This window comes from Nicotiana tabacum, chromosome 7, assembly GCF_000715075.1.
Source record: "Nicotiana tabacum cultivar K326 chromosome 7, ASM71507v2, whole genome shotgun sequence".
NCBI lineage: Eukaryota > Viridiplantae > Streptophyta > Magnoliopsida > Solanales > Solanaceae > Nicotiana > Nicotiana tabacum.
The window spans coordinates 99,095,100-99,167,188 of NC_134086.1; the positions used below are offsets into that span (position 1 = coordinate 99,095,100).

Genomic DNA, 72,089 nt, shown 5'->3' on the forward strand with positions numbered 1-72,089 from the left:
CCCTCTAAACCTCTGAAAATTACCTTTGGACTCAAATGGGTCATGGGTCTAATTTGACCCAATTTTTCTAAACCAAAGTGAGTCGGACTCTGACCCAAGCCCAACCTCACAAGATCAAGAGCGCAAACAGCCTCAATTGGCATTTGCCCTACTATCGAATTGCAACCCACAAAAGCACATACTGACAATTTGCGAGAAGTTAGCCTAAATGACTTACTTATCTAACCATTTTAGGTTAATTAGCTTACTGCTTATTAAGAAAACGACACCATTTGCTCATGCATGTCTCAAAGAAATTCTGGGACAAAATGAAAAGAAGAGACAAAGAGAACAGAGCATGGGGAAAGAACACTGAAGGAAAGATTAAATCAAAAAACAAAAGGAAAGATACCTATTACAGTTCGAACCAAGAAGAGATAAGTGTGAATCTTCAAATCTTCGAGTTTCCGGTCAAATATGATATTAATCGCATGTTCTCGTAGAGAACTGACGAATAAAATCATATTAAACACGAATCATCTGCAGAATCTCGATTGGGGTTCTAGGGTTCGACTTTGATCTAAAATTCGAAGAGTTCTAGGGTGATTTGAGGGAAAAAGATTAGGGATTGGGGCAAAGGAGGTGAAGGAGGTTCTGTGGTGTAGATTTGGGGTTGAACAGAGGTGGCGCCGCCACCGGAGAGAACAAGGCGGCACTAGGGTTTCTCCTTTGATTTGAAATTCGAGGGGTTTCGAACAGATTTGAAAGAATAGAAGTGAGGATTCGGAAAGGGGAGGTGAAGGGGAGTCTGGGGTGTTGATCTGGTGTTGATTGGGACCAGCGCCGCCGGCCTGAGGCGGTGGGATTTCAGGGTGGCGTTAGGGTTTTGGGTAAGGGGTCTCAGGCGAAGGGTGAGGTGAGGGAGATGAAGTGTGGGGGAGTTCTGAGAAGGGGGGTAGAGTTCCGTTTGGACATATAAATATCGTTACCTCCCCAGTTCCGGACCATTGGATTAAGGAGATCCGACGGTCGTGATAAAAAAGGTATACAACGACGCCGTTTTGGTTATTGGGGGAGGGACCGGTTGGACCCGGGTTTGGGACGGGTTTTGGGCCATTTTGGACGGGTAAGGGGAAAGGTTTTGGGCATGTGTGGATTTTAATTAAAGGCAGCCCAAATTTGTCTATATATTCTTTTTATTTTCCAATTTTCCAATCAAAATTTTTTCAACAATTCTTTTCTTTCTTTTTTTTTTCAAAACTAAATTAAAAATCAAATTAAATCCTAAAACCTAATTACCCCATCAAAACACTACTTAAACCCAAATAATAATTATCATAATTAATTAAGAAAGTAAATTAAAAAGAAAACTACTTGAAATTCAAAATTAAAATTAAAAGTGCAAAATAAACTTTTTTTTGTGATTTTCCCACTTCTATAAAATAAATAATTTTTCAACTAATCCTAAAAATGTAAAATTAAATCCTAAATGCAAATGCAACATATTTTTGTATTTTTCTTAAATTAAAATGCACAGACAAAATGCAAACAATTAACAGAAAATGCCATGAGAATCCACAAAATTGCAAATACTGAAAGAAATTATTTTGTTTTGAATTTATGGGAGTAATTCATATATATATGGCAAAAATCACGTGCTCACAGAAGGTAAGGCTTTAAATACTTATTTTCATATCAGAATCATGGTATAAGTTTTTTGTAATTTCTTTTTCTTTTGATTTGTTTATGCCGCCATTATTTTCATCTTATTTGTCTTTTTTCTTAATCTAACAATCTATATCGATAAATTTTTATACTTTTGTTGGCTTTAAATACATGTGCTTAATAATATTTCCGTCGATTTTACGGTAGGTGTCTCAAGAAGTCATTGTTCATGTGGTGATAATGAATGTTATATTAATGGAGAAATTACTGAAAGATCAGATGAAGAACTTAGACATGAAAATATTGACATGGGTAATAGTGACTTGTACAAGGGCAAAGTGTTTAATAGTGATGATGAAGCTTATAATTGCTATGTAAATTTTGCTAAACAAATTGGTTTCTCAACTAGACGAGATCGCTATTTTGGAAGTGCAGAACATCCTACGGGAATTTATAGGAGAGATTACGTTTGCCATCGAGCTAGAAGCCCTCGTCCTCAGAAGGTTGTTGAAAAAGAGCGACAACGAGACCGGAAATCTCCTAGATGCAATTGTAATGCTAAGATGTGTGTTGCAAAAGAAATAATTAATGGCGTCACTTGTTGGATAGTGGTGTATTTTGATAATGTCCACAATCATGAACTATTGAATCATAAGGAAGTGAAATTTCTTCCTGCTTATCGAAATATTGACATTATTGATCAAAAGAGGATTCTACTTCTTGCAAAAGCTGGATGTTCAATGAGTTTAATCCGAAGAGTGCTTGAACTAGAAAAGGGTGTAGATGTAGGCCAGTTGTTTTTTACGGAAAAAGACATCAGGAATTTTGTTCAATCACAAAGTTCTACCAATATTGAATATGATGCTTTGGAGCTATTAAAAATTTGTAAGAGTTTGAAAGACAAAGATGTTGATTTCCAATATGATTTCACAGTTGATGCATGCCAAAGACTTGAAAATATCATTTGGACATTTGGGGACTCCATTCGTGCTTATGAGATTTTTGGAAATGTGGTTGTTTTTTATACTACTTATCGATTGAATCGTTATGAGATGCCGCTAGGAGTTTGGGTTGGCGCGAGCAATCATGGAAATACCATTTTCTTCGGTTGTGTTCTGTTACGAAATGAGAAGGCATCTTCCTTTTTATGGGCATTAAAGGTGAATATTATTATATTTTTAAAATTATTTTAATATTTTCTTTCTTTATTGCTAATGTCTATTTATTTTTGCAGAGTTTTTTATGGCTTATGAATGGAAAACATCCACAAACCATATTAACTGATCAAGATCTTGGTTTAATAGAAGCGATCAAACTTCCTCTCACAAAACATGCCTTTTGTATATGGCATATTACATCCAAGTTCTCTACTTGGTTTTCTTTTGTCCTTGGTTCAAGGTATCTGCAATTTAAATATGAATTTCGCAGGCTTTATGAAATTGGTAGCATAGAAGAATTTGAGTGTCAGTGGAAAAAATTGATTACTAAATTCGATCTTGAATCAGATAGGCATATCAAATTGCTTTATGTAAACCGTGCATCATGGGCATTGCCATATTTGAAAGGATATTTTTTTGCTGGAATGACAACAACTGGACGCTCTGAATCTATTAATGCATATTTGAAAAGATTTTTACATGCAAGAACTAGTTTGAAAGAATTTGTTGAGCAGGTAGGTACAGCGGTTAGCATAAGAAATCATGCTAGCGAAGAGGCAACGATGCGGCAAAAGTATTACAATTCTCAAATTAAGACATTCATGCCAATGTAGAAACATGCATCAAAAGTCCTCACACCTTTTTCCTTCAAGTTATTACAGGATGAGATGATACTCTCTGTTGAATATGGTCTATTTTCAAATAGTGATGGATCTTATATTGTGCGCCACTATGACAAAACAGATGGTAGACGTTTTGTCTATTGGAATCCATTAGAAGAGGTTGTTCAATGTTCTTGTCAAGAGTTTGAATTTTCAGGAATTTTGTGTAGACATTCTATTTGAGTACTAATGCTCATAACTATTTCATGTTGCCAGAGAAGTATTTGTTGGCTGGATGGAGGCAAGAAAATGTATTGGTACTAAAATTTTCTCATATGATGAATCCCAATAACGACGACAATGAGTTCCAAAGTCTTCAATCTATAGTTAGAGATTTGACTCGTGAATCAATGAAGACAAAAGTCGTCTTGATTGTGCCAAAAGGGAATTAGAAAGAGTGCTGCAAATTATTCAATATCTTCCTGAAAATGAGCATATCATTGATGAGCATGAACATGTTGATATTGGTCGCTAATTTTAAATAAGATTTATTTATATTTTATACAATATTTTAAATAATAATATAATTATTAAAACGTTATAACTGGGTCCCATATTAGCGACCAAAGTTGGTCGCTAATTTCAATATTTCTTTGACCAAGCAAGTTTGACCAGCCCGGTCAACATGTTGACCACTTTACAGACCAAAAAGCGACCAACTTTGGTCGGTAAATTATTTAAAATAATTATTTAATAATTTTCTCCACATTAGCGACCAACTTTGGTCGCTTTTTTTGACCGGCCAACTTTGGTCGCAAATTTTTGATCAATAATTCCCAGATTTCTAGCAGTACGCTTCGCCGTAAAAGTTAGTATGTGTTGATACGTTGAGCATGCTTTATTTATCCTTTTTGACGATGTAAACTTTCCTTAAAGCTTTTAAATGATAATTACGATGAAATGATCAACTGATTATGCTAAAGATTTTGTACTTTACCTCTTTAATGATTTGATATTTCTTCTAGAAAGTATTCAATGTAGGAGTTCAATTTATCTTTCTTCTTTGAATTATATTTGAATGCTAAATAATTTGTTGGTCAAGTTATTTTACTTGTTAGCTAATTTGCATCAATTACTTGATTTTTCGCTTCTTTCTTGACAATTTTGGTTTAAGGTTAGTAGTAGATGGAAATGTCAAGGAATCAATCATTCCATTGCTTTATTTTGTGTCATTTTACTTATATAAACTATCTATCACATCCATCCTTTAGTTTGCTTTCTCCATATTCATGTATCTCATTAGGGGTTTACGGGTTTTCCATGAATCTGCTTGAAACTCATTCTGTTGTCGATCAAATTTTATCCTAGATATTTTAGGTGTAGGTTCTTTTATGTTCAACATTTTTTGTCGGATTGTTAACTATAACAACAACAACAACATACTCAATGTATTTCTTTTGGATTGTTCATTTCTGTTAATAGTTTTTGTTGGTGACCCATTAATTATTTTATTATCTTGTTATTCATTTGCACATCTTGATGGGACTTATTTTATTATGATGATGCATTCAGACACCAGACCACTTTACAAATTTTGTTTATATGTATTGCAAGATGGTTTGGTGCTTGAAGATTTATTACAAGCTTGCATGTTGTAATTGATATTACAAAACAAATGATCAAGAGCTCATTTAGCGAGTGTCATGCTTGCTAAATGTCAGTCACGATCGTCTAGCTTTAAAATTGTAACAAATATTACGAAGAAAATAACTTTAAACGTGAACAAAACAAAACAAAACAAAACAAAACAAAAACAAAAAAAGGATGTGCAAGATAAGTCCTTTAAATATGAAGATGATAATTCATTTCATAGTAACTGGAACTAGGGGGTGTTCATGGTTCGGTTTGGATCAGTTTTTCCCTAAAAAGAAACCAAACCAAGTAAGTCGGTTTTTCAAATATTAGAACCAAACCAAACCAATTAAGTCGGTTTTTGTCGATTCGGTTTATGTCGGGTTTTGTCGGTTGTTCGGTTATTTATTGTTTTTTCTTAAATATAAGACACACACTATTAAACACATATTCCGGCGATCACATTTTCAACGTAACACTAACAAATCAATTGCCCTTTGAGAAATCTATTATTTACCAAGATATATTGATGATAATTGAATCAAATAGTGATGAATAATTTAAGGACTCAATTAAAAATATATTATTTTTATCACGACATAGATTCTTACACTTAATAAAAGAAAACTACTAATCATACTAGAATGTAAAGGTAAAGAACTATACTAAAAGTGCAAACTATTAACATTTATCATTAAATTTTTGAAACTTTGTATAAAATATACATATATATAGGTGTAATAATAAATTTGAAATAGCTACTCCTATAGTCGGTTTGGTTCGGGTGTTTTCGGTTTTTCTGATTAAAACCAAAACCAAACCAAATTCGATCAGTTTTTGAAATTCAAAACCAAAAAAAAAGTATCGATTTTTTTGGTTGGTTTGGTTTGGTTTATGGTTTGGTTCGATTTTTCGGGTTTTTATGAACACCCCTAACTGGAACATAGATTATTTTGGTATATCCTCTAAAAACAACAGCGAACACATAGGCCTTTCTCGCAAATGCAACAATTATTGCATTGTGGCAATCCAGCGCAAACTGAAATTCACGAAACAAACGTATTTTTATATATAAAAGATATTTAAAAAATTCATAATAAAAGGGCTACGAACCTACCAGAAGCAAGCAAAACCTACAGATTTGAATCAAGAATATGCATTTGTAATTATGATTATAAAATAATTATACTCATACGAGAGACTCGAATCAATTAGTGTCAAATTATTATAATTTTAAAAAGACAAAAAACTTATTTTGAAATTCCAACATCAAAATTCAATTAAACATTTTCAAATAGGAATGCGGTTTTAAACTGATTAGTGTCTCTAAAGATGTATCTACTCTTAAGTTGTGCAAATTTTTTGCGTAAAATAACAAATATATTCTCAAATGACTTGAGGAATAAAAAATCCTAAAATAAATATAACTTTTGTAATGACTAGATGTACCTTGAAGGTCCAGACGAGAGCTACGGCTCGCAGCAGAAAATCCTATTGATACTATTGGTAATGTTGCTTCTAGTGCGTATGATAACTCTGATACATATGATGGTTCTAGTGCAGATGATGGCTCTGGGGTGCCTTGAGTTAATGGGGAAAACAAAACAAACATACGTCCCATAACATCGGTTGATTTTGCCATCTTAAACTTGTTATGCATGTAAATACTTTTCCTTTTTTCTCTCTCTATTGGAGTGCTTATAGATATTCAAGAGTTCCTCCCTTTTATAGTAAAGATGGAATATGTTCTTCAATTTACTAGTGCTGATTTTTAAGTAGTTAGATTAATATTAGTGCCCATTCTGATAAGTTCAGCTGCTGCCAACTACCAATTCTAGAAGCCCACCATTGTTGAAGCCACCAACCCATTCTAGAAGCCACCATTGTTGAAGCCTCCATTGTTGAATGAAGAATTCAACCACCAACCACCTTCTTTAAGACTATAAATAGAGCCTTATGTTTTACACAGAAACATCAATCCAGAGAGATTGAAATACAATCCAGGAAGAGATTGTGAGAACAAAAAGAGAGTTTGGTGAGGTTTTTTGTAGAGAGAAATTCTTGGTGTAAATTCTCTATAATTCTATTCTTGTGAAATAGAGTTGTTTTTCCTCCCAAATAATCTTCATATTGATCCGAGAATCACAACAAGTGGTATCAGAGCCTTCGATTCTGTGTTCATCGAGAAATATCGGAACACTGAAAATTTGAACCCGGATTTACGTTTTTTCAAAAACGTGATCTTCGGTGTGTTTTGATCATTTAATTAGATTCCTTGCGTCGATACGAATTCAACGCAATTTTCCGGAGGCCAAACAAAGCTAAAACGAAGAAGTTATGGCAATTTTTTTCTTCTGCCCAAGGAAGAAGATGATGAATAGTAACTGCCCAGTCAGCGCCACATCATCATTCAGTCAGCGCCACATCATCATCCAGTCAGCTCCACGTCCGCATCCAGTCAGCGCCATGTCCACATCCAGTCATCATAAAATTTTTAGAAATTTATGAAATAACCCCTGAAGTTACTGAAATTATAAATCTGCCCCACAAGTTCAGTATATTTTCGATTTAACCCCAAAAGTTTGGTGTAAATTTTGAAAATTTTCTGGAGGCCCTATTTTGACCCAAGAAGAGTCAATCTTACCATTTTTCACCATTCCGGACGTGTTGGTGAGTTCCGTTTGGTGAGATTCTGCTCCAAAATTTTGACCAAGCCATTTTAAAGATATAATGGAAGAGTCATCATCATCTGGAGCTATGATAAAGCTTACTGCCACAAATTACACATTGTGGAGACCTCGGATGGAAGATCTCCTCAGTTGTAAAGATTTGTTTGATCCTATAGAAGCAAAGGGTAGGAACCCCGATTCCACCAAAGAAGCAGAGTGGAAGAAATTAAACAGAAAAACTATCGGTCAAATTCGATAATGGATTGACGATAGCGTTTTTCATCATGTTGCACAAGAGACAGATGCGTATGCCCTCTGGGTGAAGTTAGAAGGGATGTATCAAGCCAAGACCGCTAGGAACAAAGCCTTGTTGATGAGGCGTTTGGTAAATTTGAAGTTAAAGCACGGAACTTCAGTTGCCGAGCATACCAGTGAGTTTCAGAGCTTGATAAATCAATTATCGTCTGTTGACATGCCGCTCGGGGATGAGATGCAAGCCCTACTACTTCTTAGTTCTCTTCCTGATAGTTGGGAGACGCTGGTAGTCTCTCTCAGTAATTCAGCTCCTAGTGGAAATCTGACCATGTCTATGGTTAAAGATGCCTTATTTAATGAAGAAGCCAGAAGAAAGGACATCGATCATGGTGAGTCGCATGCCCTTATTACAGAAAGAGGGAGACAACAAGAAAGAAGTCAAGATAAGAGGAGAGGCAGAAGCAAGAGTAGGGGAAAATCCACGGATGGTAGGAAGTCATCATATGCGTGCTACCACTGTGGAATAAAGGGCCATTTAAAGAAGAATTGCAGAAAATTGCATAAGGAGAAAGAGCAGTTGAAGCAAAAGGATGGAGATGCATTAGTCACTACCTACGGAGAGGTAGCCATTTGTTCCATCCAAGAAGAGACATGCCTTCACGTCTCAAGTCAAGAAGAAAACGAATGGGTGGTAGATACTGCAGCATCATACCATGCCACATCCCGAAAAGATTTCTTCACAACATACAAAGCAGGAGACTTTGGAGTAGTGATGATGGGGAACACTTCTTCCTGTGTGATAGTTGGAATTGGTGATATCAAAATACAAACAAATATCGGGAGTACAATGATATTGAAGGATGTCCGTCATGTGCCAGATCTTCGTCTAAACCTAATATCAGGTATAGCTCTTGACAAACAGGGCTATGAAAGTTATTTCGGAAAAGGCACATGGAAATTGCTGAAAGGGGTTATGATTCTCGCTCGAGGACATATTTGTGGCAACTTATATAAAACTCATGTGAAGGTATGTTCAGACAACCTCAATGTTATGGAAAAAGAGGCGTCTCAAAACCTGTGGCACCAGAGACTCGGTCACATGAGTGAAAAGGGGATATCAATTCTAACGAAAAAGCAGCTTATCAGAATGGACAATAATGCTGCTTTAGACCCTTGTAATCATTGCTTATTCGGAAAGCAACATAGAGTCTCTTTTACATTTTCTTCAACCAGAAAATCAGAGTTACTCAGTCTGGTACACTCTGATATTTGTGGTCCCATGGAGGAGAAGTCACTTGGCGGCAATAGGTATTTTCTGACTTTCATTGATGATGCTTCTCGAAAGGTGTGGGTGTACTTCTTAAAGACAAAGGACCAGGCTTTTGATTATTTCAAGATATTTCATGCCATGGTAGAGCGTGAAACGGGAAAGAAATTAAAATGCCTTCGCTCAGATAATGGAGGCGAGTATACTTCCAAGGAGTTCGATTCCTATTGCAAGAGACAAGGGATTCGACATGAAAAGACGGTCCCACGCACCCCACAACACAATGGAGTAGCCGAGAGAATGAACCGGACAATTATGGAAAAAGTGAGAAGTATGATCAGTATGCAAAGCTGCATAAGCCATTCTGGGGAGAAGTTGTTCGCGCCGCTTGCTACCTAATCAACCGGTCACCATCAGCCCCGTTGAATTTTGAGGTTCCAGAGAAAATATGGTCGGGTAAGAATCCCTCATATTCTCACTTAAGGGTATTCAGTTGTTTAGCACATGCACATGTATCCAAGGAGCTCAAGAAGAAGCTTGATGGTAGAACTATACCATGTATCTTCATAGGCTATGGAGATGAAGAATTTGGGTATAGATTATGGGATCCAATACAGAAGACGGTGATCAGAAGTAGGGATGTTGTATTCCACAAAAACCAGACAATTGAAGACATTGAAAAGCCCACAATGTCTTATGAAAGAGGTTCCAGTGCCCAAAAAAGTTGGTCCAGATCCACTACCATTGCAGTTTGACACAAATAGCATGGGGGAGCATGAAACATTACCAGAAGCAGAACAGGAGGATGTTTGGAAGGGGGAGGCACAAACCCCTCAGGAAACTACAGAACCATCACAGGGGAACGATGATGGTACACATCCTGAAGCTAATAATCAACAACCTCGTCGATCTGAACGAGGTCAGATTCCATCAACTCGATACCCAGAAACCGAGTATATTCTACTTTCTGAAGATGGAGAACCAGAGAGTTTCCATGAAGCTATATCTCATACGGATAAAGAAAAATGGCTGCAAGCAATGACCGAAGAGATGAACTCTTTACAGAAAAACAACACTTATGAGATTGTGAACTTCCACAAGGTAAGAAGGTACTGAAGAATAAATGGGTATTCAAGTTGAAGAAAGATGGCAGCGGAAAGGTGGTGAAGCACAAAGCCCGGTTAGTAGTCAAAGGATTCCTACAGAAAAAGGGAATTGACTTTGATGAAATATTTTCACCAGTTGTAAAATTGACTTCAATCCACATCATCCTTGGATTGGTAGCCAGTTTGAATTTGGAGCTTCAACAAATGGATGTCAAGACAACCATTCTTCATGGTGATCTAAATGAAGAAATCTATATGGAGCAGCCAGAAGGTTTTGAGGTTTCAGGAAAAGAAAACCTCGTCTATAAGCTTACAAAAAGTTTATATGGCCTAAAGCAAACACCGAGGCAGTGGTACAAAAGGTTTGACTCATTTATGGTAAGTCAAGGATATAAAAGGACTGCTGCAGATCAGTGTGTTTACATTCAGAGATTTTCGGATGGCAATTTTGTTGTACTTCTACTTTATGTAGACGACATGTTGATCGTCGGACAAGATGCAACAAAAATTAGACAGCTGAAGAAAGAACTCTCTAAGTCCTTTGAAATGAAAGACTTAGGTCCAGCTCAACATATTTTGGGATTGCAGATAACTCGAGATAGGAGAAACAAGAAGTTATGGCTATCTCAAGAAAATTACATTGAACAGGTGATCAAACAGTTCAATATGAGTAATGCCAAACCGGTAGGTGTCCCTTTGGAAAATCACTTCAAGTTGAGCAAGAGTTTGTGCCCCTCATCCAAGAAAGAGATTGAGGAGATGTCTACAATTCCATATTCTTCAACAGTTGGAAGCCTGATGTATGCCATGGTTTGCACGAGGCCAGATATCGCACATGCGGTAGGTGTGGTAAGTCGTTTTCTTTCTAACCCTGGAAAGAAACATTGGGAGGCAGTTAAGTGGATTTTCAGGTATCTTCAAGGTACTTCAAAATCAAGTCTGTGCTTTAGGGAAGCTGATCCAGTCTTGGAAGGCTATACAGATTCAGATATGGCCGGAGATCCTGATGGAAGAAAATCAACCTCAGGATATGTTTATACTTTTGCAGGGGGAGCTGTGTCATGGCAGTCAAGATTGCAGAAGTGTGTTGCACTATCCACAACTGAAGCAGAGTATATTGCTGTAGCGGAAGCTGGAAAAGAAATGTTGTGGCTAAAGCGATTTCTCCAAGAACTAGGGATAAATCAAACAGAGTATAAGATACATTGTGATAGTCAAAGTGCAATTGATTTAAGCAAAAACTCAATGTATCATTCTCGGACAAAGCACATCGACATTCGTTATCACTGGATACGCGAGGTGATGAATCAACAACTGTTGAAACTAGTGAAGATCCATACGAAGGAGAATCCAGCAGACATGTTAACAAAGGTGGTCACTCAAGAAAAGTTAGAGCTGTGCAGAGACATAGTTGGAATAACTTTCAAATAGTAGCTGCGTTGGAATGCAGCTGAAGGGGGAGAATTGATAAGTTCAGCTGCTACCAACTACCAATTCTAGAAGCCCACCATTGTTGAAGCCACCAACCCATTCTAGAAGCCACCATTGTTGAAGCCTCCATTGTTGAATGAAGAATTCAACCACCAACCACCTTCTTTAAGGCTATAAATAGAGCCTTATGTTTTACACAGAAACATCAATCCAGAGAGATTGAAATACAATCCAGGAAGAGATTGTGAGAACAAAAAGAGAGTTTGGTGAGGTTTTTTGTAGAGAGAAATTCTTGGTGTAAATTCTCTATAATTCTATTCTTGTGAAATAGAGTTGTTTTTCCTCCCAAATAATCTTCATATTGATCCGAGAATCACAACACATTCTAGGATATTCCATCCAGTTATAAAAAATAATATGCAAGTATGTAATCCTCTTAAAATCTAGCAAATTTGAATATGAAATTGTTATATGTATAAAGTAATATTCATTTCCTATATTTATACCAAATGGTTAAATTCATTTTCTTTTGGGGGGATTTGGTTGACATTTTCCAATTGTCACTTTATGTAGTTACTAAAAAGTAATTGGTAATTGAATAATGCTTTTAACTCTACTTGATTTTTGCTTATTCTGATTTTTCCCTTCAGATTGAAATGCAAAGGCAAATGTTAACTTAATTGACCGGCTGACCATTAATACTACTGATTCTAGCCAATATTTGCTTTTTGCAGATGAGTGAATTGAACCAGATACCAAAATTGGATTTTTTGTCACATAAAAAAATTAATTTGGACCAATTACATTAGGACAAAATACTTTTAGTGAACAAAGAAATATGTAAATCTATGAAAAACTTGGCCAAGAAAATAAGAAGAAAAAAAATTAAAAAGTTTAGTATGTTGATAGAAAGGGTTCTTAAAAGAGTCTAGTGCATACATTCACTATTGTTGAATTTGAATTGTTAGCAAGTTCATCACAGGCTCTATCTCACAACTAGCAATGACCTAAGCGATTCTACAACTGTGCAAACTCTTGAAACCGATTCACTGTTCGTGTTTTGGGTCTTAAGCCGAAACTATGAATTAACTAGCAACATTAAACAGTACAACTAACTACTTCTTTCTGGAACACACATTTGCTTTATCCGTAAAGTTACTTTATTTCCTGGTGCTACGAATTCACTCAAATCAAACACACACACACAAAATGTACGATAACACAGTTAATATAATAAGAGAAACAAGAGAAAAGATTGAGAGCATGTGTCATAACTCATAACAAATGTCTCGTGTCTGAATCCTCGGATACAGTGGGCGAAGCTAAGTTTTTCACTAAGGAGTCCCAAAATAGAAAAAATTGATCACATGAAGAAACTAAGAGGATTCAACATATATATATATATATATATATATATATATATAATAATAATAATAATAATAATAATAATAATAATAATAATAATAATAAGGGGTGTCAACCCTTGCTTATAGGTTGCTCCGCCACTGCTTTGATACACGCACTCGACGATATATATGGTTTTATTTACCAAATGTGGAAAGGCGCACTAATACAATGTCACATCAATTATAGGTCGATCTGTAAACACATTTAACTTGTTGAATCATTCACACACGACTCACAAAACTGCAGAATAACATGCCAATACTTCTGCTTCTGTTTGAGCTGCAATTCCATTTGCTATTTGGCGCTGACTCCTTCCAAACTATTCCTGTGCAGGTGCTGTGATCTATCCAAAATGTCAAAATGACTTCAATAGAAGATAGAATAAGAGATATGCAGCAGATAACCTTCATGAGAATATCTCTTCACTGGTTATGCAGCTGAAATTCTTCTCTGCTGGTGGTTCCACTAACCATTACTCTATTATAACGACAATTACAAACGAAACATATCATGTGTTACGGTGAAAAAGAAGTCTACTTTGTAAAGCAATAACAGAATTTGTTCATATATCTGGATCACCAAGTAAGCATGCTTTATAGAGCACAAGTCTTGATGATACTTTGAATTTCAAGGATCCTTTGCATCCAGGTCCAAAGAAGCCAAATTCACCAGAAACAAAAGCCTAAAACTGTTATTGATATAAGCCTGGGAGGGGGACCAGAAACAGGCAGCTAGAGCATAAACCGAAACCAAAAGGGTCAAACTACTAGTGAAGAAACAACCTTGCTATACAATTTATTCGGATAGCTGATGCAGCTACAGCTACATCCCTGCGTTAACCTCTTTCATAAGGTCATACTTATCCAGGGATCACTCTGTCAAGATAAAAATACACTAGAACCAGTACCCGCTTGAGTGACTAGAACCCCATCGCCTTGAATCGGTTGTTAAACCACTGATTCCAGATCGGCCATAGAAACCGTTAATCCGCTAGCATTTTCAGATTCAGAGAACATGATTTCATCTGTCAGTTCTCTCAATTTCGAATAAATTTCACGGCAACGAGGATGTGATAGATCCTCTGCATTGAAAGCATGTACCTCGTTTTGAAGTTCTATCCAACTCCAACCAGGTACCTTACTGACACTCTTTTCCCTCATCAGCCTCTTAATATTAGCTATTTTATCCCACTTCTTGATTTGTCGGTACATGTCTGAGAGCAAAACGTAAGTGCTATGATCTCCCGGCTCCAATTCTAGCAAACGGCTAGCTACCTCACTTGCATATTCAATATCACCACACGACCGACAGACACCGAGTAGAGTTCTCAAAACCATCGCATCAGGATCAAATGGCATTCCTTTAACCAGCTCTTTTGCCTCCTCAAGATGTCCAGCCCGCCCGAGTAGATCAATTGCACAAGCATAATGTTCCATTCTTGGAACAATTCCAAAATCAGCTTCCATAGATTTGAAAAAATGGCAACCTTCTTCAACAAGACCAATGTGACTACATGCAGTCAAGACTGCCACAAAAGTTATATGGTCTAGCTTCACTTCGCTTTGTTTCATTAGGAAGAAGAGGTCAAGGACAAGTTTACCCTGCCCGTGTTGTGCATGAGCAAACATGATCGAGTTCCAAGATATTGAACTCCCTTTAGGAGAAACTTCAAAGGACTTCCAAGCATCTTCAATGATTCCACAATTGGAATACATAAGTATCAAAGCACTGCTAACATACTTATATGACTCGGAGCTCAGTTTTAGTGCCAAGGCATGAATTTGTTGACCGAATTGAAGAGTAGCCAAATCCGAGCAAGACCTAAGGGTAGCAGAAAAGGAATATTCATCCATCTCAAGGTGTTCCACCCTCATTTTCGAAAAAAATTTGAAAGCAATTTCACTCCAACCCGTTTGTGACAATCCGGTCAAAATGGAATTCCAAGAAACAGAATCCTTTACATCCAGGTTTCCAAATACTGTCAGCGCATCATCCATATAGTTTGTGCATGATTTGGCATACATGGAAATCAATGCATTCGAGATTATAGTTACATTTTCCAGTCCTCTCTTAATAATCAAAGCATGCAAACACTTTCCTTGACTGTTATGTTTATCCTCGAAACAACCACTTATTATACTAGTATAAGTATAAGAATCCATTTCCAACCCAAGCCTTTCCATGTCCAAGAATAGTTCAAATGCCTGCTTCTCCTCATCATGTTCTAAATAAGCTGCTAGCATTGAATTCCACGTTACCAAATCTCTGCAACTAATAGTACCAACAAAAACACTTTTCGCACTTTCAATACTCCCACATTGGGAATATGCAGTGATTAGAGCATTGACCACTTTGACTTGACAACATAAACCAAGCTTTTTAACTTTTGCATGAACCTGCATTGTCACCTTGTAAAACCTTTTCTCATTAAGCAACGTTAAAAGCGGAGAGAATGTGCCATCATCAAGTTGCATACCCTCTTGCTCCATACCTCTCAACAACCAAAAGCAATATTCTATCTCACCTTTCCCTGCATACCCTGCTATTATAGCATTCCATGAGACATAATTACGTTCAGGCATGCGTTGAAACACTTTATTTGCGTCGTCAACTTTGCCACACTTAGCGTACATGTCCAGCAAAGCACTGGCGGAATAAACATTCCCCACATAGCCCATTTTAACCACATCACATTGCACCTGTTGGCCTAAGGACAATAGGCCATTAGAAGCAATACCCTTTAGTATGCTTCCGAAAGTATAGTCATTTAAACAAAACCCACGTTCTTTCATCAAATTAAGGAACAGCCAAGCACCATGAAACTTCCCAGAATTGACGTATCCAGAAACCATGATGTTCCAAGAAGCAGTATCTTTGTAGGGAATTTCGTCGAACAGCTTGAGAGCAGTACCAATCTCCCGGCATTTTGTGTACCCGTTCAAGATGTTAGTGGCAGTGTATGTATCGCTAATGCGTCCTAGTTTGGTAGCACGACAATGGGTTGCCGTTACTTTTGACAAGGATGTCGCTGAGCTTTCAGCGAGAGAGTTCAATAGCCTCATTCATGAGTAAAGTAGTAAACTATCCAAATGTTTGGGAGTCAACAAAATAAGCCTTCTATGAGCTCGTTGTGGAGCATCTTTAAAAACCCAAACAAAGCAACAATTAACATAACCTAAATAGAGGTACTAGTGAACCTATTGATAACTTCTAATGAAGGTACTATGCTAGTAGTTGCTTCTCTCTTTTTGCTAAAAATTTATACATATAATACCAATATTTACATCAAACCATATTAACTTATCATAATTAAGTGATTCAATTAGATAAAAATATATGTTACACATGCTAATTGTGGTTGCATTGAGAAGATCTACTATATAGTAAAAGCCAGTTGCGGAGCCACGTGGACGGAAGGATGGTCAGTTGAATACCTTTTGTCAAATATTACATTGTGTATATAAAAGATTATACTATATATACATATCAAAAGTTATATTTTATATATCTTGAATACTCTTAGCGAAATTCTTTTTAATTTGAGCAAAAGCAAACATAGATTATATTTGGTTACATGTATTGATTCGAAATATTCGCATATTGATTTCAAATATTCTTACTAACTTGGAGATTATTTTAGGTAAATAATTTTTTAAATCATATTTAATATTTAATTGGGTGTAAAAATATATTACGTAGATGCTATGATATGAAATAGTGTTTAGGTTACATTTTTTTATGTCTAAGTATCAATTGTAGTTGTATAAAGTAAGAGTAGAAACATTGTAAACTAAGATGTCTTTATTTCATAAGGATCGAGAACAATATTTTTCTTAGAGTAAATTGTCACGATTGAGGACAATTAAACACTGCAATGGTCTCCCAAAGATAACATTTTGCGGAGAAATATTTTCTATCATATAAAAAAGGTAATTTATGCTAATAATCGGAGCTTGATAACTATATATTTTTTTACCACATTAATCAACTATTAATCATGTGCTAATTCTTTTATATTATTGCCTATCAACTTCTATGTGGTATGGCAATTCTTGTATAATAACAATAAACTACAGAATTCCATATAAAATTATGAAAACGCCATTTAAATAATTGCATGGGACGCCCTATTTGGTCGTCGCCTTTTAACTTATACTCGTTTTGTTTTTCCGTTTGCATCCGTACCCATTTTTTATTAAAAGTATTTTAAAAAGACAATTTTGCTCTTCTTTAATAAAAGACTATTGATAAACTGCAGGACAAAAACTTAAGCATGTTTAGACTGAAGTTTTGGCAAACGAACTAAAAAACTTCAGCTTGTTTAGACTGAAGTTTCGAATAAAGCTCAGAATAAAACTGTAGATTGCGTTACAAAACTTCAACATGTTTTGATATAAAGTTTTAGCAAATGAACTAAATAACTTCAGCATGCATTAGCAAAAACTCTTTAGAAAATTACATACTGCAAGACAAAAATTTAAGCATGTTTAGTCTGAAGTTTCAGCAAATGAACTAAAAAACTTCAGCATGTTTTGGTATGAAGTTTTAGCAAATGAACTAAATAACTTCAGCATGCATTAGCAAAAACTCATTAGAAAATTGCATACTGCAAGATAAAAACTTAAGCATGTTTAGTCTGAAGTTTTAGCAAATGAACTAAAAAACTTAAGCATGTTTAGTCTGAAATTTTAGCAAATGAACTAAATAACTTCAGCATGTTTAGATTGAAGTTTCGGATAAAACTCATGAAAAAACTGTACACTACAGGATATATAACTTCAACATGTATTAGCATGAAGTTTTAGCTTCAATATGAAACAATTTCATGCTATATTAGCATGAAATTTTAGCTTCAACATGAAACAACTTCATGCTACATTAGCATGAAATTTTAGCTTCAACGTGAAACAACTTCATGCAAGTGTGATTCTAAAGATGAATCTGGATAAGTTTCTAATTTTTTGATAAAGCTGCCGAGAGGAGAGTAGGAGATCACGTGATTAATGCATGATGCAGGTTTAATATTTTGTCAGGTGTGTAATTATCATACTATTACGGAATTTTTGTTAGCTGACTACTAAATCAATAATTTTTAAAAATAGAGTACAGGTTAAAAGGTGGCACGAATATAGAGTACGACTGCAAATCTCACTGAACTATTATTTATTTAATTAGCATCGCATACATGATTTGAGGTAATTAGATATTTTCATTATCTATAAACTAATTTTTTATTTCAAATATGAAAATTTGATTATTACTACTGCTAATTTATGGTAACTTTTTGTTACAATTATAAAAATAAATAGTCTTGACTATTTGCAGGTAGCACGTGACCTGCAATCCAAACCCAAACAGACCAAAACCCCAGTTCGGGTTCTCTAAGAGGGTTTTAGGGTCACTACGAAATCTATATTCGATTTCTTTGCTTCGCTGTGTTCAATATTTTGATCCACCTTTATCCTATATATGTGCGTTTAGTTCATCAATCTAGGCGTAGTAGAAGCCATTGAAAACCTCAGATTTCAAAGATGCAGCATGTGAGGAGAAGCGGGGTTTCTTTGAAAACTAGGTGGTGGTCGAATGTTGTTAAATCAAACAAGAAGTTTGATTCTTTGTTGGAATATATGCCTTCAAGAAGCTTATCTGATTTGGTTATTAGTCGTTTCTCGTCTATGGCTGCTGAAAGTGCTGCTTTCAATGTTTCTGCCAAAAGGGTATGTCAAATTTTGCTTATTGTTGTAATTAGAACTACCTAATATCAGATATATGTACTGGAATGTATCGCTTGAACCTATGTTGTGCTTGATGGTTTTGATAGATGTTAAGGGTTTCTTTGTCTCAACTGTTACATACTTTATCTCATATGCTGAGTCGTAATGTGCCTTTTATGTGGAAGTAAATTTTAGTAGTTTTAGAAGATAATTGCTTAGAGTTTATGCGTCGAAAAGGTTATATCCTAGTGCACCATAGTTTCAGTTTGACTCCTTAATGAGTGTAAATTTTTGAAAGCTCTCTCTGTGCATTTGCTTTTCTGACATTTGGCTGTTGTCATTATCAGCAGAGGGCGGATGTAGTTTGTTACCAATGGGTTCGATTCAACCCATAACTTTCGACATGGAGTAAAAATTTATATGTAAAAATTATTAAAATTGCAAAAATAGTAGATATGAACCCATAACTTTAAAAATATAATGGGTTCAATACTAAATACCTTAAAAGTTGAACCCATAAAATTTAAATCCTGGATCCGCCTCTATTTATCAACTTAACCTTATGATTGATGTGCGAAGTGGTTGAGTTCTGTATGGTCATTATAGCACGTAGTGCTCCCCAATGTATATCTAAGTCGGAAATTCAGATCAAGCATCAAAGTTTGACTAATTCAAGAATTCAGAAAGAAGATCTGCAGATATACCAAACTAGTTGAAGTCCCTATTTGTTTATAACCGAGAATTCCCTATGAGTTAGCTGGCCGAATTCCTTTGGCACGCAGATCTGGAACTTGAGGGAATATGGGCCCCGTCCATCTACCCTGCTCCCACTTAACTACTAGGCTTCAGTCAGTGGCAGACTTTGAACTAGTGACATGTGTCTAACCATACATCCTACATTCCGTCTTTATCACTGAATATAAGCTCTGGAAGCTACTCTAATCCCCATTTTGATACTTCAGAATTCAAATTCTTTTATTTTGGTTCAAGTTCAACATTTAAATCTAGAAACCTTAGAAATTTTATATTCAATATGCACTTTAGAGGTTTTAGCTAGACGCAGAAAGTTATTTACTCAGTATTGGGTAATTATGCCTACTAAGGCTTAAGCAGATGGGAGAAAATTACCTAGTGCTTTTTGCATCCGTTGATATTAGAACTTGAGACTCATAGTTCTCTTTCCACTTCATTGACCACTAAACTACACCTTGAGTGCCATTTTCCAATATTAATTGACTTTGGGATAGAAACTGGTGTTTCGTCAAGGGTTGTTCTTATGAGCTTGCTTTGACCCTTTGACATAATTTTCAAGCAAAGGGGGACCTTTACAATAATTATATCTTAGTTCAAACTCAGGCAACATTATTGTTAGGGAAAAATAGATTGATTAAAAATAATTAACGGAAAAGATCACCTGGCCTTTTTGTACTCATGTAGATAAGGAGAGAGGGATGTCAATTTGAATGGCAGGCTCGACTTTATTTATGGCAAAAAGAAAATAATTGATGAATTTTACAATCATTCGAAAGTAAAAACATAAGAGTTGTGAATGTGAATTGAAACTCTTATCTTGTTTGAAACTTTTGGCATGCTTCAAGTTTATGATCTGAAACTGCTGATCAAATTTTTGTCCAGTTCTCATTTTTCAAAATGATGTTGGATATATTCTTCTTCTATTCGTTCTCTGATTATGATGTACTTTCAGGAACTGATAAGATCAGGTTGTGCAAGGAGACATGCTTCTTATCTGGCTGCGAAGGTGAGTTGAAATGTCTTGCTACTTTGGTGATCCTAAATCTTTGTTGGCTGCCTATTGACAACTTTTGTCCCCCAAATATTGATTTTGCAGGTTATTGATGAACCTGCTGGTGAGTAGATGCTACATTCGTATTGAAAATCTCAAACTGAAAAAGAACAATTTGGATCTCAACAAGTTTTTGATCTCCCAAGAATCTAAATTTAGGAAACCCTTGGGGGTTGGCCTGGTGACAATTGACTTGAGCCTTGGGGTTTGCTCCCTTTCAAGGTCTCAAGTTCGAAACCCACTGTGTGCAAACAATTTCTGAGGGCCATCGGACTGGGTAAAACCTGAATTAACCGTGGTGCACTTGGGGGAAACTCCTTGCCGAGGGCCTGTGCACCCCCGGGAATAGTCGGGGCTCGAAGAGACTCGGACACCCGGTGCAAATAAAAAAAAAAAAAAAAAAGAATCTAAATTTAGTATTAGTTCATTTCTCTTCATTGAGTGGAGCTTGAGTCTGCTTTAACATCCATCCATTCAGTGGTTTAAGTTCTTCATTTGTGTTCACGTCAAACGGATTCTTCTAGCAATTTGAATGATCATAAATATATGCTATTGCATGTTTCATTCCTCGAAAACTTTAAGATGATGATTTTGAACATTTTGCTATAGAGAAAGGATTTTGTTTTCCATAAGAAAAAGGAGATGCCTTGCTTGACTCTAAATGTTGTGGACTTGCTATCTACTTATGTCGGGGCAAAGGGAGAAAGGGTTTAAATAGAATGTTCTGCATCTATGTTTCTATACTTTTGAAGTACTGATGTTAGTTTTATGTAGGACTTGTGTGTTATCATGGCTGTGCCTGACAGTTGTGGCACTCGTTAGAAGTGATCAGTACTTTGAATTACACCTTTATGCTTTCAGTGGAATCATTTCCTTTTGAGATGTTTAGAAAATTACATATGTACATTCATGCATTTGCTTCTTATTGTAAGCTCTTGTGTCTGACCATGTAATTACTGAAAATTGCTGTATTCAGTCTGTGCCACTATCTTGTGTCGATGCAACAGGGATTTTAATATTTCTCTTGGAGCATATTCTATGGTAAGAAAAGTACTCAGACGTAGATCTTGCAGGACTTCCTGTTCTATACAGAAACCGAAGGAGTACACAATGCTTAATGACCTTTAGATCGTCGTTTCAGCTTGTCAATACCGCTGGCGTAAATCCTCAATCATCTTGCTTTGCTAGATCATTTGCATCAAAGGCTTCTGGGTCGACACAAAAGCAATCAGAGGTTATTTCGGTCTCTAAATCATGCATATATGTCTTCCCTTTTTTGTGTGTTTTAGATTAAAAAGGGGGAATTTAGCAGATGGGCAAACGAGAATAAAATGTGCTAATGACCACAATTAACTAATTCCCTAGCGAACCATGAATTACGTTAACAATACAGTAGGGATTTGAACATCCAAATTTAGGTCCAAGTCCAACATACTTATAAAAAGCGCAATCTTGAGTTAGTAACCTTTTGTTTTACCTCCCAATAGCAATATTTTTCATTAAATGCATCCCAACTTAAGAAACATGTGATTCCAATTATCAACTATTTTAACCTTGCCAATTCTCTCTAACTTGAGAAACAATTATTTCCTTAGTTAAGTAGATTGACATATGATCTAACGAAGCCTACCCTTAGTGAATTAGTTATAAGCTAGTGGTGAACCGGAACTCATTCCCGTTCCACAAAGCAAAGCTATCCACAACAAGATTTCCTTAAAAGAACAAAATGGACTAACAAGAATGTATGCTGTTCTACTAAAGCCTCTAATTTGTTGCAGTTCTCCCAGTTCTACACTCCCTAAAAACCATTACTTCAAAAAAACAAGAAAGAATGTTTTCTTCCAGGCCAAGTCAACTAATGTATATGGGTCCTAATGTTCTCATATTTCTTTACCATAAGCCCCATTTTAGAGCCAAAGGAGCTGCATGTTGTACCGGTTTACCTTCCCTTATCTTCCTGAAATCTTATACCTGGTTGTTAGAAGCTCATTCAATGAGAAAGAGTCACTATAGCTTCCCCCAAAATATCAAAATGTCCCGTGAGAAGATCATTTTTTAATGAGGAGAAAGTTACAATAGCTTCCCCCTAAGTTGCTCGGACACAGGTGTAGGTGTCCGACATGGGTGCGGATCTAGAGATCGGATCCTTTGAGATGTAAATTCTAAGATTTGTGGATACAGATCCTAGTACGGATGCAAGGATCTGGCTAAAAATAATTCAAAAAATAAAAATATAAAAATTATGATAAATTTTGGGGAATACTTATGTATAGCTTGTAAAGTGTGAATTTCTTTTTTATTCTCAAGTTGTAGATAAGAAAAGGATTGATTTCCTAGATTAGGTATGCTATTTTATTCAAATTTATCCTAATTTTGGTTTTGATTTCGGGAATTAAATTGTATATCGTCTCGAATTTTTTCATCTGTCGTGGTCAAAGTATCCAAAATCGTTTGACCAGATCCGGTACGGATCCCATACCCACACCCATACTAGTGTCGTGTCGACACGGGTGCGGCACCTAAACTGCCATGTTGGAGCAACTTAGGCTTCCCCTAAATTTGGATCTTTTCCACAATTTAATGCAAATTGCAGAAGGAGATGCTTATGAGGTCCAGTCATGTGCATCAATCATTAGCCTTTGTTGGTGTGCACCTCCAACAAGTCATTCCTGCTATGTTTTTTTATAAACCAAAGACCACATAAAAGGTTTTACTTTCTAAGGCAGTTTAACTTTCCAAACAAGTGAAGTTAAAGGGAGAGGAGGGAAATTTCCAGCGTTCGCCGGGAAGGAGAAAAACCTTCTTGAGCAGACACCTCATACTTTTGGACCATGTAGTGTTTCTAGAGCTAGTGAACTAGATGATGATGCATAACACAGCTCTATAGTGCAACTGCTATTTCTGTAGGTTCATTACCAAGTCTGTCAAGTTGCTATTGGGTTATTTGTCCTTCATGATCTCCAAACTGTATGATGTTTCCAAAAGGTAACACTGACGAATCATTGATTTTATTGCTTAACAAAACTAATTTTTTTTACATAGCATGGTTGTTGGTCTTTTGTATTTCTCGTAGTAGAAGATTTATGACTTGTTGAATAAAATTTCCTGTCTGAAACCTAGTTAGTGTGGATAGCGCAGGATCTGCCTAATCAGAATTTCTGTTAGTTAATTACCAAGAAAAAAAGGAATTTCTGTTAGTTTTAGCTACTATTTTTTCCAACTGGTATGCATATCTTATATTTTAGGTATATATGAGATCTCTCTCTATGTGGTCGTTTGGTTGGACTGTTGGAAGGATCAGAGAAATAATCCAAGCATAAAATTTATAATGTGTTTGGTTAGAGGGATTAAAAGAATATTTCATGTATGAACGTATGCATTCATTTGGTTGGTCGCATATGAAAAAATAAAGCCTGTATAATTTTTTGCAGCATTTGGTTGATGTGTTAACTAATACCTGCATTAAATTATACAGGACTGTACATATTATTTTATGCGGTAGAATATGAAATAAAATATACTCCATGTATGTATTAGCAATAGGGGCATTAAAGTATTTAAAGGCAAAAATGCCCTTAAAGTAAGTAATCCCTGCATAACAACTTCATTATTAACAATTCCTACATTATTAATCATCGCATAAGAGAAAAAACATGTGGTACCTGTAAATTAGGTTATTGCTTGAGCGCTTACAACACCATAATATGTTGATGTATTGTCTTAATATAATACTGAAACATTTAGAAACCATTTTAAATCATTTGGTTTCAAAGTCTCCTTTTTAACTCAAAACATAATTAGGCATTTGGCCAAAGTACATGAGTGCGGAATGAATTATGAGAAATAAAAATATAAAGCCCATCTACATGACTAGACTTGCGCACAACGTCATTGGGGCCTCTATAGACATATACAAAGTTAATATAATCTCTAGATGCACCCACTGATAAAAGAAGCAGGGTCACCAAAGTATAGTAGAGAATAAAGGAGACGCATAGTCTCGTGCTGTCACCTTCAGATGCTACAATATCTGAAACGTCAAGTAAGTTGTCCCACGAAGGAGGCTGAGTATAATTTCTATGAAATCATACCCTTGAGTATCATTAACTCCTCCCGAAAAGATTCTTGAGCACTGGCTTTGAAACCCCGGGATACAAGATAAAATAGTATATCATGACCTTTTTTTTTGAGAAAGGTAAAAATATAACGTGACATTTTGACAATGCAATTAATAAAGCTTGAAACAATGAAATGCATTTATGTGATAAGATGACATAATTTAAGTCAAAGCATTATTTTAGCAATTTCTTATTTAAGTTAGGGAGTTCTGGATAAGGATATAAAGGGGGGGGGGGGGGTCTATTAGGCAGAAGTAAAACATTCGCTCAACAATTGTTCCTCACAAAAGGAATATAACCAATTGAGATCACCATCATCATCATCATCATCACTGTGCCATGTATAATATCATGACGGACATTATCAAGTCGTTATGAACTCATCATGGTGCTATTATTTATTTCAAGGCAATAGTATAACCAACATTTCAATCTAGATATTTAAGCATACGATAGCCCATTTCATTTCAAACATGGAATGTATAGCTCGCTCGATCATACAAAACTATACAAACATTTTAGACTTCATCATAGACTCACTTTCATGCACTTTTAGCATAACTCCTTAAAGTAAGATATGTCTTAGCTTACCTCTATTTCGCTCCCAATAACGGACTTGATACATTCAACATGTCTAATATGTTCAACAATTATCAATCTACAACACTTACAATTGAACTTCATCAATTAAAGTTCAATCAATTCATCATAACCTATTTCCGGATTCACAATTTGCATCAAGCCATCCAATACTTCTCTTCTCGATTGCTCTCATAATTTAGGTCCAAAATGCCATTACAAAGCATACATCAGCTCAATGAAATTATTAGAGTCATTAATTAACTCAATTATTAACCACAAATACTATTCATCTTCTTCTTTTTTCAACTCTTTAATGTCATGAAAAGTCATTTTTGGATTTACTTTAATAGTAAATTTCAATCACATTCTACCCAAATACACTTAATTAATATCATTTGGACTTTATAATTGAAGAGAGAATGGTGAAATTACCTTGTTGTAGTGAAATTCTAGCCTCGGAAGATTTAAGTGTTCTTGAAAACTTCTTGAGATTGTTACCACTTTTGATTTGAATAATCTCAAGCAAGCTCTAAGCTTCTCCACTTAGAGCTGCTCGTTATTTGCAAAAATGGAGATGGGCATTTCCTCTTCGCTACCTTCGGGTGGAAATCAAGAAATGGGAAAATGCCCCATTTTTTGCTTCTCTCTCCGCAAGTTACTACATAAGATGGTTATATAATCTTTGAGCCTTAGTGTAAAACTTTTAAGTGGGTAGCCAACTTTGATTACTTTATATTTACCATATCAAAGTATCCTCTTCCAAAACATAATTTCAATGAGAATTTTTCATAACTTTTACAACATTGTAAAGGTCCTTATTGTATTGATGTGTTGTCCTTATACAAGTATACACCATTGGAAAGGTGTGACCCCAAAACATGAATTCAAAGAGGAGAAGAAGCATGAGACTGAACCACATATCTATTCTATGCAGTTACACCATTTTGGTATATATTGAGGAAAATTATTGCGGAAATATATAAAACTTGGAGATTACCCTTGAAGTATAGCTCCCAATATGACAACGAATGCATTTCTTTCTTGTCCTACTTGTACAGGCTCGAAAGGATGTATCTACTGTTGAGGATCCCTTTGATGCTCCTACCTACAATATTCCAGAGAAGCCCGTGACATTTACTGAGGGAGCTTCTTATAGCCTTGTCATTCTTGCCGGACTTGCAGTTGCTGCTGGTGCAGCATATGGAGTTTTTAAGGAACTCATTTTTCAGCCAAAAGAGTAAGGGTTGCATTTAGGCTCTCTAAGTAGGTTGACATAAACCTTGAATTCTTCTTTTTCTTCAATCTAGCTTAAAGTAATTTTCTTGTAGGTACAAAATTTTTGATAAAGCTCTCAAGAGGATTCAAAATGATGGTCAAGTATGTTCCTAGCCCCTAAAATCCTTGCCATTAATTTACTACATATAATTTTTGGATTGAGTTGTAGACTGGATGACAGCGGCGAGGCTGCACTTAAAGATCTTATTTCCTAAGTACCAACTGGGGCAGTCTTTACTGGCTTGCTGAGTCATACGAGTAGATAGAGTTCATAATTAGCACTAACTCCGAACAATCAGTTTATTATGTATTTTGATTCTGGTTGTACTTGAACTGATCAGTTGCATGTGTATGCTATTCTTTACGCCAGGTTAGTGTAAGAATTGGATCCCCTGTAACAGGCTATGGATCAGAAAGTAGAAACCGTGCTGCACGCCAACGCATCCCCAATAGGATATGGACTGATGAAGACGGAGTTGAGCATGTTGAGGTGACTATTTTTTCGTATGATCCCTATCCTTTTGATTCTTTCTCTTCCCGAGTTCAAGCTTGCACATATTGAATGTTTGCTTGGTGTTACTTCTACTTTCTCCAATATATATTTACGTTTATGTGATTAAACTGAGTGTAGGTCAATTTTTATATCCGCGGACCACATGGAGCTGGCAAGGTTTATACAGAGATGTTTCAGGACAAGGTGGATAGGCAGTGGAAGTTCACATACTTGATCGTTGAGATCAAATCACCGTCACCAGCTCAGTTGATGCTCGAGTCGTATGTACCTGCCTGAATATCCACATAAGTATGCAGTGCCTGCTCTTTTCATAAACGCCTAGATGCAGTTGATAATGCTCCATATTCTTTTCAACTCGCTTGAGAGCTCTCAAGATGACACATCTGATTTCAAGTTCTTTTGGTTGAACCATGGACTCTGATAATAGTTAGCTTCGCTAAGAAAATTTAGAAAGTTTACTTTTTGTGCATCATAAGGAAGTTGCAAGAAAAGCTGCTAATTTATTTCCCATGGAAGACTTTCGTCTCTCACCCCCCCCCCCCCTTTCATTTCTAGTCTCCCTTTTAAATAGTCAATTACAAGTTTCTATCTTCTGTTTACTTTATATTTCTGCAATTTTCTCAAGAAAAACATTTTCGAGCAATATTTGTTATCCACCGTCAGCCTAATAGAACTTAGGATTAGATAAAGGATCTTTACTTTCGATTTCATAGCCAATTAGCCATCTACCCGGAGGTTCAACCCATGTGGCCTCAAATCGCAAACCCCCAGGAATAACTTGAAAAGGGGCCTTTTATGTGCCTATGCCTGTCATTTGATTTTCCACTTGGCCGAGCCCTTGTGAAAAAGTGTAGCATATTCCTATGTCCTAAAAAAAGAATTACTCATGCTTCATTATATGAAAACTTTATCATGTGTTCAGATGTTTAATTGGAACATGTCTTAGTTCGACTATATAAATGAAAGATACTGGTGAGTTCAAGGGGTTATCCGCCTAAAAAGAAATGCCATATGTGTGTATGTATGCATACCGAGTGAGAGAGGGAGAGAGTTGACATTTTTTTAGAGATAATGCAGATCAGACTTGATTAGTAAATCTAGAGAGAGCTGGTCATTGGTGAGGCACTCAAACAACGCATCTTGTAGTAGAAAAAAAAAAAAAAAAAAAAACCAACTGAGACCTAATGAACCTTGAGTGGCTTAATTGGTTTATACCCATTTTGCTTCCTCAATCTTCCACATAACACCTGCTTGAAAGAGATTTGACTCTTTTTAAGTTTAAAAAGGAAAGAAAAGGCATCAATGAGTTAGCCAGCTGCTACTTTCTTTTACATGTATCAGAAACTAATATGATACAATATGTGTATAGTTGGAAAAACTTATCTGGACCTAATGCCTTAATTTATCACATTTAACTGATAAATTGAAGTAAGAATACGTATAAAACACATATCATGCACTTTTATTTTCAGTACATGCACCTGGTGATAAGTATTTTCCATTACAGTACTATTTCTTAGTCCCATCCAACATGAAAACACTTTAGCTGAAGGGAAAGAGGAAAATGCTGCAGTTACAACTTACAAGCACCAAGAAAAATGTCGCACAACTGAATGAGAGGTGGCAGAAGAGGGTGACTAATTTATCAGCTAAAGCTGCCATTCCAGAAAATGTGTGAAATCACTTGGATTAAGATTGAAAAGTTGTCAGCCTCGAATGCTAAAATCGTTAATGAGTGGGTACCCCTTTTCAGCTATGTGCTCCCCTTGGAATGATTTTAGCAAGAAACTACACAGAGATGGATAATCTTCATACTTCAACATTCTATAGGCTACTGATTCAAGATAGTGCTCAAAATACTTAGTCATCCCGTGCCCTTCGTGTTAACCCAAGTCCGGTTCTTATGCTTGCCCCAACAGCCTTCATGTCTTCCACCTACGTATTTCACAACCAATTAGTGCACACAATTTCAAAACTAAGATAGATGTGATAACTACTGTCTTTAACAAAATAAATCAGGCACATAATGTTTTGCTTTTGATAAGCAAATAGATACATCATGTTCTAACTACAAATCAAACTTTCAGTACTGGAACCTATAGGATGAAATTAATATTGGGCTATTACATGAATACCTTGCCACTAGTCGGAAAGATTATATTGAACAGCCTTGTACTGGATGAAATTAAAAGGTTTAATTTTACAGCTGAACTAGACCTAATCTTCTTCCAGTAGGACTACATCCATATATAAGCATTTTCTCTCCTTCTTCCTACGCTTAAAATCAAGTGATAAGGTCTGCCAATGAGCTTTATGTGGGCAAACACAATTGCAATGTTACTAACACTTCATACTAATAAAAATAAGGGTTCTGATTCTATGATTTTGCTGATTTAGTGGAAAATGGAAAGAAATGATCATTTTTCTATGATTACATGACCAATTAAAAAGCATAGGGAAAAAGAAAAATAAAATAAAATTTGTGATCCACACAATTTCAATTTGCATGCATCAGCATAGTTAAAAGATAAGAGTAAAACAATGTTTTGTGACAACACGTTTCCAATATCATATGAACCCACATAAATAAGCAAGACAACCGTGTAAGAAAAACAAGGTGAAACGAAATAATCTACATGTAACTTGTCAATAGCTGAGTACTTTCCATGATGAACATATCCAATTTGTAACATGCTAAAAGCATCAATTTGTTTCTACTTTCTACGACCACCAACAATAGAAACAACAACAAAACGTCAATCCAGGGCAAATCATTCTATCCAATAACATTACTCAACCATCCTTCTAATAGTTGCTTCAATCCATAGGCAGGCAATAGGCCTCTCGCTATTCCCATCTTGTGGCATACCAGCTACTGTATCACTTAATCCACATTGGCACTTAGTAATGCTCAGGTAGAATGAAAAAGCCGTAGGAAATGAAATTGAGGCAAGTTTCCTAACAAAAATAGATCTGCTTAGTTCGCACCGAATAGGCTGAATCAATCTACCATAAGAGCAAGCAAAACATATGCAGCTAATAGTCATACTATTACCAACTTGAGCATGATATATCAATATGAAATTTGATATTATGCAGACTTTTTTTCTCCAAATACTTCAATAAGCAGAAAGATTTCCCGCACTGGAACAGAATTCAGCACGATTTAATCCCTGCATGCAATACATTTCATTCCGACCTGTAATTGGAGATGTTCTTAATGCCTTATTGATAAGCCTTACATAAAAACCTTATCAAGAATTTCAAATAATTGAAAGTCAGACCCTAATTTCGCAAACAAGCTTGAATTCTTACTACTGGATGTTATATACTTTAAAGTTTTCAACTTCTAGACGAAAACCCCGTAAGTATTGATTCTTCACCTAGACATATGTATAAAGGAAAATCATATAACATCAATCATAAAGAAAACCCAGATAGCTGCTCATAGCTCAGAAGTTAACTGATATACAAGACAATGCACAATAATACCATCGTAAATCTCAATTTTCTTTTTCACTCTTCTTTTTCCGTCACAAAAAGATTATATTAACACTCAGCATCTAGATCCCTACTTAAATCAAGTAAGTCTGAATACCTGATCAATATAAGGTCCCATTAGAATGAACTGGTTATTTCAAATTCAGAAGCTTAATCTGCATGTCTTTGGATACACATGAGAACTTAATTACACTCATGTAACACATTAATTCAACCCTTATGAGTACTCTCTTCATCCCAGTTTATCCCATGTTCTTTCCTTTTCAAAGATGTCGCAAAGTTTTTTACACTATTCCATTTCTATACAACTTTCAAGAATTAAAATTCATTAAACTATTCAGATTCTACAATGTCGGGTCTTTAACTCCATGCTGTCACACAAAATAGAATGGATCTCAAATTCCTCCACACAAGAGATAAACCCTACCAATTAGAAATAATTAGTCTGTGTAGATTAGTCAACTGAAGTCAAATAATATGCTAAGAAATGACAAAATTTCTTTAGTGCATCAACAAGGTAAGAGAAAAGAGAGAGAACTTTACGGAATGGATGCCGGAGGCCTGAAGAGAGGCAACGGAGGCGGAAGCGATGGCGCCGACGAAAAGCGAGGCGACGCCGAAGGCTTTAAGCGGCATCAGTCGACATTCACCGGCGTAACCTTTTCTAAAAGCGTGAATTCCCCATACTAACTGGCCTGTGCTCGCGGCGGCCCACCACCGGTGATGGGCTGTGCCGCCAGCAGCGTTGCTGACTTCCTTTTGGTTCATTTCCGCTTCATCGTGTCCGATCGCCGGCGTCTTTGGAAGGAGCTAATAGTCAATTTTGGGCCTTTTATGGGCTTTTCATTTGGGCTCTTTTGCTGGGAGAAATTTAAAAATAGCCAAATTTACAACTGGTCGTTCAAAAATAGCTCAATTTCAAAAGTAATCGAAATTTAGCCACTTTTCATGTAAAGATAAATCTGAGCGAAAAATACTGTTCAAAACCCGGAAAATACGCTAGTATATTATGCTGGAGTTCCAACATAAGTATTCTTGAACTCCAGCATATTATACCGGAGTTCCAGGATAAGTATGTTGGAACTCTAGCATAATATGATGGAGTTCCAACATAAGTATACTAGAACTCCAGTATAATATACTGAAGTTCCAGCAAGTATATCTGTCCAGCATAATATACTGGAACCAGCAAAGTATACCGATCCAGCATAATATGGTGGAGTTCATACACATGTGCACCGAACTCCAGTATATTATGCTGGACCGATCTCTGTTGCAGCAAAATAGTGGCTATTTTTCATTGACTTGGTAAACGCTGACTATTTTTGAATGACCACTCCCAAAACTGGCTATACCGTGCTATTTTTACCTTTTGCTGGTGTGATTATTACGGGCGAAATTAAAAATGGATTTTTTACATTCCTATACACTATATGAAATTATATTACCCTTCATACTCAAGTTTTACTATAATTACATTTTAGATACCCAATTACCATTTATGTACATTTTAAGGGAATTAATGATAATAATTACAACAACAACAACAACGGCCCAGTGTAATCACACTAGTGGGGTCTGGGGAGGGTAGTATATACGCAGATCTTACCTCTACCCTTAGGGGTAGAGAGGCTGTTTCCAGGAGACCCTCTAACATATCTTTCACTCCCTCACATTTCTCTCTCCACATCCCCCCACGTATCTTGCACAAGAGAGCATCAATTCTACCATTGACAACTATTAAAAAGCTTTGAAGCTTTGAATTCGAATTTGGGTTTTCAAAAAACATTGTTTGTTTGGATTGGATGTTGTTGCAAAGAATTGATAATTCTCTCTACGTCTCTCTCTATCTCTCAATCCCAAATTTCAGTAATGTAAAGCAAAGGAAAAGAGAGCAGCAATTCCACCATTGACATCCATTAAAAAGCTTTGAAGCTTTGAATTCGAATTTGGGTTTTCAAAAATCATTATTTGTTTGGATTGAGTATTGTTGCAATTAATTGGAAATATGGTTTGGAGTTTATATCTCAATTTTGAGGGGTTTTGGTGAAGATTAGACTTGGCTTTGGCTGAATTTCAGATTGAAACTCGAAGAAGAAGAAGAAGAAGACATGACATACATTATATTGCAAAAATTGTAGTAAAATTATAGAAAAATTGTATTATGTTGTTTATTTATTTTTCTTTTATTTATTTAACTATTGTATGAAAGTTGAACAACATTGTATAAAAATTATATTTAAGCTGTATGATATTGTAGTTGTATATAACTGAGTAGAAATAATGTATGAAAATTGTAGATAAGTTGTATAATATATAATTAGTTGTATGATTTTTTTTACTATGTATAAATCAGATACAAAAGACATATTGTATAAAATTTGTATTTAAGTTGTATGTTATTGTAGTTGTATTTAACTGGGTAGAAATAATGTGTAAAAATTGTAAATAAGTTGTAGATAAATTATATAATATATAATTAGTTGTATGAAATTTATGTTTACTATGTATAAATTAGATACAAAATATACAAAAGACATACCGTTGCATTTGTCTTCCTTTTTACCTGCATTTAACTATTTTAATCAAACTTAATTATACTAGTGTCTGTAATTAGAAAAAAGAATGCCACTTGAGTAGAAATTGAAAAAATCCATTGTCAGAGATGAGTAAAATAACTTTAGTTTCCAGATATCATGAATAATCTATATATATATATATTAAAGCAAAGAAGTTTGCCTTCTCATTTAACCAAGTGGCAAATTATTAGAATGCCAAGTGGTAAAATCTTAAAAATACACATTGCAAATTAATTTATTAAAAATTCAAGTTGTAATATACGAGACAACACCGTCTTCCTTGAATTAATTATTCAAGACGAAAAGGTGTATTCTTTTTTAGTTGCATTAATATTTTCCCGTAATTTGACTACAATCTCCATCTTCTGCTTTATACTATGAAATTCATTAGGTTACACGTGTATTTAATCAACTGCAATTTTAATTTTTATGATCTAGATGGAGATACCTCGAATACAGCTTTTCCATATATATAGATTAGGTGTGAATGATGCTAACTCTTAATATGCAATTTAGTATTTTACTTGCGAGAATTTTTTGGATATCTTAGACAATATAATATCTAAGATTATTGTCTTATGAAAAGTATTTACCATCAAATATGCTATATTCACATATAGGATTTACCCATTGATGCTTCATTGTTTAATATACTCTGTGACAACACTGTACAACTGAGTATTTGTCTGACTCAATATTAATTATGAATTTTTTGTTTCTAGGGCGATCGTATTCATGCGACTGTTGGTCGGTCTCTTATACGTATGTTCAAACCAAAGATAAAAAAATTGGGTTTGTACTTTATGAAGAACTTTATGGTTTGACCAAATTATACGAAACTTAACTATACGCGGCATAAATTGAAGTTGACATTTACTCATAAGACGATTGTAGAGGAAGCAAATGATCATCTTTTTGGTATGAGTATCTTCGACTTAAAACCTTATGAGTATTTGATAAACAAAATTGATGTTGAAGAAAGTGAACTCTTTGGTAAGTATTCAATTCGCAGTTCTATTATTTGAATGTCTTATCAACTTTCTCCTGCTCATTTTTTTAAAATTATTATAGATGTCATTGGAGAGGTTGTAAGTTATGGTGAAGTAGAATCCCATAACCAAGGTGATAAAACCAGCACTTATATGAATGTGGAACTTGAAGATCATGAGTAAGATTGCGTCTATGAATTTACTTTGTTATATATTAACATGATTACTTATCGTTGTCTGATTAAGTTGTTATATAAATTACAAAGGAGGAATAATATCTCGGCAATATTTTGGGGAGAATTCGTTGACCAAATCTTGCCACATTTAGAGGGATCACCCCATCAGCCGGTCATAGTTGTTATGCAGTTGATGAAAGCTCACAAATTTCAAGGTATTTCTATTGTCTTGATGACATGGGTTAATTTTTTTATGTTAATGTCACGACCCTAAACTCGAACCCGGTCGTGATGGCGCCTTTCGTGAAGACAAGACCAGCCAATTACACCCAATTTACTTTTTAAACAGTTAAATATCATAAAAGCAGTCTAAAACATGATATAGCAATACTAAGTAGCGGATAATGTCAATAATATGTGGAAGTACAACCCAACACAGCCCTAACCGGGGTGTCACAAGTCATGAGCAACTAATGATCCTAATACGAGTCTACTAGGTACGATGTCTGGTACAGTAGTTTGAAAAACATAGAATTAATAAGATAAAGGGAGGCACGGGGGCTGCGGACGCCAATAACTACCTCGTAGTCTCCGAAACCCCGCCTGGACTGGGAGGATCAGCACTCAGGAGCGGGATCTGCTATGCCTGAATCTACACACAGGGGTGCAGAGAGTAAAGTGAGTACTCCAACTCAGTGAGTAACAAATATAAATAATGGATAAAAGCATAAAAACACGTAAAAGCACAAGGCAATTCTATATCAAAGCAGTAAAATCACTTAAAGCAGTAAATCCGTGAAGAAATCAAGTTAAATCCCTTTTTAAACAAGTAAAACAGGTAGTTTGGCAGGTAAATAACAAGTAGAAATCCGCCCTTCGGGCACAATATCAATCACTCAGAACAGTATCAGCCCCTCGGGCTCACTCTTAGAACAGTATCAGCCCCTCGGGCCTATTCTCAGTACAATATCAGCCCCTAGGGCTCACTCTCAGTACAATATCAGGCCATCGGGCTCACTCTCAGATCATGATGGGTACCCGTGCTCACTGTGGGTGTGCAGACTCCGGAGGGGCCCCTTACGGCCCAAGCGCTATATCAGGCCACCTCGTGGCATCATCTCTCGGCACTCGGCCTCACATCACTCAAGCCACCTCGTAGCGTATAAAAATATCTCAGGCCCTCGGCCTCATATCACTCAACATATACTCACATATGGCCCTCGACCTCACTCAGTCCGAAAATCATCACAAGCTCCTCGAGCATTAGTAAAACAGTAGTTCTCAGCCCAAAACATCATTTAGAAATATCATTTAAGTCTCAAAACTGAGTAAGAGTGGCTGAGTTATAAACCAGTAGGAAACAATAGGACTGAGTTCAACTAATAAATCAATACAGTGAGGAAATAGTGATAAAAATCCCCGGAGGGGTCAAATAGTTGGCACAAAGCCCAAATATGGCAATCAGCCCAAACCATGATGATAACAAACATGTTTCAGTCGAATACGCGGTAAAATCATCAATCGGGGCGGACCAAGTCACATTCCTCAATGGTAAACGACCCCACGCTCATCATTAAGCGCGCGTCTCACCTCAATATAGCACTACGATATGCAAATCCGGGGTTTCAAACCCTCAGGGCACCATTTACAATCATTACTCACCTCGAACCGGCTAATTCTCTAGCTCGCGATGCCTTTGCCCCTCGAATCGGCCTCCACGTGCGTCGAATCTATCCAAAATCAGAACGAATACGTCACAATATGCTGAGGGAACAAAGCCCAAGTGAAAACAATCGAATTACCACAAAATTCCAAAATTTGGTCAAACCCGACCCCCGGGCCCACATCTCGAAATTTGACAAAATTCACAAAACTAGAATCCTTATACTCTCACGAGTTTAACCATATGAAAATTATCCAATTCTGGTACCATTTGGTCCTTCAAATCATCATTTTACATCTTTGAAAGATTTCATAATTTTCTTCCCAAATTCCATCCCAAATCATGAATTAAATGATGAATTCAATGATAGATTCATGTACTCTAGCCAAATCTGAGTTAGAATCACTTACCCCGATGAATTTCTTGAAAAACCTTCGAAAAATCGCCAAAATCCGAGCTCTCTAGGTCAAAAAATCAAATAAAACCCAAAATCTCATATTTATAAAGAACCCCACAGATCTCCACCTCCACGGGCTGCACAAAACCGACCGCGGTCCGCACAAAACCAGTGCGGTCCGCACAAAAACGATCGCGGCCGCACAGCTTTCCTCTGCAGTAACAGGCTTTAGTATGTTAGCCATAACTTTTGCTACAAATTTCCAAATTATGATATCTTTACCTTTCTGGAAACTAGACCCAAAGGACTATAACTTTTGATTTTAAATCATCTCAAAATTCCTTGTAGATCAAAAGATATGAGATTCTGAAGTAGGACCAGCGGAATGTTCTTCACCGCGGCCGCACACCATTTTGTGCGGTCCGCACAGCACCTACCGCGGCCGCACACCATTTTGTGCGGTCCGCACAACACTCACCGCGGACGCACTTCATTTTGTGCGGATCGCGCGGGTGAGTTCTGAGGCCTGCAACCCTTCTGGACCTGCTACAACTATGATTTTCGGCCTAAAACATCCTAGAACTCCCGGAACTTCAAACCAATTGTACCAACACATCCCATGACATCATTCAAATTTGATCAAAACTTCGGAACGCTCACAACAACATCAAGTCACCAATTTAACATAGGATTCAAGCCTAAGAACTCCAAGAACTCTTAAATTATGCTTTCGATCAGAAAGTCTATCAAACCTCGTCCGAATGACCTGAAATTTTGCACACACATCCCAAATGACACAACGAAGCTACTGCAACTCTCGAAATTTCATTCCAACCTTTATATCAAAATCTCACCTATCAACCGAAAAGTGCCGAAATCTCAATTTTACCAATCCAAGCCTAAACCTTCCACGGACTTCCAAAATGCATTCTGATCACGCTCCTAAGTCCCAAATCACCTAACGGAGCTAACCAAATCATAAAAATTCCAATCTGAGATCATATATAAACAAGTCAAATATTGGTCAAACCTTTCAAATTTTTAAGCTTTCAACTGAGACTGTTCTTCCAAATTAAATTCTGATTAACCTGAAACCCAACACCAACGATTTACATAAGTCATATTGCATCACACGGGGCAAGTCATGCCCGAGAACTGGTGAGAGAAATGCAAATACTCAAAATGACCGATCGGGTCGTTACATCCTCCCCCACTTAAACATACGTTCGTCCTCGAACGTGCCCAGAGTTGTTCCAAAAGCCAACCAATTGCTGAATAACCTCACCATGCACATACCTGGGGGTGATCCCACGTCACCCTATCTCACATAGGTTCGATAACACGGTATAACTGAATTTTCACAATTCATCCTAGTCCATAAACCATATAACCACATTTCCTCTTCTGAAATCATTCACAAGATCAGAATCTCACATCTATTTTCTGAATAAGCCTGAACAAGCTATAATAACCCATATATGCTATCTCCGGTGCAATCACATGATATACCACATAACTCAACACTTGTAGTGATAACTTCTAATCACAGCAATTGCACACAACATCCGCATACCGATAGAAAAATTCTTATCAACTAAAGTCTCATCCCAACACTTTCATATACTGCCAATGATCACTAAGACACACGGTAAGCCATAACCATTTCCTAGATCAACCATTCAAGAAGCCACTCCTCCTTCGGCAAATACCACAACAAATTTTCGAGCCGAATCTCGATGTTATCCTTCCAACATGCTGAAATCGAATCCGTTCGCATTCATTAATGATCCCAACGATCTACTCTACTCCAACACACTACTTTGGTGACATGACACATCAATACAAGCCTAAGCCACAACTTGCATAATACGCACACCAATAAGCAACAGTCCGAACATACTCAAATCATGAAAATGACTCAAATGAAAGAGCTATACCTCAAGCTCACCAGTACCACCACAACACAAGACTGAGAACCCGTCCCGCGTCATAGGAACAAAACACATGAATCTAACCCGCAAGGTCATACCTCCACATAACTTTGTTGCGATGTGCGATCCTATCCAACACTGCTCTACATGAACCGCCTCAAGTCATTATGCTTGAAATCGACAAACACGCACAATTTGATGTCTGGAACTAAATAAATCATTACACCCATGGTGAAACAAATAACATACACTATGCACACCCGATAGGACATAACCGATACGCCCTTTACCGAGCAACACCCAATTACTCTTCCCGCTTCACTTTCACTATGAAACCCCAATAGAACCGCACCATATGTGCCTATAACTAACAAAACATAACATCTCGCAACACAGAAAGGTAACTCATGGATCTCCCCAGATTACTAATAAGCTCAATAACAATCGAATCAACACACCCCTCAACAGTACAATTCAGAGCTAACCAAGCCGGCTCAAATTAGAACATGCATCCACATTGGCATGCCAACGAGCTCCTTATCACAAAAATCATGGAGTTGCTCTTCAACTCCTTTAACTCTGTCGGTGCCATATGATATAGTGTCCGACATCAAATCAATACCAAAATCAACAACCTTGTCCGACAACATGCCCGGCCACAAGAAACATATCCGAAAAGTCCCTCAGCACCGGAACTAAATCAATGGTAGGAGCCTCTGCACTGACATCTATCACAAAAACCCAACTAAGAAAAACAATCCTTCCCAGCCATCCGCTGGGTCTTCGAAATATAAAACCACTCTACTATGACATAATCCGTCGAATCTCACCACTCAATCCATGGCATTCCCGGCATAGCCACCAGTGCCGCCTTAGCGCAATAGTCCAAAATGACACAACATGGAGACAACCAGTCTGAACCCAATATCACATCCAAATCTAACATACCAAGCAACAAAATATTCGCTTGGGTATCCAAATCCCGATAGTCACTAAACAGTGTCGATACCCACAACTCACAACCACAACATAGCCTAGATATGAGAACTTCCCGTCTCCAACTCCATATGGCCCATGAATCAACATATCTGGTCCAATTTTGCCATCCGAATACATACCCCACCTCAAATACCCAATCATTCCACAAGAGAAAATCTAGAATTCCTCTCTGCCACCAAGCAAACTTGAATATCAACAGTCGATCTAACAAGAAAATGCCACAATACTACCGAAGTATCATCAACTTAATCACATTGCCCTTTCTGAAACATATGCCTTTTGTCAAATCATTCCCATTTAGCAATACCATTTCCTTAATCATCTGGAGATCATACCCCTAATCATCTAAAGCTCATTTCCCTAATCATCTGAAGTTGTCCATGGTGCCTAAGAACTTTTTTTGACTATCCGTTCAAAACTGAACCGTAACCTTACACACGCAAATCCCAATCCTCCATAACATACTGCATATACCATATCATCCTAGGATAACATGAGAACTTTATCTCCCTTCCGAGCCACAAACATCTATGTATACTAGTCAATAACTTTTCATTGATCCCATCTAGAAGAAAATCACTATGCACCCCATGCTCCTCATGCCCATAGAAAATATACATCTCCAACTGTGGTAGAAACCATATAGAACTCCCCGAATTCCTTTTGCACAATACTAGCTCATCAGAACTGAATCCTTCTAACTCACCGAGCTACGCATGTCATTAAAACCCAAAAGAATTGCCGCGAAACACCTGCAGAGACTCGTTACCTCAAAAACACCCAAGGAACTAATCATATCCTTACCATACGATCTGGCCTACTACCACGCTATCCTATTTATTCGAGTTTCCCTCTGATCTACCGTTAGCTTGACACTTCTTCTTGCTACAACGCCACAATTCCTCAACCCAAATTTAACACGCGAGACCCAAGCATGAAACCACACTGTCTAAGGCTCATAAGCCGCTGAGTACTCTCTTAAATGTTTTCAAAAGCACCACGTTCAAAATACGTATCCCCGAAGGGACTTCCTGCGAATCTGGAACCATTACCTTCCTAATACTGATATATAAAATCCCATAGTTAATGTAAAAAGTACCACAAGTCTTGACATTTTCCAAATGAAAACTCAGTTCCTAACCACATATACAACTTTAAAATACCCAATTGCTACATGTAGAATCTTGAATACATTAGAACCATTCTCGAGAGTCATTCACTCTATTCAAACTGCAATTAGTCTAATCAAATGAACCAAAAAACCCGTGTCTTATTGGCACTCCGACACCGCAGAATGTAACCTCATCCCAATACAACCAAGCAACTTCCTGCTCTATGCACCGAGCTTTCTTGCTAATAATAACTCAAGACATCCCGTGATTCTCACACACCTATGAAGTATAATATAATTTTCGTCAAAATTTTCCTTTACTCGAGCCATCCTCGGTCTCAATTTCTGCAAGCCATAATTGATTCACCACACGCCTCAAACTAGAACCAACATAGCACCTAACCGTGCAATCGCCTAATTAATAGCAGGCTCCCCCACTTGGATCGAAGCCATAGATCAGAACACACTCAATAACTCATAACGAATATACTCTATTGATGCCATGATACTATAGTGAGATTAAACTCAAATCTTTTATAAGCCTGTGAAAACACAGATCATCTAGAATTTTAACACTTCTGCAAATCTCGCATTCCACTCTCGCAACAATCACACCTACTCTGTAAGCAACCCAATTTAAATTGCAGCACATATCCTTCACTCGTAAATGAGATCTTCTAACAGACACATAAGGATCGTATAACCTCAGAACATTTCGCAGGAGACAACCCACCTGCTTTGCCTCTAACTAACATTTCTGTATACCTTCCACTATCATAAACTGTATGCAGTCACTTAGTCTTTCTGAGTCTGAAATCATACCGCAAAATAAAATTTACTTTACTCACAATTGGGAAACATGAAAAGATCCTTCACTCGCCCATAACTCGGGGCTATACCTCGAATCAAGATGGAATTCAAGCACCTAATAGTTCTTCTATCCTTTAGCAGACCTTCCTCGTCACTTCCAAATCATACGAATACACCTCACAACACTAACATTCTCATTACATAGCCATCCAACCGTCACTTCCACTAATAGGGAAAAATACCGAACATATAAATTCAAAAGCACTTGATTACACAATCAGCACCTTGGTGCTCAAGCTATAGGCAAAGATCTGACCTCAAGTCCTCCAAACTGGCCCAACATCAACTCACAGAGATCACATCTCGCCCCTCAATCAAGGAATCACAAGCCATCGAGGCACATCTGATACTGAGCGCTCATGCGCGCATATGAACGCATGGAAGGAATTCAAGAGTTAATTTTCAAGCTGAACCAAGGACGCATAATTAGAATTCAAAAATGTGAAGTTTTCCTAAAAGTTCTGCATCCTCTCGAGGATAAATACATACGTCTCCGTACCGATCCGCGAGACTCTACTAAACCTGCTCATGACTCGCGAGACCTATGTAACCTAGGCTCTGATACCAATTTGTCACGACCCTAAACCCGAACTCAGTCGTGATGGCGCCTCTCGTGAAGACAAGGCCAACCAATTACACCCAATTAACTTTTTAAATAGTTAAATATCATAAAAGCAGTCTAAAACATGATATAGCAATACTAAGTAGCGGATAATGTCAATAAGGTGCGGAAGTACAACCCAACACAGCCCTAACCGGGGTGTCACAAGTCATGAGCAACTAATGATTTTGATACGAGTCTACTAGATACGGTGTCTGGTACAATAGTTTGAAAAACATAGAATTAATAAGATAAAGGGAGGCACAGGGGCTGCGGACGCCAACAACTACCTCGTAGTCTCCGAAACCCCGCCTGGATTGGGAGGATCAACACTTAGGAGCGGGATCTATTATGCCTGAATCTACACACAGGGGTGTAGGGAGTAAAGTGAGTACTCCAACTCAGTGAGTAACAAATATAAATAATGGCTGAAAGCATGAAAACACGTAAAGGCACAAGGCAATTCTATATCAAAGCAGTAAAATCACTTAAAGCAGTAAATCCGTGAAGAAATCAAGTTAAATACCTTTTTCAACAAGTAAAACAGGTAGTTTGGTAAGTAAATAACAAGTAGAAATCCGCCACTCGGGCACAATATCAATCACTCAGAATAGTATCAGCTCCTCGGGCTCACTCTCAGAACAGTATCAGCCCCTCGGGCTTATTCTCAATACAATATCAGCCCCTGGAGCTCACTCTCAGTACAATATCAGCCCCTCGGGCTCACTCTCAGTACAATATCAGCCCCTCAGGCTCACTCTCAGATCATGATGGGTACCCACGCTCACTGTGAGTGTGCAGACTCCGGAGGGGCCCCTTACGACCCAAGCGCTATATCAAGCCACCTCGTGGCATCATCTCTCGGCACTCGGCCTCACATCACTCAAGCCACCTCGTGGCATATAAAAATATCTCAGGCCCTCGGCCTCATATCACTCAGCATATCCTCATATATGGCCCTCGGCCTCACTCAGTCCAAAAATCATCACAAGTCCCTCGGGCATTAGTAAAACAATAGTTCTCAGCCCAAAACATCATTTAGAAATATCATTTAAGTCTCAAAACTGAGTAAGAGTGGCTGAGTTATAAAACAGTAGGAAACAATAGGACTGGAAATAGTGATAAAAATCCCTAGAGGGTTCAAATAGTTGGCACGAAGCCCAAATATGGCAATTAGCCCAAACCATGATGATAACAAATAGGTTTCAGTCGAATACGCGGTAAAATCATCAATCGGGATGGACCAAGTCACATTTCTCAATGGTAAACGACCCCACGCTCATCATTAAGCGCGTGTCTCACCTCAATATAGCACTACGATGTGCAAATCCGGGGTTTCAAACCCTCAGGGCATCATTTACAATCATTACTCACCTCGAACCGGCTAATTCTCTAGCTCGCGATGCCTTTTCCCCTTGAATTGGCCTCCATGCGCATGGAATCTATCCAAAATCAGAACGAATATGTCACAATATGCCGAGGGAACAAATCCCAAGCGAAAACAATCGAATTACCACAAAATTCCAGAATTTGGTCAAACCCGACCCCCGGGCCCACATCTCAGAATTTGACAAAATTCACAAAACTAGAATCCTTATACTCTCACGAGTCTAACCATACGAAAATTATCCAATTCCGGTACCATTTGGTCCTTCAAATCATCATTTTACATCTTTGAAAGATTTCACAATTTTCTTCCCAAATTCCATCCCAAATCATGAATTAAATGATGAATTCAATGATAGATTCATGTACTCTAGCCAAATCTGAGTTAGAATCACTTACCCCGATGAATTTCTTGAAATACCTTCGAAAAATCGCCAAAATCCGAGCTCCCTAGGTCAAATATCAAATAAAACCTAAAACCTCATATTTATAGAGACCCCACAGATCTCCACCTCCGCAGGCCGCACAAAACTGACCGCGGTCCGCACAAAACCAGTGCGGTCCGCAAAAAAATGACCGCGACCGCACAACTTTCCTCTGCAGTGACAGACTTTAGTATTTTGGCATAACTTTTGCTACAGATGTCCAAATTGCAGTATCTATACCTTTATGTAAACTATACACGAAGGGCTACAACTTTCGTTTTTGAATCATCTCAAAATTCCTTGTAGATCAAAAGATATGAGCTTCCGAAGTAGGACCAGCAGAATGTTCTTCACCGCGGCCACACACCATTTTGTGCGGTCCGCACAGCACCTACCTCTGTCACACACCATTTTGTGCGGTCCGTACAACACTCACCGCGGACGCACTTCATTTTGTGCGGACCGCGCGGGTGAGTTCTGAGGCCTGCAACCCTTCTGGACCTACTACAGCTATGATTTTCGGCCTAAAACATCCTAGAACTCCCGGAACTTCAAACTAATTGTACAAACACATCCCATGACATCGTTCAAACTTGATCAAAACTTCGGAATGCTCACAACAACATCAAATCACCAATTTAATATAGGATTCAAGCATAAGAACTCCAAGAACTCTTAAATTATGCTTTCGATTAGAAAGTCTATCAAACCTCGTACGAATGACCTGAAATTTTGCATACACATCCCAAATATCACAACGAAGCTACTGCAACTCTTGGAATTTCATTCTGACCTTTATATCAAAATCTAACCTATCAACCGGAAAGTGCTGAAATCTCAATTTCATCAATCCAACCCTAAACCTTCCACGAACTTTCAAAATGCATTCCGATCACATTCCTAAGTCCCAAATCACCTAACGAAGCTAACCAAATCATAAAAATTTTAATCCGAGATCATATACAAATCAATCAAATATTGGTCAACCCTTTCAAATTTTTAAGCTTTCAATTGAGACTGTTCTTTCAAATTAAATTCTGATTAACCTGAAACCCAACACAAACGATTTACATAAGTCATATTGTATCACACGGTGCAAGTTATGCCCGAGAACTGGTGAGAGAAATGCAAAAGCTCAAAACGACCTATTGGGTCGTTACAATTAATTTTTTGGTTCAGAAACTAAAGTTATATATAGGCAAATATTCTGTTCTTAATACTTGGCATGCCTCAAAACTCTGGATTAACCCGGATCTTCCTCAAGTTGTTGATTTTAAGTCCAGGTTAGTTATTTCATAAATTAAGGTTATGTGGATACTACACAAATAATTGTTTATGGTTAAAACTAATACAACCTTGCGTATACAGATTGGCAAGTGTGAATGAAGCTCACTCTGCCAGGATCAGTCAAATACCTTCTCAGCGTAGTTATTCTGTTTCTAATGAGTTGGCTACTGGAACTATAGAAGTTAAAACTATTAGAGAATTGGTCGACTGCATGGAGATGACTAATATATTAAACTCCTTTAGTGTTTAACTAATGTTATGTTGTGTATGTATAACACTGTTAGGTCTAAAAATACTATTTGTTTTCCTAAATTTGCACATATATATTTTTTGGAATCCCTGTTACGTAAGTTTATGAGCATTTCACAATCCGAAACTTCACTAATAAAAAGAAGAAGGTTACCAGAAATTCAGCAAGCAACATGGCATGTTAATATAGAGAAATATAAAGAGAAAGCCGTGTGGCGTGAACTGCTAAATCCTTCACCTGCAGTTAGAAGAATGCTAATTACAGGTTAGAGCAACACAGGTATAGATGCAACTGTGTATTATAGTCCAACAATTTTTAAGGACGTCGGAATTAAGGGTAACACTCAACTATTAGCTGCAATTGTTGCTGTTGGATTCACAAAATCTATTCATTTTGATAGACATATTTCTTTTTAACAAAGTTGGTAGGAAAACTTTGTTATTGACATATGTCTTGGACTCACACTTTCTTTACTGTTGAATGGTTCAGTTGGAATCAAATTAGTAATTTTATGTGTATGTGGAAATGTAGCATTATTTTCCGTGTGGATTGGTCCTATTTGTTGGGTATTAACATCTGAAATCTTCCCCTTAAGATTTAGAGCCCAAGCATCAGCTCTTGGTGCAGTGGAAATCAGGGTTAGTAGTGGTGTGGTTGCAATGTCTTTTCTCTCTATTTCTCGAATGATTACAGTATGAGGAACATTGTACAACTGAAATCCTAAATGCTTCTGTTGATGTGATATTCCCTTATGCATCCGAATGCTTACAGATTGAACTATTGAAGGTATCATTTAATGGAACTAATTTAATATCTATGCTTAATTGCTTATCTTTTTGGTTTTGGACATAAATGAAATTTTCACAGCTTATGCTCTTGGCATTTATATATAGATTCCAATAATCAAATTTGCAAGATACATTGCTACAACTTAACTTCTTTTCAGGAAGGACATATTTGGATTGTTGCGACTGTAGTGAATCTTCTACTTAAAAAAGAATGGTCATATTTGGGGTGCAAGAGATGCTCGAAGAAGGTTGTCAAAATTGGAAGTAAATTTCACTGCAAGAAATTTGATTGCCTTGATAGTTCTGTCACTCGTAGGTTTGATAAGCTTCACTATTTACTGTGAAATACAACTAAAGTTGCAAGTTACAAAAATAAGGACCAATTTTACTATAAAATATTAAATAAAACTAAAGTTTCAATTTCTTATTCGAAACGTATCTTTCAGGTACAAGCTTCGAGTACAAGTAATGGATCACACTGGCTTTATATCTTTGTTGCTTTGGGATCGTGAAGCAACAAGACTCATTGGGAAGTATGCTAATGAGTTAAATGAAATTTCAATTGAGGTATATTTTTTTTGTATTAATTTTTACTATATTTTTTCAATGAAGGTAAGAAAGGTAAATATGGTATATTTGTAAAATTATAATAAAAATTAACTTGAACCTCCAATACACCCTTAAATTAATTGGAACTGACCATTTGTTACATCACTCAAGAGGAAGAGCCCTATTATTTTGTTTTGATACTATTCCTACCAGAATGAAAAGTAGGATAATGATTTAAGGGATGGTTTAGTAGTTATACTTTTTATTTTAATTCTTTGTGTTTTACCATTTCTAACACTAATTCGGTCTTAGACTTCTGTTGTTGTTGATGAGTGTTCTTATCCAGTGGAGTTGTATGATATTCTTGACAAAAAAGTCCTGTTTAAAGTGTCTGTCAAGAGATCCAACATTAAAGTGCATGCGGAAGTTTATAATATTGTTAAAATCAGCGAGGACGATAACCTTATACAACAATATAGTCAACCTGCACAAGATGATACATTCACTGTATGTGATCGTTACTCAAATACTTCATAATACACTAATTTTCCTTTTGATTTTATATAAGGGATTATCAAGTTTTAATTAATTATGTTACTATTTTCTTAATAGGACCCTGATTTTGAGTGTGAACAACACACTGGTGCAGACACAACTTTCAAGGTGACTAATTCAAACTTTGCCTGTATAGCTTCTTATCTATAATATGGTTTTTAATAATTAATTTTTCTTTTGTAGGATTCAATGGCTGAAAATGAGATGACTTCTCTTGCAAAGACCCCTGCCAAAAGAAATAGAGAAGAGGATGTGTCATATGTAGTAGATGTTGGTGATGATCTTGCACAATTTTCAAGTAACAAGCTTAAAAAAGTGATCAAAAAGGAGAAAAATCAGTGAATTGAAACATTTACTTCCTTTTAAATGAAATTATTCGTACAATTTCATTAGCAAGTACTTTGGTACAATTTGAAGTAGTTTGGTTTGTATTTTAATTTGGTTTCTACCATTTAGGATCATGATTTAATATCTGAAATTAGTTGATTTTTTGTGATATGAACTTCACTTACGTCAGAAGTGCAACTGCATCAGTGCAACTGCATATTTTTGAAATATTGCATTAATATCGCATGTAAACATTTATGCTATTATATTATCAAAAAATGAGGAGAAGTAACTTTTGAATGTTATATGTGAGTTAAGTGAATGAATCAAGAGTAAGTGTCTTCGTGTAGTTAAGGTTTCTGTATCTACTTGTGTTTGTCAGACTTCAAACTTTTGATATATATTTTATGTATCAGATATTAGAATCCAATAAAATGGGACAATAACAAAAAAAATGTAATGCACAAGCTATAAAGTTCAGTTATTTGAAATCGGTCCCGATATACAATATTATAGTAAGTCATTTGTATATGTAAAGGAATATTGCGTCTGCTGCACCATCTTTAGTTCTCATCACGAAGATCTTTTCATTAATGGAAAGAAGTATTTAACTTCCAAAGAAGGGACCGGATTAGGTAGAAGACTGCTCCAATGAATATTTCCTTCAAATTTGGAGCAATTATCACATAAGTACTACTGTGAGATAAAAGATCAAATACTGTCCAATGTGAATCATATTGCATCAGATGTTACTTTTGATACATTTCTAACTCAAGGTAAATACATTTTACAAAATCACTGGAATGCAGAATAAAACGACTAAGTGAAACTTCTACGGAGTATCATGAGATGAAATGTAGCCAAACTAAGGGGATATTCTGGGACAGTGGTCTGAATGCTAACAACAGAATCATGATGTTAGGGCAAGAAACAAGCTTTACCAGTATTTCTGTAATTGTATCCTGTACCTTAGAACCAAATATCACATGCAACCTCAAGGTAAATGAACCATTTTATTCAAGCAGTTTCAAAACAACCAGAACGAGCAGCAAATATCACTTGCAACCTCACAGGAAAGGAATCATTTTATTCAAGGTATTTCAAACAACCAGAACTTAGCACTACAAAAGATGGAAAAGGGTACCGGCAAAGCGATCAATATTCTCGAGTATGTAGAAACCTATGCTATATATAGTAACAGAAAAAGACCATGAGCCTTCTCAGAATTGAACATCCAGCGAAAGTACACAACTGCATAACTGGATCAAATGCTGAGTAAGTGTCTTTGTGTAGTTAAGATTTCTGTATCTACTTGTGTTTGTTAGACTTCAAACTTCTGATATATATTTTATGTATCAGATATTAGAGTCCAATAAAATGGGACATCACCAATATAGTCAAATGGAAAAAGGTTCCTCAAGTGTAACCTTTATGTATGAGATATTGAAGTTCTATTATGATGTACATTGTTTGAATCAGATGAAAATCTCAAAAAACCCTGTACATACTCCATGTAGTTTGGATGGGGGTAAAATCTTAAAGGTTTTCTCCAGCTCCTCCAGCAGCACCATGTATAGTTCCATTCAGACGCCCTTATATAAGTGCTTCTCATTATTTGTACAAATATTCTGCAGTAAACATCAGCAATAGTTATCTTTGCATCAGCCAATTAGATGAATGCAGAGTTTTTTTAATTATGTCATTTAAGAGTAAATATGATAATACGAAAAAATCCTAATATTTGCAGTAAGCTTTAACTAAATGTCGGACGATAAATGAGCAACAGAGGATATAGTCTAGGTTGTTAGTAAACAGAAATTGCAGTAAAGTAAGGAGTCTAAATTAGTTGGAAATCAGGAATGATGTGCATTACAGAAGAATTGCATCAGATAGCAAAATACATTGTAATACCAAATTCACCATCCATCAATTAGAATATTAATATGCACCAGCACAATGTATAGAATGTACCAGCTCAACACTTAGAAACTATTCACAAATCAAAATGTTACTTATAAGAGTTGCTTCACTAGAATCTCAAGGTACATTTTACTAGGCTTACCAATGAAAAATATAATTATGCCAAAAAAATCAAGAACAAGAAGAAGCCAATCGCTACATACAATCAAGTCTATAAACCTGTAGGAATCACTTTAAAGTAACACAAAAAAAATACTAAGGCTCTTAGAGAGCCGTACACTCTGCATCTGCTGTGTAGTAAATACTTTTGTATGATTTTGCTTATGCTATTTCTCATAAAAATCTAAGTATGTGTGTGTAGAACCGATCAAACTATGCATTTGTGTTCACTATTTATTTAATATGTACAAAGTATCTTTTCATAATCATGTAAATAACACAAATTCAATAAGAACTAATAAACTAAAAATCCTGGCTTTGTTCTGTGAGTGCAATTATTTTCTGCGTTTGAAACAGAACTAAAATAGCTTTAATGTGACTTCATGTTTTTTCCATTTTTGTTCAATAACAAAAAATAGTAAAAGTACATTTAACTAGATATTGGCTTATAAATGTATGGCTTCAAACTGACTCAATGTTATTAAAAAAAATTATGGATGGGATCTGGAAACCACCATGGATCATATCTGAGCAGGTAGAGGAAATGATGCAACTAATGAATGGGGGCAATTACACAGTTACTCATATTCATAGGGAGGGCAACAAGCTGGCAGATCACTTGGCTAATTATGCTTTAGATCATGGAGAAATAGAATGCCAACAATTCTGGCATCTTGATGCACAGGGAAAGAGATTGGTTAATGAAGATAAGCTGCAATGTCCAAGTCTAAGGGTGAAGGTGGACAGGAGATAAGAAGCAAAGAGAAAAGGAAGAGCATGAGGCATGTCAACTTAATCGACCAATATATTCAAATCCTAAGGGAGGAGGATATTTCTATCGCGCAGGTGCCACTACGTTATCACAATGCTTATGGCACTCAATGCTGCAACTTTACGAGATAATCGATGCTAAAGAACAAAAACATTTCAGTAAACAAGATGGGCACATGAAGTTATGCACAGTAACAGATAACAAACTTTTGGGAGTTTGCACAACCACGCAAGGGAATTTGTACGAAATGCAGGTCTTTAATCGTTTTAAACTAAGCATTGAGGGTTGTAGTGATTTCGAGAATCCCTTTCATGTGCGCACATGGTTTAATATAGAAAGCGTGAAGCCTGTCTCCTGGTCTGGGCAGTGCAATCGAGTCAAAAGGAATGCAGGAACGAAACAACAAAGCACACGCGTGCAGTTGCCTATTTCAGAAAAACTTGATACACGCATGGAGGGTGGCAGCTGCCACAACCAAAGCATCTGGGAAGTGATTTTTTGGGAGTAAAATACCAACAGGGAGGCACACATGCTTTAGCTTGGAAATGCGAGTTGAAAGTTAATGCATGCTAGACATGAATGCTTTTGATACTTGAGCATGCACTACATTGGCTCAAAACGAGAAATGGTAGAGCGTGTAAAAGCTTGATACATGCATGGAGGGTGGCAACTGCAACAACCAAAGCAACTAGGACGTGATTTTTTGGGATTAAAATACCAACAGGGAGGCACACATGCTTTCACTTGGAAATGAACGCTGGAAGTTAGTGCATGCTGGACATGAATGCTTTTGATACTTGAGCATGCACTACATTGGCTCAAAATGAGAAATGGTAGAGCGTGCCAAGCTCTGTGTTCGACAAAGGCAGTAATTAAATAATGGCCAGCCATTAAACAAGGGCCAATGTCTTCGGCGCAGCAACAACATCTATACGAGTGGGAACAGAAGAGTAAACATACGCGTCCAGTTTCCTAGGAGGCACCACTAGGTCGACATTCCATGTTGAGCGAGGCTAATGTCTTGAGCTGGAACAAAAGATTGGACGCATGAATAATGCAGCAGCACCAACAAAAGAATGGACTGGACAGTGCGTTCGATAAGCCACATAGAAAAGAGTTATGTATGAAAACAACAGAACCTAAATTACAACGGGATAGAAGCAAATGCGAAGGAGAAAGGCGTATACTAATGCATGACTTTTAGTTATACAAAGTGTGATATCAACTTTGATAATAGGTATTATGTAGTTTACAAAATTTATTTCGTGCACCTTTTAAGATTTCATGACACTTTGTTTTTCCTTTAAAATATTAATAAAAACCAACCCTAGGCTATGCCTAGTGGATTGCTTAAAAAAAAACTTAAGACCACTAGGATATATCTATCTTTCTCTAAATTAAAAGGACTGGGAAATACATAAATAATAAAAAATTAAAACAGATTAGCACATATGCCTCTAAAATAATTCCCGATTTGTCCCAAACCGTCTTCTCGCTGTCTCCGTCATAAAAATTCCCAATACTTCTTCGCGCTCTCTCTCTCTCTCTCTTCTTAAAGATTTCTCAATTCTCAATAGAAATCCATTTTCAAGGCTACTTGAACATGGAAGATCAGAAGAAACTGGCAAGAACAAAGAGAATATGCATACGAAATCAAAAGCGGACTAAGCACTTCTCGGATCGCAATGGTAAAAACTTATATTGCCGCGCTTATCTTTGATGTATTTAAACTTTTCCGTGTTATAAATTAATCGATGTTAGATATAAACCCTAAATTAGAACACAAAATATTCAACTAGAAATTAAGGGTTCTTCTCCAGGTACTGAGAATTGACATATTATTAGTAATACATTCTCATTTTGGTGTACTGTCTTCTACAACATAAAAAATATGATTTCAAAAAAAATGGTTTAGGCTTTCTATGATCCAATTTATTTGCTAGTAGCTTATTTCGATCGAGAAATTCTTTTGGTCCAGCAAAGTATGAAATGAGCATGAAGCTTTATATCTTTTGTTAGGCTATGTTGAATTATTTTATATTATTCCTTTTTTGTAACTCATTTTTGAAAATTTCATGTGTTCTACAGGTTGATCCCACAAATGGCAGAGGGAATGCTAACGAAAAAGAAAACAGATGTCCTCCTTTGTCTGATATAACAAATGGTCAGTTCCTATAAATCTAAGGGGGTTAATATTTACTAAATATTTTCATATTTTTACTAAATATTTTCATATATATCAAGCTTATCTTAATTGAAAATATTCATGAACAGTTTCCCAGTCGAGACGCAAGAGGTGTTTTTTAAAAGATGATGTCAATGAAATGAGGAAACAAAGGAATGTAATGGGAATAAATATGTCAATCAACATAAATATATGTCATGGCACATCTGAAAAGAATTCAGGCGAATCTGGATTGAGTACCCTTAGAATGGCTGGAATGTATGCTCTCTAGATGGTGATAAAAGAAATAGATATGTTGTTGTGCCAACTCCATCATATCAGAATTGTACACCACTAGTTGGCATCCCTATAACAAGTTGTATGGACAGGTTTTTTCTTCCAAACCTTTTGAATATAATCCAAAGCCACTTCCACTACGAGATTTGCGAAATAGTTAGTCTTTTATGATCTTATTTCTTACTTGTATGTAATGGTTATCTAAAGTTTTTTAATGATTAAACATTGACTGTTTTTTAATTACCAGTCCGAAAATTGATTAGCCCATACTATTTTCACGATTATTACAGAAATAACTAGGCAGATTTACTGTTTATATTTTCTAGTGGGTATACATTAATTATAGGCATAATACATGCCCTCAAAGTTGACCTCAGTCGACAAGTATGCCCTTTAACTTTGGATGTGCATAGTACTAAAACTGTCTCCACTTTATCAATTGAACACTCCAATTTATATAATGATCATTTAGATACCTCCAAAATTTATGTGCCACATCAACATTTGTGTTTACATGTTCAACTTTATACAAATTGAATTGCCTATTTGGGTTAATTCTATTTTACCACCGCTTATTCCTTATTATTATTATTATTATTATTATTATAGACATAAGTATTCCTAACTAAGGCCAATTTTAAAAATAGACACTAAGAGTCCCTTCTAAAACTTTATGACCAAATGCTTTTTTTTTGGGTTAAAAATTAATAAAATATGTTCCTTTTGAAGATTTTATCACATGGACTCTCCTTCCTTCCTATGCCCACCTAAGATCCTCCCCCTTTTTCTTTCTTTCCTTTTTTTTAGTTTTCATATTTTTTTATCTTCTTCACTTTCTTTTATTTTTTTCCATTTTGTTTGTAAAGTTGTGTACGCCTTTTCAGTTTTTTTTTCTTGTAGTTCTCGCTTTAATTCCTTTTTGTTCTTTCTAGTAAATCACTCCTTTTTTAATCTTGTCTTAATTTTTTATATTTTTACTGTGTTTCTATATTTTTTATTTGTTTTTCAAGTAAAATTGCTTAGTCCAGAATATTCGTCACTTTTTTTACTTTCTTTTATCTTTCCCATTTTGTAGTTGTTTTTTCACATTGTTATATTTTTCGTTTCTAATAAATTATGAACTCTTTTTAGGGGTTTTAACCTTTTTGTAGTAATTCTTTCTTTTTTTTTTTAGTTTTTTTTATTCATTTTAGTAACAATCCGTCGCTCTTTACACTTTAATTTTTTTTCTTAAATTTTATTATTTTTTTGGTTGTATTTCTTTATTTTTTTTAATTTAATTCTTTCTAGTAAAATCTCTTCGTCCAAAAATATAAGTTACTTTTTTCTCTTTTTCATTACTCCCTGCATTCTAATTTATATGTCTTAGTTTAACTGAGTATGAGTCAAAAAAGTAAGAAATAATTTTTTATATCTTATGGTATTAAACTAAAGAATGTGTTATATACCAAAATATCTTTGAATCGCTTATGGCCTTAAATATGTCATGTGAAAAAGTTGGAGTTAAAGAGTTGCTAAACATAAAAAGAAATATTTTTTAAAACAAATAAAAAAGAAAGCAAGACACATAAATTAAAATAGGGGGAATATATAACGACCTGACCGGTCGTTTTAAGAATTTACGCTCTGATCCCCTATTAACTGCTTTTTCCGTATTTATTTCTGCTATTTTGATTCACCGGGATGTTTGGTTTTGAGTTTCGGAGTGTTTTGGGACACTTTAGTCCCTAAATGAGAGCTTAAGTTTTAGAATTTGGACCGTAGTTGGAGCAGTGTGAAGACGGCCTCAGAATGGAATTTTGTCGGTTCCGTTAGCTCCGTTGGGTGATTTCAGTCTTGGAGGTGTGTTCGGATTGTGTTTTGGAGGTCCATAGCTTATTTAGGCTTGAAATGTCGAAAGTTGAATTTTTGAAGTTCCAAGTTCGATAGTGAGATTTTGATATCGGGGTCGGAATGAAATTCCGAAAGTTGGAGTAGCTCCATAGTGTTGAATGTGATGTGCTTGCAAAATTTCAGATTATTCGGGCGAGGTTTGGTAGACTTTTTGATCGAAAGTGTAATTTGAGAATTTTTGGAATTCTTAGGCTTGAATCCGATATTAAATTGGTGTTTTGATGTTGTTTTGAGCGTTCCGAAGCTTGGATCAAGTTTGAATGATGTTTTAGGATTGATTGGCATGTTTGGTTGAGGTTCTGGGGGCCTCGGGTGTGTTTCGGGTGCTCAATGAATCATTTTTGGAACTTGAAAATTTGCAGAAAAAGTTGCAGCAGTCAGTTTTGGTTTCCTTCTTCGCGTTCACGAGTGGGGTCTCGTGTTCACGAAGAGGAGTTGGGGCTGGTGAAGGGTTAACGCTTTGCTTTCGTGAAGGTATTCCCGCATTGGACCAAGTAGAGTTGTGCTTCGCGAGCGCGAGAGTCCTTCCGCGTTCGCGAAGAAGGAAATAACTGGGCAGATTTTAAAAACCCAAAATCGAGGGTTTAAGCCATAATTCATATTTTGGACTTGGGAGCTCGGGAAATTTGCAATTTTTGAAGAGATTTTCACCTGGGTGATTTGGGTAAGTAATTCCTACTCGGTTTAGACTAATTTCCATAATCTACACTTAAATCCATCCTTTAATTTTGAATTTATGGTGGAAAATTGGGGGAAAGTTCTTAGACCTAAATTTCGAGTTTTGATTGGGGATTTGACATTAGATTTGGATAATTTGGTATAGTTAAACTCGTGAGAGTATGAGGATTCTGAAAATGTAAATTTTACCCGATTCCGAGATGTGGGCCCGGAGGCATTTTGGTCATTTTACCTAATTTCGTGTATTAGCTTAGAATTTATTTGTGGGTTTAGTTATTTGAAGTTATGTTTACATTATGCAATTGAATTGAATAGATTTGGGCCATTTGGAGTTGAGTACTCGTGGAAAGATCGTAGTTTCGGGTTGATTTTGAGCAGGTTCGAGGTAAGTGGCTTGCCTAACCTTGTGTGGGGGAAACTCCCCTTAGGATTTGGTATTGTTGATATTTGAAATGCCTTGTACGTGAGGTGACGAGTGCTTACTTGTGCTAATTGTTGAAAATCCTGTTTTCATTAAGTAACTTTAATTGTGTTTTCCTTCATGTTTATTCTACTTACAATTTAAGCCTGTTGTTAGCTTAGGGAATCATGTCTAATTGATTTAATTGCTGTATTTGCTCAAACTGCCTTATTTGGACTATGTGACACATGCTAGGTTAGAAATATATGTTTTAACTTGGTGTGAAATTTAATTTAATTGAGTATTCTTCGGGCTGTTGCTGCGTGTTTAGTTTGGGACTACGGGACGGTATCCCGGGAGATCCCCTGCACATATATATTGATTTGGACTGTAGTATAGGATACCAAGAGATCCCCAGAACATATTGAGGATACTAAGAGATCCCCAACATATATATTGAGGGTACTAGTTGATCCTCGGGATACTGAGAGATCCCCGTCACACATATTGAGGATACTAAGAGATACTCGGGATACTGAGAGATCCCCTATCGTTACCTCTGTGTTGAGCTGTACTCCTTTCCGTGATTATTCTGTCTCTGTTACAGTTGCTATTGTTCTTTCTATTTTGTGTTATTTCTTACTGTTGTACTTAGCTTTTACTGCCTTATTCTATACTATCATACCTTATATTTCATTTAATCTCAGTAGGGCCTTGACTTTCTTCGTCACTACCCGATCGAGGTTAGACCTGGCATTTACTGAGTACCGCTATGGTGTACTCATGTCCTTTTTGCACATGTTTTTTATGTGCAGATCCAGGTACTTCCACTCAGTCTTATCACACTTGAGGTGAGGCGCTTTCGTAGAGACTTCGAGGTATATCTTCCATGTCCGCAGACCGAAGAGTCCCTTTCTATTCTTAGTACTAGTATAGCCCTTCTGTATTTTCCTTGTTGATTGATATTTTTGGAGTTAGAGCTTTTTATGTAAACTCTTAGCTTGTGATTCATGGGGTTCCGGATTACGGGAGTGTTTTGGTTAAGATTCTTGTACTGTTATATGCCAGGTGACATCTTAACATTGTTTCATTTTGTTATCTCAGTTTTTATTTATTTCCTTTCCGTAATTTTTCTTTTTTTCCGCATTTGTTAGGCTTACCTAGTTGTAGAGACTAGGTGCCATCACGATAGTTCACGGAGGGTGAATTGGGGTCGTGACAAGTTGGTATCAGAGCTCTAGGTTCATAGGAGTCATGAATCATAAGCCGATTTATTAGAGTCTCGCGGATCGGTACAGAGACGTCTGTACTTATCTATGAGAGGCTATGTAACTGTTAGGAAAATTCCACTTCATTTGATTTCCTTGTCTTGCGAAATTTTGATATTACAATTCTAAACTTCTATCTTCTATTCTCTCACAGATGGTGAGGACACGTGCTTCCCGAGATGATCAGGCACCCGTGCCCCCTACTGCAGCTGTCAGAGGCCGGTCCCGGGGTATAGGCCGAGGACGCGCACGTGGTGCAGCCAGAGCACTTGCGCGAGCTGCCACCGAGGTACCACCAGCAGTTACAACCGGAGTCCAGGCACCTGATATGCCTACTGCTACTACTACTCCAATTCTTCAGGAGACTTTTGTGCAGTTCATGAGCATGTTCACCACTCTGGCTCAGGCAGGGTTGCTTCCCCTTATTGCAGCTACATCTCAAGCTGGGAGAGGAGCACAGACTCCCGCCGCCCGCACTCCTGAGTAGCGAGTGCATGTTGATCAGGTCCCAGAGATTATTCCTGTACCGCCTGCAGTCCCAGATCAGCTCAATGATAGGGCATCGGCTTCAGAGGATGAGCAGTGGAGGCTTGAGAGGTTCAAGAAGTATGATCCTCCTGTATTCAGTGGGTTAGCATCAAACAATGCCTTGGGATTTCTATAGGAGTGTCACCGTATCCTTCGCACTATGGGTATATCAGGATCGAATGGGGTTTCTTTCACTGCCTTCCAGCTTCGAGGAGCCGCCTATGAGTAGTGGCATACCTATGAGTTAGACAGTCCGGATGAGGTAGCTTCACTGACTTGGACTCGGTTTTTAGATATGTTCCCGAGAGAGTTTGTTCCTCAGAGCCTCAGGGACGCATGACGCACAAAGTTTGAGCATTTGCGCCAGGGTACTATAACTGTCTCAGAGTATGCTATCCGTTACACTAGCTTGGCTAGACATGCTCTAGCCTTGGTTTCTACTATTCGCAAGAGGGTTCGCCGGTTCATTGAGGGGCTTATTCCTAGCATCAGGTCTAGCATGGCTAGTGAGTTGGAGATGGATATTTATTATCAGCAGGTGGTGAGCATATCTAGGAGGATAGAGGGTATGCATGCTAAGGAGAGAGAGAAGTGGGAGGCCAAGAGGTCTCGAGAGTCGGGTCATTATTCTGGTGCCCATGCCCCAACTACAGTTCATCATGGTAGGGGTTATATGAGTCGCCTCGTTCATTCAGATCTTCCAACAACTAGTGGTATTCCAGCTCCTCCTAAGCCTCATGAGCCTTATTATGGACCTCTAGTATCTAGTGCGCCTCTTGCGCGGGGTGCTTTCAGAGGTCAGTCCAGTAGACCTGGCCCAAACCAGTCACAGTTGCCACGTCCCCCCCAGAGCTTGTTTTGAGTATGGAGACACACGCCATGTGGTGAGGGATTTCCCTAGACTTGGGAGGAGTGCACCTCCACAGACTTCTCAGTCATAGCATGCCCCACAGAGTTCTCAGGCTATGGTTACAGCTCCAGTTGCTACCCCACCTGCTCAGCTAGCTAGAGGTGGAGGTTAGGGAGGTAGTGGTCGCCCTAGAGGGGGAGTCCAGGCCAGATATTATGCCCTTCCTGCTCGTACCGAGGTTGTTTCCTTCGATTCTATCATCACAGGTATTGTCCTAGTTTGTCATAGAGATGCATCAGTTTTATTCGATCCAGGCTCCACCTATTCTTATGTGTCTTCTTATTTTGCTCCGCATTTGGGTGTATCTCGGGATTCTTTGAGTTCCCCTGTTTATGTTTCTACTCCTGTAGGAGATTCTTATGTTGTGACCGCGTTTATCGGGCGTGTGTGGTTGCTCTTAGTGGTTTTGAGACCAGAGCCAATTTATTATTGTTCAGCATGGTAGACTTTGATGTTATCTTGGGCATGGACTGGTTGTCGCCCCATTATGCTATTCTTTATTGTCACGCCAAAACCGTGACGCTGGCTATGCTAGGTGTACCGCGAGTAGAGTGGAGGGGTACCTTAGATCATACTTCCAGTAGAGTTATTTCTTTCCTTAAGGCTCAGTGTATGGTTGAGAAGGGGTGTGACGCATATCTAGCTTATGTGAGAGATGTCAGTATTGATACCCCTACAGTTAATTCAGTCCCAGTAGTACGGGATTTCCCTGATGTGTTTCCAGCTGATCTTTTGGGCATGCTGCCTAATAGAGATATTGATTTTGACATTGATCTGTTGCTGGGCACTCAACATATTTTTATTCCTCCGTCTCTTATGGACCCTCCTGAGTTGAATGAGTTGAAGGATCAGTTACAGAAATTGCTTGGTAAGGGTTTTATTCGGCCCAGTGTATCACCTTGGGGTGCTCTTATCTTATTTTTGAAGAAAAAGGATGATTCTATGCATATGTGTATTGATTATCGCTAGTTGAACAAAGTTACAGTGAAGAACCTTTATCCTTTGCCTCGTATTGATGATCTGTTTGACCAGCTTCGGGGCGCACGAGTATTTTCTAAGATTCACTTGCACTCAGGTTACCACCATTTGAATATTCGGGATCCAGATATCCCGAAAACTACTTTCAGGACTCGGTATGGTCATCACAAGTTTCATGTTATGTCATTTGGACTGACCAATGCCCTGACAACCTTTATGCATTTGATACACAATGTGTTTTGGCCGTATCTTGACTCGTTCATCATTATTTTTATTGATGATATTCTGGTGTATTCCCGGAGTTGGGAAGATCATGAGCAGCACCTGAGGGCAGTGCTTCAGACCTTGAGAGAAAAGAAGTTATATGCTAAGTTCTCGAAATGTGAGTTTTGGTTGGATTCCATGTCATTCTTGGGCCACATGGTTTTGAGTGAGGGTATTCAGGTGGATCTGAAGAAAGTGGAAGCAGTGTAGAGTTAGCCCAGACCATCCTCAACTACAGAGATCCATAGTTTGGGTTGGCGGGTTATTACCGTCATTTTGTTGAGGGATTTTCATCGATTGTAGCCCCTATAACCAGACTGACCCAAAAGGGTGCACCGTTCTAGTGGACGGAAGAGTGTGAGGCGAGCTTTCAAAAGCTCAAGACAACTTTGACTACAACCCAAGTTTTGATATTGCCTACCGGTTCGGGGTCTTATACTGTCACTGCCTCGAGGATTGGCCTTCGAGCGATTTTGATGTAGGACGGTAGGGTGATTGCCTACGCGTCCAGACAGTTGAAGGTCCATGAGAAGAATTACCCTATCCATGATCTCGAGTTAGTTGCTATTGTTCATGCCTTGAAGATCTGGCGTCATTATTTGTACGGTGTGCCTTGTGAGATTTATACTGACTACCAGAGTTTGTAGCATCTGTTCAAGTAGAAGGATCTTAATTTGTGTCAGAGGAGGTGGTTAGAGTTGCTGAAGGACTATGATATCACTGCTTTATATCACCCGGGCAAGGCCAATGTGGTGGCCGATGATTTGAGTCACCGGGAAGAGAGTTTGGGGAGTTTGGCTTATTTACCAGCAGCAGAGAGGCCCATGGCGATGGATATTCGGGCCTTAGCAAGCCAGTTTGTGAGATTGGATCTTTCGAAGCCCAGCCGGGTTCTAGCTTGTGTGGTTTCCAGGTCTTCATTATTTGATCGTATCAGGGAGCATCAGTTTGATAACCCCCATTTGTTTGTCCTCAAGGACAAGGTTCAGCACGGTGATGCCAGAGATGTGACTATTGGTGATGATGTGGTATTGAGGATGCAAGGTCAGATTTATGTACCTATATTGACGGGCTTCGGGAGTTGATTCTAGAGAAGGCCCATAGTTCGCGGTATTCCATTCATCCGTGCGCCGCGGAGATGTACCAGAATTTGAGGTAGCACTATTGGTGTAGGCGGATGAAGAAAGATATAGTTGGGTTTGTAGCTCGGTGCCTCAACTGTTAGCAGGTGAAGTATGAGCACCATGGACTTTGTAGTTGGACTCCCATGGACTTTGAGGAAGTTCGATGCCATTTGGTAATTATGGATTGACTAACCAAGTCCGCACACTTAATCCCTATGTGTACTACCTATTCTTCGGAGCGGTTGGCGAAGATTTATATCCGGGAGATTGTTCGTCTGCATGGTATTCCAGTTTCCATCATTTCAGATAGAGGTACTCAGTTTACATCACGATTCTGGAGGGTCGTTCAGCATGAGTTAGGTACTCGGGTGGAGTTGAGCACATCATTTCACCCTCAGACTGACGGACAGTTCGAGCGCACTATTCAGATTCTTGAGGATCTACGTGCGTGTGTGATTGAGTTTGGAGGTTCTTGGGATCAGCTCTTGCCATTGGCGGAGTTTGCCTACAACAACATCTATCAGTCTAGCATTCAGATGGCATGATATGAGGCTTTATATGGTAGGAGGTGTAGATCTCCGGTAGGTTGGTTTGAGCCGGGTGATGGTAGATTATTGGGCACAGACTTGGTTCAGGATGCTTTGGAGAAGGTTAAAGTGATTTAGGATAGACTTTGTACAGCCCAGTCCAGACAGAAGAGTTACACGGACTGGAAGGTTCGTGATGTTTTCTATATGGTTGGAGAGTGGGTTCTGCTTCGGGTTTCGCCTATGAAGGGCGTTATGAGATTCGGGAAGAAAGGGAAGTTGAGTCCGAGGTTTATTGGCCCTTTTGAGATATTGCGACATGTTGGGAAAGTTGTTTATGAGCTTGCCTTACCTCCCAGCTTGGCAGGAGTTCATCTGGTATTTCATGTTTCGATGCTACGGAGGTATCACGGTGATCTGTCGCACGTGTTGAATTTCAGTTCAGTTTAGTTGGACAAAGATCTATCTTATATTGAGGAGCCACTGACAATATTGGACAAGCAGGTTCGAAAGCTGAGGTCAAAGAACATCACATCTGTGAAGGTTCAGTGGCGGGGTCAGCCGGTCGAGGAGGCGACCTGGGAGACCGAGCAGGATATGCGCAGCCGTTATCCTCATCTTTTCACTACTTCAGGTATGTCTCTATGCTCGTTCAAGGACTAACAAATGTTTAAGTTTAGGAGGATGTAATGACCCGGCCAGTCGTTTTAAGAATTTACGCTCTGATCCCCTATTAACTGCTTTCCCCGTATTTATTTTTGCTATTTTGATTCGCCGAGATATTTGGTTTTGAGTTTCGGAGTGTTTTGGGACACTTAGTCCCTAAATGAGAGCTTAAGTTTTAGAATTTGGACCGTAGTTGGAGCAGTGTGAAGAAGGCCTCAGAATGGAATTCTGCCGGTTCCGTTAGCTTCGTTGGGTGATTTCGGGCTTAGGGGCATGTTTGGATTGTGTTTTGGAGGTCCGTAGCTTATTTAGGCTTGAAATGCCGAAAGTTGAATTTTTGAAGTTACCGGTTCGATAGTGATAGGAATTTCGAAAGTTGGAGAAGCTCCGTAGTATTGAATGTGACGTGCTTGCAAAATTTTAGGTCATTCGGACGAGGTTTGATAGACCTTTTGATCGAAAGCATAATTTGAGAGTTTTTGGAGTTCTTAGGCTTGAATCCGATGTTAAATTGGTGTTTTGATGTTGTTTTGAGTGTTCCGAAGCTTGGAGCAATTTTGAATGATTTTAGGATTGGTTGGCAAGTTTGGTTGAGGTCCCAGGGGCCTCGGGTGTGTTTCGGGTGCTCAACGGATCATTTTTGGAACTTGGAAAATTGCAGAAAAAGTTGCAGCAGTCAGTTCTGGTTTCCTTCTTCGTGTTCGCGTGTGGGGTTTCGCATTCGCGAAGAGGAGCTGGGGCTGGTGAAGGGTTAACGCTTCACATTCGCGAAGGTATCCCTGCGTTTGCGAGGCTGTGGTATCTTAACCTACGCGTTCGCGAAGGCAGTCCCGCGTTCACGTAGGAGGAGGGTGGTTGGTCATCGCGTTCGCGACTTGGGCATCGCGTTCGCGAAGGAGGAAAGTTGGACCAAGCAGAGTTGTGCTTCGCGAACGCGAGAGTCCTTCCGCGTTCACGAAGAAGGAAATAGCTGGGCAAATTTTAAAAACCCAAAATCGAGGGTTTACGCTAAAATTCATATTTTGGACTTGGGAGCTCGGGAAATTTGCGATTTTTGAAGATATTTCCACCTGGGTGATTTGGGTAAGTAATTCCTACTTGGTTTAGTCTAATTTCTATGAATCTACACTTAAATCCATCTTTTAATTTCGAATTTATGGTGGAAAATTGGGGGAAAGTTCGTAGACCTAAATTTCGAGTTTTGATTGGGGATATGACATTGGATTTGGATAATTTTGTTATGGTTAAACTCGTGAGAGTATGAGGATTCTAAAAATGTAAATTTTACCCGATTCCGAGACGTGGGCGCAGAGGACATTTTGATCATTTTACCTAATTTCACATATTAGCTTAGAATTTATTTGTGGAATCAATTACTTGAAGTTATATTTACATTATGCAATTGAATTGAATAGATTTGGGCTATTTGGAGTCAAGTACTCGTGGTAAGAACGTGGTTTCGGGTTGATTTTGAGCCGGTTCGAGGTAAGTGGCTTGCCTAACCTTGTGTGGAGGAAACTCCCCTTAGGATTTGGTATTGTTGATATTTGAAAGGCCTTGTATGTGAGGTGACGAGTGCGTACTTGTGCTAATTGTTGAAAATCCTGTTTTCATTAAGTAACTTTAATTGTGTTTTTCCTTCTTGGTTATTCTACTTGTAATTTAAGCGTGTTGTTAGCTTAGGGAATCATGTCTAATTGACTTAATTGTTGTATTTGCTCAAACAGCCTTATTTGGGCTATGTGAAGCATGATAGGTTAGAAAATACATGTTTTACCTTGGTGTGAAATTTAATTTAATTGAGTATTCTTCGGGTTGTTGTTGCGTGTTTACTTTGGGACTACGGGATGGTATCCCGGGAGATCCCCTGCACATATATATTGATTTGGACTGTAGTGCGGGATACCAAGAGATCCCCAGCACATATTGAGGATACTAAGAGATCCTTGGGATATTGAGAGATCCCCAACATATATATTAAGGATACTAGGAGATCCTCGGGATACCGAGAGATCCCCGACACACATATTGAGGATACTAAGAGATCCTCGAGATACTGAGAGATCCTCGATCGTTACCTCTGTGTTGAGCTGTACTCCTTTCCGTGATTATTCTGTCTCTGTTATAGTTGCTATTGTTCTTTCTATTTTGTGTTATTTCTTACTGTTGCACTTAGTTTTTATTGCCTTATTCTATACTGTCATACCTTATATTTCATTTAATCTCAGTAGGGTACTGACTTTCCTCGTCACTACCCGACCGAGGTTATGCGTGGCACTTACTGAGTACCGCTGTGGTGTACTCATGCCCTTTCTGCTCATGTTTTTCATGTGCAGATTCAGGTACTTCTACTCAGTCTTATCACACTTGAGGTGAGACGCTTTCGTAGAGACTTCGAGGTATATTTGCCGTGTCCGCAGACCAAAGAGTCCCTTTCTATTATCAGTACTAGTATAGTCCTTTTGTATTTTCCTTGTTGATAGATGTTTCTGGAGTTAGAGCTTTTTATGTAAACTCTTAGCTTGTGATTCATGGGGTTCCGGATTTTTGGAGTGTTTTGGTTGAGATTCTTGTACTGTTATATGCCACGCGACATCTTAAACACTGTTTCATTTTGTTATCTCAGTTTTTAATTATTTTCTTTCCGCAATTGTTTCTTTTTTCCTTATTTGGTAGGCTTACCTAGTCGTAGAGACTAGGTGTTGTCACGATAGTTCACGGAGGGCGAATTGGGGTCGTGACAGAATCTTATCAAAACTATGAAATTTATTTTGTATCAAGGTTGGATAAAGGCCAAATACATATGTGGGCCCGTGATCTTGTTCCATTCTTACATTTAGACTAGAGTTGTCAAAATGGGCCAGCCCAACCCAAGCCTCGCGAGCTTTTAAATTTGGTGGGCTAGGGAGGGCTGGCCACTATCTAAATAGGCCTTAAAATGGTCAGTCTAACCTAGCCCTAAGAGGGCCACGGCTAGGGTGGACCGACCCTTCAATTTTTTTAGAAAAAAGATTTCTTCAAATCTTTAAATATTTTTTTCATGACATAGTCTCTTAAATATGAACGACTTCTATTTGATTAAAGTGTACAAGAATCTCGTAATTGAAATGCAAATTCTCAATATCTCTAACTCTTCTTTTTTTAACGTTACATGAATAATTTTTAATACTTTTCTTTTACTTTCCTCAGGTTTAGGGATTGCTTCAATAAATTTATATGTTGAGAGTTTTTAATTTAGGTTTAATATTATTTGCTGATTTCATCATTATAGTCCATAACTTTTTTAAAATTCATGAAATTTGCTAGTGTTATCAATTTTCTTGGGGTATTAAAACTTGACATTTTTCTATATTGAAGAGCAACTTAATTATTGATAATATATTAAAGTAACCAAACTAATCATTGACCACTTAAAATAATATTATCTTTTGAAAAAAAATATTATTGGCCACTTAAAATTTCTCCAGTTCGTTGTCAATTAAGCAAAAGAAAAATTAATCTTGTCATACCACATGGATATCAGAAATCTAAATTTTAGTTGATATAGAAGAGTAAATGAACAATCTAAGGTTGGGGAATGAGGATTATAGTTGATAGTTTTTTTAGTTTTTACTTTTTTCAAATTTTTAAATTTGAATTTAATTAATTTTTTGGCCTATGGGCCGGTCCAGGCTCAGCCTCGGTCAAGTCTCAAGGGCCAACGAGCTAACTTGGGCTGGGTTTATAAGCATTAATTTTAAATGGGCTAAAACAATTCCAATCCAACCCTATCCAAATAGTGGGCTGGGGTGAACTTGTCTTACGGGCCAAACCATTTTGACCGCTCTACTTTAGACATCTAAGCTAAGCATTATTTCAATCAGGCATCTGAACCCAAGCTATAAAGTATACCTATTAGACACACCGTGGGAAATCTTTTATAAAAAACTAAGTGCGTGACTTTCAGATGGAGTGACATGGATAGACGAGCAATTCACTCGATAACATGTGGAAAATTGAAAAAAGCAAAAAAGAAAAATAAAACCTCGCTTACCACCCCTCTTCGTGTTATCTTGTTCCCCCTCCTCCACCGGCTCCAACAGTGCATCCTCCAAATTCCCACAACTCCACAAGCCATTTTTTTTGTCAAAAAAGTCTTTACCAATTTTATTACTCCTTTCGGACACATTAGCACAAACACTGCATAAGAGGGCAACTGAGCAAGTAAAAAGCAGTATAAATTTTTTGGACATGACCTTTCTGGTTTCATACCACAACATACACGACATTTCAGCTTCCAATTAAGCACCATCTAGAAGTAATTCCCCGATTAAGACATTCAAGAAATCAGGAACTTCTTCTATTTGATCAAGTTCCACGTTCACTTTTATTACTGTTAATGGTTTTTGACACTTTTTGGTCGTCATTCTCATCTGAATCTCTTTCATTCTCTTCCTCATCGGAGCTTCTCCTTCAGCGTCACTGCCCATATTTATAATACCAACATATGCAGGATTATCACCAGAAGAACTAAAGACCAATTGGGAACTTTATGTTTGTTGACCCAAGTGAAGGTTAGCTTTGAAGACTGAAAAAGGAACTCAGGCATGAACCAGGTCCATACCTTGTGAACACGGGCAGAGTTGTGCATGTGGAATGCACGTGATGCAAATAAACTTAACTTGGCATAATGGATATCTCCTGATCGAAAATGTTGCATAATTGATAAGGAGAAGGACTCCTTACTCAAAGAGAACATTATCCAAGATAGGGAATGAGTTAGAAGTTGAGATCAACTAGAACTCTTCCACCAAGGAAGAGTAGCATTAGAACTCTAGTTATTTCTCCATCTACTAATTTTATATATTGCAGGATGTTTTCTCATTTACAGGTAATGCACAAATGCAGAAGTTAAACAAGAATTGAGAGCAAAATAGCAAGGCATTTTGCAAGCAGTTCGTGTGTGATTCAAGTGTGCAAACCTGAAGCTCCATGAACCAGGTAGAAGAACCAGTTCCAAGTGTCTGTCTTTTATTCTAGTTCAATTGTAGTAGGTGTTTTCATATTGTACCTTTCAGCTTTATCTTGAGGCAATTATAATAGGTACTCAGAGTATTCAAGTTAGAGTTAACTTGAAGTTGTCGCAACAGTTAGAGGCTGTGTGCTACAACGAGATTAGAGTTAGTCCTAGGTTTACAAAAGTTTTTTTGTAAAAGCAGCTTTTGGCTCAGTGATTTTAGTGGAGAGTTTAGAAAAGTCCTATTGGGAAGTAGGTCGTGGTTTTTTTTACCTTTTGAGCCAGGTGTTTTCCACGGAAAATACTTGTGTTCTTTACTTTCCACATTTATTATTTTTGCAGTAGTAGGTTAAGGAACACTTAGAAGAACTACGTCCTTCCATAATCAGTTTAAGCAAAAAATTGGACACCACGCAAATTACCTTCCTATTGTATGGTATTGAAGTTAAAACATCAATTGGTATCAGAGCAGGTTGTCCTTGAAGATGCTAACACCTTAGGAACAGATCAAGATGAGCGCACCACCTGGAAACTGGAAAGGATAATCCACTGCTAGGCCTTCACTCTTTAATGGCCAGTACTACTCTTGGTGGAAAAATAGGATGAAAGATCACATCATCGAAAAATATTGTGAGCTATGGGACATTGTCACTAATGGTCCCCTGGCTACCATGAAGAAGAATGCTGAAGGTGTAGATGTGCTAAAAACAAGAGCTGACTGCAATGCTGAGAACTTGAGGAAATGGAAAAAGAATGCTAAGACCAAGAAATGGCTTGTGTGTGGACTTTGTCCAGACGAGTGTAGTAGAATTCAAAGATGTACCACTACTAAGAAAATCTGGGACACTTTGCAAGTGACTCATGAAGGAATACCTCAAGTGAAGAGGTCCAGAGGAATACTGTTGTATTTTCAATATGAGATCTTCACCATTAAGGAAGGAGAAACCATCCAAGAGATGTATATAAGGTTCACCATACTAACAAATGAACTTAAGACTTTTGGAAGGGTTATTCTTGAAGAGGACAAAGTTGGGAAAATTTTGACAAGGGTTTTGCCAGTCACTTGGGAAAGAAAAATCACTGCCATTTAGGAATCAAAGAACATTACAACTCTTAAGTTGGATGAGCTAATTGGAAATCTCACTGCCTATGAACTTAGAAGGTAAACCATGAAGATGGATGCACCCAAAGAGGAAAGGAGCCTGATACTCAGAATCACTGAAGGTGACGATATAAAAGAGGATGAAATGGCTATGATCACAAATGACTTCAAGAAGTACCTAATGAGAGGAAAGGGTTCTTCAAAAGGTGCAAGCTACAACAAATCAAGGGTTCCTGAAAAATAATCCAACGAGGGCTGCTACAAGTATGGGAAGACTGATCACCATATCAAAAATTGTTCTCAGCGGGAAATTGAATGGAAGAAGAAAAGAGCTGAACGAAGAAACAAGAAGAAGGAATAGGTTCATCCTAAGAAGAACAAAGGATCAACAAAGGCTATGGTTGCTGCATGGGGAGAAAGCTCAGATGAGGACTCAGAGGATGAAGATGGAGATGGACAAGCACTTACGGCAATTGGAGAATCCAATGAGGAATCTGAGGTAAGTATAATTCATCTCAAAAACAAGATTAACCTTTTGTCAAAAGAAAGGCTATCTGGGTTACAACTTCTAGATTTCATTGATGAATCTGAGGTTATAAATAATGAAAAAGAACAGTTGTCTAAGGAATGTGTGATTTTGAAAGCTAAGTACAAAAATCTGGAACTTAGGGTTAGTGAAAGTGATAGTAAAATGTTGAGTTAAAGAATCAGGTTCTTGTACTTGACACCATTATCCTAGAGCTTAGATCTGAAAATTTAAAACTGAAATTAGGAATAGATAAAATAAAGCTGATCACACACAATTCACTTTAGAAGAAAACCTAGGAAACATGAAAGATGAGTTGTACAAAAGAGATGAACAGATAAGAGTCCTAAAGGAGGATCTGAGTAAGGTCAAGCACGAGCTAGACAAAACCTGTAAATGGAACAGGTCCTCCGATGCACTTTCATGGATACATGAGCACCATAGTAGCAATAAGAGAGGACTTGGCTACGGGACCCCTACACCAAAGTGGGATCCCAAAAGCAAGTACCTCACACTTCTTGAGAACAAAATTTGCACACACTGTGGTAAAACTGGTCACTATAAAGTGAATGTACTGCAAAGGAAAAGGCTAGTCAAAAGAATAAAGAATTTTTTCAAGGGAAAAGTAGGATGCTATGTTGGGATAAAAAGAAATTGATTCATCTTTTCGCCTATAGAAAGAGACTCAAACTAGTTTGGGTTCCTAAGACTAACCCCTGATTTTTTACAGGTCCAAGTGAAGGGTAGCAGCCAAATATGGTACATGGATAGTGGCTGCTCAAAGCATATGATAGGAAGCAAGAACCAATCCCTTTCACTTGAGGACCTCAAAGGAGGAAATGTCTCCTTTGGGAATGAGAATAAAGGTGAGATCATTGGGGTAGACAAGGTAGGTAAACTGATTCTCACTTTATTGAGAATGTCTACTTGATAGATGGCTTAAAATACAGTCTAATCAGTGTGTCACAATTGTGTGATAGAGGTAACTTGGTAGCCTTCACCTCTACCAAATGTTTTGTGATTAATCTTACCACTGACAAGATTGTTTTGCAGGGAAAAACAGTAAACAATATATACATTGTAGATCTGCCCACACTTTCAGAAAATAAACTCACTTGCTTAAGTGTGTTGGACAATGATCTCCTCCTTTGGCACAAGAGACTTGGACATGCAAGTCTGAGTCAACTCAAAAATTAGTCTCCAAGGACCTGGTGATAGGGCTACCTAACATCAAGTTCAAGGAAGATAAAGTTTGTGAGGCTTGTGCAAGGAGGAAGCAGGTAGGATCCTCTTTTAAATGCAAGAAAGTGGTAAGCACCACCAGATCGATGGGACTGGTCTATATGGATCTTTGTGGTCCAATAAGAACATTATGCAGAGGTGGTAAAAGATATGTAATGGTGCTTGTTGATGATTACTCTAGGTCTACCTGGACATTATTATTAACATCTAAATATGAAGCATTTGACATGTTTACTTCTTTTGTTACAAAAATTAAGAAACAACTAGGTAATCAACTTGCATCAATTAGGTCTGATCATGGAACTAAATTTGAAAATGCTAAGTTTGTTGAATTTTGTGATGTGCATGGCATAGATCATAATTTTGTTTGCTTCTAGGACTCCACAACAAAATGGAGTAGTTGAAAGAAAGAATAGGACACTTGAAGATATGGTTAGGACTATGCTTCTTTCTAGTAAACTGCCCCATAGTTTCTGGGCAGAAGTTGTAAATACTGCATGCTACATCATCAATAGGTGCATCACTAAACCTCTTGTAGAGAAGACTCCTTATGGGTTACTTAAAGGGAGAAAACCAAATATATCCCATCTTAGGGCATCTGGATGCAAGTTCTTTGTGCACAATAATGGAAAAGACTCTCTAGGTAAGTTTGATCCTAGAAGTGATGAGGGAGTATTCATGGGATATTCTTCACATAGTAAAGCTTATAAAGTATACAACAAAAGAACTATGTATGTAGAAGAAAGTGTACATGTGGTTTTTGATGAAACTAACATTCTTTTTGAGAGATAGGAACATGAAGATGAAGCAATTGGGCTGGTAAGAAGTTTAATTGAAATCACAACCCAGGCTGAAGCTGCACCAGAAGAAGGAACATGTGATGGAACATGTTCTTCTATTCAGGGCAACCTGACAGGAGGAATTGCACAAAGAGGAACTGAATCTAATACCTCAATGGAACCTGTCCATGAGCCTGTTCCACAACAACAAAACATTGGAGAAACATCAAGAGGAAACCAGTTGGTTGTAAAAACTTACAAGTACCAAAGTTCACACCCTATTGAGAACATAATTATTGATCCAACCTCTGGAATTAAAATTAGATCCTTATTAAAGAATCTTTATGTTTTTGATGCTTTCTTATATCTTATTGAAATGTTGCTGAGGCTTTGTAAGATGCTGGGTAAATGCAATGCAAGATGAACTCAACCAAGTTTGAAAGGAATCAAGTTTGGCATATGGTTAGAAGACCCAAGGACAGATCGGTAATTGGCACAAAATGTGTCTTCAGAAACAAACTTGATGAAGATGAAACTGTTACAAGGAATAAGGAAAGATTAGTGGTTCAAGGATACAACCAAGAGGAGGGCATAGACTATGATGAGACCTTTGCTCCAGTCGCAAGGTTGGAAGCAATAAGTGCCGCACCCCATTTTTTTCCTTTTTGACGGGGACATCCGGGTTTGGACATTCATGGAGGAATAACTCATTTCCTTTTGGGAATTGGGTATTTGAAGAGTCTCCACCTAACGGATTATGGTGCGTTAGGGCACCTTGAGCAATTAACTCATGGACTAGTTTGCATTACTAGAGATTTACGGTAAGAGCTCTAAATAACCTTGAGGGAAAGGTGTTAGGCACCCTTCGCGGTCCACAACGATGGGTCCCGGCCGAACTTAAACTATGTGAATTAGTCATTCTAACAAATAAATAGTTTTTAACACGTACTTTTAAGTAAAAGGCATGTTTTGACATTCTAAGCATATGTATGATTCAAGTAATAGAACAAGGGAAAATGTTTGAACAAGTTGCACATATATAAAGAAAAGTAAATTTGTTTAAACAATGGGAGTTGGGAAAGAGGGTTCCTAGGTTGGTTAGCCTATAGGATCATACCCATACAACGCCCAGTAAACACTCCTCAACGAGGGTCTACACGTGACATTAACACGTAGTCATCATATTCCTTACTACCTAATTCCCTCCCCTTGGTTATAGCCTAAAGCGTTCTAGCAACCTTGAAAGATACCCTATGCGTGCACTACCCGTTCCTTCCTTGTGGCCCTGGAGGTATTTAGGACCTATAATTTAGGTAGTTTTAGACCATCCTAAGG

At 37.4% G+C, this 72,089-nt stretch overlaps 3 protein-coding genes, 1 long non-coding RNA gene and 1 pseudogene across 4 annotated transcripts; 3 read left to right on the forward strand and 2 right to left on the reverse strand.

The window, feature by feature from the left end:
- Window positions 1-1,952: 1,952 nt before the first annotated feature.
- On the forward strand, window positions 1,953-3,855 carry LOC107817734 (protein FAR1-RELATED SEQUENCE 11-like; annotated as a pseudogene).
- A 9,476-nt stretch (window positions 3,856-13,331) lies between these two features.
- Window positions 13,332-16,457, reverse strand: LOC107817735 (putative pentatricopeptide repeat-containing protein At3g25970). The gene has a single exon (XM_016643600.2). The coding sequence runs from the start codon at window positions 16,230-16,232 to the stop codon at window positions 14,118-14,120; it is 2,115 nt and encodes a 704-aa protein (XP_016499086.1). The 5' UTR covers window positions 16,233-16,457; the 3' UTR covers window positions 13,332-14,117.
- Window positions 16,458-18,493: 2,036 nt separating this feature from the next.
- On the forward strand, window positions 18,494-27,687 carry LOC107817736 (putative mitochondrial import inner membrane translocase subunit TIM21). The gene is made up of 8 exons (XM_016643601.2): window positions 18,494-18,887; window positions 20,590-20,643; window positions 20,734-20,752; window positions 21,762-21,922; window positions 26,447-26,625; window positions 26,717-26,765; window positions 27,034-27,153; window positions 27,295-27,687. Exons 1-8 carry the CDS (start codon window positions 18,702-18,704, stop codon window positions 27,451-27,453), a joined length of 927 nt encoding a protein of 308 aa, XP_016499087.1. The 5' UTR covers window positions 18,494-18,701; the 3' UTR covers window positions 27,454-27,687.
- A 21,268-nt stretch (window positions 27,688-48,955) lies between these two features.
- LOC107817739 (uncharacterized) lies at window positions 48,956-50,933 on the reverse strand. The gene is made up of 2 exons (XR_001655272.2): window positions 50,215-50,933; window positions 48,956-49,189 (listed from the first exon to the last, which is right to left on the reverse strand). It is a non-coding gene; the product is annotated as an uncharacterized LOC107817739 (long non-coding RNA).
- A 16,843-nt stretch (window positions 50,934-67,776) lies between these two features.
- LOC142162197 (uncharacterized) lies at window positions 67,777-68,196 on the forward strand. Its single transcript, XM_075218520.1, has one exon. The coding sequence runs from the start codon at window positions 67,777-67,779 to the stop codon at window positions 68,194-68,196; it is 420 nt and encodes a 139-aa protein (XP_075074621.1).
- Window positions 68,197-72,089: the final 3,893 nt, after the last annotated feature.

Coding starts and splice junctions, on each gene's coding strand:
- LOC107817735 (XM_016643600.2), bottom strand. CDS start 16,232: ATGAGGCTATTGAACTCTCTCGCTGAAAGCTCAGCGACATCCTTGTCA.
- LOC107817736 (XM_016643601.2), top strand. CDS start 18,702: ATGCAGCATGTGAGGAGAAGCGGGGTTTCTTTGAAAACTAGGTGGTGG. Junction 18,888..20,589: donor TCAATGTTTCTGCCAAAAGG/GTATGTCAAATT, acceptor ATGTACTTTCAG/GAACTGATAAGATCAGGTTG. Junction 21,923..26,446: donor CGACACAAAAGCAATCAGAG/GTTATTTCGGTC, acceptor CTACTTGTACAG/GCTCGAAAGGATGTATCTAC.
- LOC142162197 (XM_075218520.1), top strand. CDS start 67,777: ATGAAGAAGAATGCTGAAGGTGTAGATGTGCTAAAAACAAGAGCTGAC.